At 39.4% G+C, this 69,560-nt stretch overlaps 8 protein-coding genes, 2 non-coding genes and 1 pseudogene across 14 annotated transcripts; 6 read left to right on the top strand and 5 right to left on the bottom strand.

The window, feature by feature from the left end:
* Positions 1-8,560: 8,560 nt before the first annotated feature.
* LOC125587342 lies at positions 8,561-11,526 on the top strand. The gene is made up of 3 exons (XM_048757603.1): positions 8,561-8,860; positions 8,943-9,962; positions 10,040-11,526. Exons 1-2 carry the CDS (start codon positions 8,561-8,563, stop codon positions 9,843-9,845), a joined length of 1,203 nt encoding a protein of 400 aa, XP_048613560.1. The 3' UTR covers positions 9,846-9,962; positions 10,040-11,526.
* LOC106433409 lies at positions 9,855-10,766 on the top strand. Its single transcript, XM_013874236.3, has 4 exons — positions 9,855-9,962; positions 10,040-10,099; positions 10,177-10,356; positions 10,449-10,766. Exons 1-4 carry the CDS (start codon positions 9,855-9,857, stop codon positions 10,764-10,766), a joined length of 666 nt encoding a protein of 221 aa, XP_013729690.2.
* Positions 11,527-22,649: 11,123 nt separating the features above from the next.
* On the top strand, positions 22,650-26,014 carry LOC106433434 (factor of DNA methylation 3). The gene is made up of 9 exons (XM_013874266.3): positions 22,650-22,802; positions 23,139-23,541; positions 23,626-24,171; positions 24,239-24,420; positions 24,515-24,604; positions 24,696-24,983; positions 25,079-25,288; positions 25,393-25,650; positions 25,732-26,014. The coding sequence occupies exons 2-8, from the start codon at positions 23,175-23,177 to the stop codon at positions 25,621-25,623; spliced, it is 1,914 nt and encodes a 637-aa protein (XP_013729720.1). The 5' UTR covers positions 22,650-22,802; positions 23,139-23,174; the 3' UTR covers positions 25,624-25,650; positions 25,732-26,014.
* On the bottom strand, positions 26,003-29,537 carry LOC106433435 (telomere repeat-binding protein 3). 4 transcript variants are annotated; one of them, XM_048759222.1, is made up of 10 exons: positions 29,298-29,537; positions 28,611-28,710; positions 28,043-28,523; positions 27,818-28,009; positions 27,571-27,744; positions 27,416-27,495; positions 27,069-27,310; positions 26,677-26,967; positions 26,541-26,604; positions 26,003-26,464 (listed from the first exon to the last, which is right to left on the bottom strand). In XM_048759222.1, exons 2-10 carry the CDS (start codon positions 28,689-28,691, stop codon positions 26,261-26,263), a joined length of 1,809 nt encoding a protein of 602 aa, XP_048615179.1. In that variant the 5' UTR covers positions 28,692-28,710; positions 29,298-29,537; the 3' UTR covers positions 26,003-26,260. The 4 variants fall into 4 exon arrangements, with proteins under 4 accessions (XP_048615179.1, XP_013729721.1, XP_048615178.1 ...); XM_013874267.3 differs by having other exon boundaries at positions 27,818-28,523; XM_048759221.1 differs by having other exon boundaries at positions 27,818-28,523; positions 29,293-29,531.
* Positions 29,538-36,592: 7,055 nt separating this feature from the next.
* LOC106433405 (dolichyl-diphosphooligosaccharide--protein glycosyltransferase subunit 4A-like) lies at positions 36,593-37,820 on the bottom strand. The gene has a single exon (XM_022703700.2). The coding sequence runs from the start codon at positions 37,332-37,334 to the stop codon at positions 37,221-37,223; it is 114 nt and encodes a 37-aa protein (XP_022559421.1). The 5' UTR covers positions 37,335-37,820; the 3' UTR covers positions 36,593-37,220.
* TRNAR-CCG lies at positions 37,675-37,747 on the bottom strand. Its single transcript has one exon. It is a non-coding gene; the product is annotated as a tRNA-Arg (tRNA).
* Positions 37,821-38,152: 332 nt separating the features above from the next.
* LOC106433404 (nudix hydrolase 16, mitochondrial) lies at positions 38,153-44,367 on the top strand. The gene is made up of 4 exons (XM_013874233.3): positions 38,153-38,490; positions 38,834-38,939; positions 43,799-43,882; positions 43,953-44,367. The coding sequence occupies exons 1-4, from the start codon at positions 38,420-38,422 to the stop codon at positions 44,211-44,213; spliced, it is 522 nt and encodes a 173-aa protein (XP_013729687.1). The 5' UTR covers positions 38,153-38,419; the 3' UTR covers positions 44,214-44,367.
* Positions 44,368-52,314: 7,947 nt separating this feature from the next.
* On the top strand, positions 52,315-52,421 carry LOC125588033. The gene has a single exon (XR_007324429.1). It is a non-coding gene; the product is annotated as a small nucleolar RNA R71 (small nucleolar RNA).
* Positions 52,422-58,460: 6,039 nt separating this feature from the next.
* On the bottom strand, positions 58,461-60,732 carry LOC106389861 (probable protein phosphatase 2C 38). 2 transcript variants are annotated; one of them, XM_048759219.1, is made up of 5 exons: positions 60,467-60,732; positions 60,001-60,386; positions 59,520-59,887; positions 58,972-59,208; positions 58,461-58,900 (listed from the first exon to the last, which is right to left on the bottom strand). In XM_048759219.1, the coding sequence occupies exons 2-5, from the start codon at positions 60,323-60,325 to the stop codon at positions 58,667-58,669; spliced, it is 1,164 nt and encodes a 387-aa protein (XP_048615176.1). In that variant the 5' UTR covers positions 60,326-60,386; positions 60,467-60,732; the 3' UTR covers positions 58,461-58,666. The 2 variants fall into 2 exon arrangements, with proteins under 2 accessions (XP_048615176.1, XP_022554218.1); XM_022698497.2 differs by having other exon boundaries at positions 60,001-60,381.
* Positions 60,733-62,451: 1,719 nt separating this feature from the next.
* LOC106389860 (zinc finger A20 and AN1 domain-containing stress-associated protein 5) lies at positions 62,452-63,339 on the top strand. Its single transcript, XM_013830210.2, has one exon. The coding sequence runs from the start codon at positions 62,674-62,676 to the stop codon at positions 63,151-63,153; it is 480 nt and encodes a 159-aa protein (XP_013685664.1). The 5' UTR covers positions 62,452-62,673; the 3' UTR covers positions 63,154-63,339.
* Positions 63,340-66,793: 3,454 nt separating this feature from the next.
* LOC106386329 lies at positions 66,794-69,074 on the bottom strand (annotated as a pseudogene).
* Positions 69,075-69,560: the final 486 nt, after the last annotated feature.

Here is a 69,560-nt window from a genome sequence, read left to right as displayed (position 1 = left end):
TATGAGATTCTTTATGGTAGGCCTTGATGTACACCACTTTGTTGGACCAAAGTGGGGGAGCGACGTGAGTTAAAACTATTAATGGTTCAAGAGACGGTAGAACTAATGAAGATGCTCAAAAAAGAAAAAAAAATTTGTTTAAAGAATTCTGCAGATAAGCGCCAGAAAGATTTTTAAAATTGAGGTGGGAGACTTATTATACCTGAAAATGAGGATATCTCAGAGAAGATCTAAAATCCAAAAGCTAAAAGAAAAAGAAAAAAAAAAGAAAGCCTAAGCTGCGTATATGGGACCGTACCTTTGTGGAGCTGATTTGAGCAATAGCTTTTAGATTGCAGTTATCACCAGAGCTGTCAGACTTTCATGATGTGTTTCATGTGTCAGAGTTGAGGAAGGACGTGAGAGAGCCAAAGCTCATTTTGCACAAGCCACCGAGTGATCTCAGTAAAAAAAAAAAAAGTTGTCTACACCTACCCATCCAGTGGAGATTATGAATCGGAAAGTAAAAAGCGGCTCAGATAATGAAGACCATGTTCGTCAAAGTTTATTGAGAGAGAGACAAGATCCAGGAGGAGAAAAATCGAGATTCAGATGATGATTACCTATCCAAATCTTTCTCAGGATGGTATTGGATAACGGGCTCAGGATTTGAATTCGAAGACGAATTCTTTATAAGTGTGGGAGAATTGTAACGATCCGGTTTTGGGTAAACCGGTGGGATTTAATTTTAGTTATAATTTCCCTAACCTTTCTCGATTTTGACCAATATTCTGCAACTATATATTGTGTAAATATCTCCTCCTACCTAAAACCTAAAGACGTGCGCCGCCAATGGAGATGTTATGCTCAGCGAACCCATACCCTTGTCAATCTCATCATCACCAGCCACCGTCCGTGCCCCATGAACAATCCAGCACCGAGAGCCACCGTTGTGATATCACCACCTTTGTTCATTGTCCCGGAGCCACCACGTCACGTTTGAGTTATGGGCTGATCGTCAAAGATCAATCGTCATTGTTTTATGGTTGACACGATATTATGATCTGAGAAGCATAAGACGTGAGGAAGAAACGAGCTAAGACGGAGTCACCATCTCATCACCGCCGACCACCGATTCTCACTGCCATAAACCGTTAGTCACCGTTGATGGAGCCAACGTCGTCGGAGTGTAAGATCCATTATCGTGATCCCAAGTCGTGTTAGTTAAGTGGTCACTTCTGTATTTCTTGTGTTGCAAGTAACCTTTGTGACACAAACTCTTATCGTGCCCTTGCATGTATTTGCATGTGTGTAGTTAATCACCAACCAACTTGCTCTTGGGATTTACTTCTCCACCACGTGCAAAGAAGGTGTAAGAAGAGTCATGGAACACGTTTCATTGAAGACTATCAATAACATGAAGTAATATTTTCAAGTCGTGAAACTCTAAACCGAGTTCTATTGGACGAGGTGTATCCGTTCCCAAGGTGAGGGTCTTTTCCCGAACTTCTCTTACACGGCTTACGACCTCGAATAAGTATAATTTGTTTCTAATGTGTTCCGTCTGTGTGAAATCAAGTCTATCATTGCTTGTTTAGTTTTAGGCTCTTTGCTTAAACCGGAACTAGGGTGTTAGATGGTTCAACAGTGCTTGTTCATTTATAATTGATAATATATATGTATATAGTATATTGAGGTGATTTGGGTGTTAGCCGACCATGGAGACGTAATTCTGTGTGTCGGCCGGAGACCAGTACATTGGGTGTGGTGTATGCTGCGGCACAGCTTAGTCGACCTGCTGTGCCAAGGCTTCGAGGTCGATAAATCGTCTACGGGCGTGTGTTACCGAGCACATATTCGGTGGTGTTTTGGCCTGTCAGTGGGCAGCGAGTGTGCACTGTTGTGTGATCTTTGGGTATTTTAGATACCATGTTTGCAACGTGTTAGAATTAAATTATATTTATTCGGAGTGCTATGTCCGGGTCCATGGACTTCGGGTTTAGTATCCCATACCTCACTGAGTGACTTCCCCGTTACTCACCCCTCTCTCTTCCCCATTTCAGGTGAGACTGACGAGTATATGATATTTGGACGGATTGGTGCTACTGAACTTTTTATTCGGATTTTTATTTGGGTTTTGGGTGAGTGTAATTGGGTATATGGGCTTTTATTATACGAGATATTGTTGGTGGCCCGCTGTTCTCCGGATTGGGGGTGACGGGTGTCACAATTTGGTATCAGAGCGGGGTTCCGTCCCGGCCTCGACCCGGGATGGCGATTAGGGGATTTGGTTTTCTACGTTTTTTTTAAAAAATATAAAGTAATTTATATATATATATAATAAAAAAAAAAGTTTGCGAAGTTGTTTTAGCATCATTCTGTCCAGTAATTACTAACTCAATTGTCTCTTTCTATGACGATGAGTAAAATCATCGTCATTCATCCTTAGACTAACATGGTTCTAGCCAGATGTTCAGCAGCAGATGGGTGAGAGGTGATGTTTTAGTTCGTCAGTCTTCTCAGGAGTTATCAGTTTCTTCAGTCATGATTCTGAGATTATCCAGGAGTGGATATGTGACGGTTCTGCTTCCACCCTACTTCAAGCAATCGTTTCACGAGTTTTTGTTACTGGAGATTACATGGTGTGACGTATGAGCCATTGGTTGGCATGTGTTGTTTTGTGTACGAGTATGTTGACTATTTTCGAGATATGTTCAGTTTGTAAACTCGTGGGGATCGCTTTTGGATGGGGGTGCATCTGCTTGCGTTGTGTTGATATTGGGGTTAGCTTGGTTTTGTTTGCTAGTTTTTGGCATTGTTGATCGTTTCAGAGGTGTGTCAGTTCGGACAGCTGACATAGAACATTGGGAGCTATTTACATACGAGTTGTACCATTTATGCATGGAGGAGTCGAGTTATTCGAAGATTCGCCAGAGATGGAGCTGAGTTTATGCGATGTCATTCTTGAGAAGGATTGGCTGTCATGACATCACGTAGTGTTGATTTGCTTGAGGGCAAGAGTTCTTATTCCTGGATCCGATGAGAGTTTGTATTGTCTACATGCTACATGCTAAGGAAATATTGGATATAGGAGTAAATGGAATTTTGGTGATCAGTTCGATGTTTAAGGATGATGGACAACATGAGTTGCAGGATCTTAGAGTTATTGCATAGTATGGAGATATATTTGAGGCCTTTGGAAGAGTTGTCACCAGCAAGAGGAGCTGTTCGTACGATCGAGTTGGAGTCAGGGTCATCACCGGTTTCACGAGTTCTATACCAATTATCGGCAGCAGAGATGACCGAGCTGAAAGAACATATGGAAGATTCATCAGACATGAATTTTATCAGACCGAGTACTTCACCGTGGGGAGCATCATTATTGATTGTGAAGAGGGAAGATTGGAGTTTCAGAATTTGTATCGACTACATAGATCCGCAGCTTTTGGGTTAGCAGGGTACTACTAGAAGTTCATCTAGGGCTTTCCCAGTATAGTAATGTTGGAGAAGCGGTCTACATGTAATGACGTCAAGTGGGATTGGAAAAGTTTTGTTCGAGGAGTTCACTGAATTAAAGCACAGCTGACGAAGACACCAATTTTGGTTATACTGAGACTGAGGTTTACTAAGATGTGTCAATACTGGCTTGGGTTGTGGATTGATGTAGGGAGATCAGGTCATTGCATATGCATCACACCAGAGAGGCTGCAGTGATAGTGGCATTATAGTTTTGGAGACCATAATTGTATGGGAAGGAAGTCCAGATTCTTTGGGATCATCAGTTTGCAATATATCTTCGCTTCTTAGGACTTTTACTTAGACAGTGAAGTTGGATTGAGTTGGTAACAGACTACAGTTTGGATACCGCATACTATTTGGTAAGCCCAACCAGTTGGAAGATGCCTTAAGTGGGCCTGTGAGCGACGTATTGGGAACCAAAAAGGTTCATGAATTTACAGGGACAATTACTAATCTCAGATTGTGTGTCATTACTGTTGAGAGAGAAATAGATGGCCTTGAGACCTTGGAGCAGGCATATTTTCATGGAGGATACGCCAAGCACGAGATAGCGATGCGACTTTGGTTAAGCAGATCGAGATTGGGAGTATTGGATATCATACAATTTTGAGCAGGATGTACATGTACCAAAACCGAGTTTGTGTGTTGGACGATAAGATGTTAAGAAAAGGGATCTTACAGCAAACACATCACTCGCGTTTTTCTATCCACCCGGGAAACATTAATGGATACAAAAATATGAAGTGTTTTTATCATTGGCTCAGTATGAAAAAGATTATAGCTACATTGTGTCGTGTTATCAGACATGTCAGATGGTTATGTCAGAGGATCTGATACCTTTCAGGTTATTGTTGAGCTTGCTTTTTCTGGAGTGGAAATAAGGCATGGTGATTATGGATGTTGTTTACTGGATTGTCGATCACCACATGTGGGAAGGATGCCATATGTGTAGCCATGGATATATTTACCAAGTCAACCAATTTCCTAGTAGTTAAGAAGACACACAGAGTTGATCAGTTGGTACAGATTTACATCAGCGTGATTGTGAAGTTGCTTGGTGTTTATGTCATCATTGTATCATATCACGATTGGAAGTTTACGTCTGCATTTTAGAGAGCCTTTCAGAAGGACAAAGGTCCATAAGAGTACAATTTATCAACCGCAGATTGTCAGTCAAAGAGGACTATTTTGAGCATCTACATATAGCAGAGTTTTCTTACATCGACAGCTATCATTCGAGCATTGAGATTTCACCATATGAGATTCTTTATGGTAGGCCTTGATGTACACCACTTTGTTGGACCAAAGTGGGGGAGCGACGTGAGTTAAAACTATTAATGGTTCAAGAGACGGTAGAACTAATGAAGATGCTCAAAAAAGAAAAAAAAATTTGTTTAAAGAATTCTGCAGATAAGCGCCAGAAAGATTTTTAAAATTGAGGTGGGAGACTTATTATACCTGAAAATGAGGATATCTCAGAGAAGATCTAAAATCCAAAAGCTAAAAGAAAAAGAAAAAAAAAAGAAAGCCTAAGCTGCGTATATGGGACCGTACCTTTGTGGAGCTGATTTGAGCAATAGCTTTTAGATTGCAGTTATCACCAGAGCTGTCAGACTTTCATGATGTGTTTCATGTGTCAGAGTTGAGGAAGGACGTGAGAGAGCCAAAGCTCATTTTGCACAAGCCACCGAGTGATCTCAGTAAAAAAAAAAAAAAGTTGTCTACACCTACCCATCCAGTGGAGATTATGAATCGGCAAGTAAAAAGCGGCTCAGATAATGAAGACCATGTTCGTCAAAGTTTGTTGAGAGAGAGAGACAAGATCCAGGAGGAGAAAAATCGAGATTCAGATGATGATTACCTATCCAAATCTTTCTCAGGATGGTATTGGATAACGGGCTCAGGATTTGAATTCGAAGACGAATTCTTTATAAGTGTGGGAGAATTGTAACGATCCGGTTTTGGGTAAACCGGTGGGATTTAATTTTAGTTATAATTTCCCTAACCTTTCTCGATTTTGACCAATATTCTGCAACTATATATTGTGTAAATATCTCCTCCTACCTAAAACCTAAAGACGTGCGCCGCCAATGGAGATGTTATGCTCAGCGAACCCATACCCTTGTCAATCTCATCATCACCAGCCACCGTCCGTGCCCCATGAACAATCCAGCACCGAGAGCCACCGTTGTGATATCACCACCTTTGTTCATTGTCCCGGAGCCACCACGTCACGTTTGAGTTATGGGCTGATCGTCAAAGATCAATCGTCATTGTTTTATGGTTGACACGATATTATGATCTGAGAAGCATAAGACGTGAGGAAGAAACGAGCTAAGACGGAGTCACCATCTCATCACCGCCGACCACCGATTCTCACTGCCATAAACCGTTAGTCACCGTTGATGGAGCCAACGTCGTCGGAGTGTAAGATCCATTATCGTGATCCCAAGTCGTGTTAGTTAAGTGGTCACTTCTGTATTTCTTGTGTTGCAAGTAACCTTTGTGACACAAACTCTTATCGTGCCCTTGCATGTATTTGCATGTGTGTAGTTAATCACCAACCAACTTGCTCTTGGGATTTACTTCTCCACCACGTGCAAAGAAGGTGTAAGAAGAGTCATGGAACACGTTTCATTGAAGACCATCAATAACATGAAGTAATATTTTCAAGTCGTGAAACTCTAAACCGAGTTCTATTGGACGAGGTGTATCCGTTCCCAAGGTGAGGGTCTTTTCCCGAACTTCTCTTACACGGCTTAGGACCTCGAATAAGTATAATTTGTTTCTAATGTGTTCCGTCTGTGTGAAATCAAGTCTATCATTGCTTATTTAGTTTTAGGCTCTTTGCTTAAACCAGAACTAGGGTGTTAGATGGTTCAACAGTGCTTGTTCATTTATAATTGATAATATATATGTATATAGTATATTGAGGTGATTTGGGTGTTAGCCGACCATGGAGACGTAATTCTGTGTGTCGGCCGGAGACCAGTACATTGGGTGTGGTGTATGCTGCGGCACAGCTTAGTCGACCTGCTGTGCCAAGGCTTCGAGGTCGATAAATCGTCTACGGGCGTGTGTTACCGAGCACATATTCGGTGGTGTTTTGACCTGTCAGTGGGCAGCGAGTGTGCACCTCGCTAGGACTGTTGTGTGATCTTTGGGTACTTTAGATACCGTGTTTGCAACGTGTTAGGATTAAATTATATTTATTCGGAGTGCTATGTCCGGGTCCATGGACTTCGGGTTTAGTATCCCATACCTCACTGAGTGACTTCCCCGTTACTCACCCCTCTCTCTTCCCCATTTCAGGTGAGACTGACGAGTATATGATATTTGGACGGATTGGTGCTACTGAACTTTTTATTCAGATTTTTATTTGGGCTTTGGGTGAGTGTAATTGGGTATATGGGCTTTTATTATACGAGATATTGTTGGTGCCCCGCTGTTCTCCGGATTGGAGGTGACGGGTGTAACAGTAACATTCCTCGCTCTTTGATTGATGCAGACTCAATTTCAAAGCATTACGATAATCTACATCCTTTGCTTCTTGAATCAGTCTTGATAGAAATCAACTACCAGGATCTAATTTGTCACATCTTCTAGTAATTTGATCCAATTTGTATTTCTCCTTTTGAAAAAGGCAGACTATTAAGGCATCAGTTTTTCTCATTAGAGAAAATTATCGTTTCGGGTAAACATATAACTAGTATTAAGAATGTATAAAACTTAGTCCTTCAGAAGACAGAACCATCATAAATGTCCCCTATGACTGATTCAAGTTCATCAGTAGTTCAATTTTGATATATACTTTTCATAATTAAATTATTACTTCGCCCTAGGGTTGATAGGTTTTGAAAATAAATATGGTGCTGCTCAATATTGTTCTGACATTGGTTTAGTCCACATTTGAAATGCAACATTATGGGAATTCATCTTCAATTCACAATAGGAGAATCAAGGCATATATTAAGACACAAAGATAGATGCTCTGGGTGTTCTTAGTTCTCAGGGAGCTCTATAAATATTGGCACAGAAGATACCTGACTTCTTCTCACTTAGGCAAGGACATCTAAACTCCTTACTGTTACCTTAGAGGTCTCTGTAAAACACAGTTGAGGTTTGTGTTAGATTTCTTTTAAGACGAAAAGACAAGAAAATGCGTGGGCAATGTGAATGGCTTTACCCTTGGTTCATTATTAGCTTCACGAGGTTGTCTACTACTTCTACTGTCTCTGTATGCATTAGCCTCCGGCTTGTAATGCTTATAAAACGCTTTAAAGGCTCTTCTCACAAACGGGCGGACTAGGTTTACTTCCATTGCCGATACATTAGGGATCTTGCATTTTAATTTTTAATATGGCTGTTTGTATAATCACACTCTTGACTCTTGAGATGTTATGAAGGTAATGTCAAGAAGAAGCAAATACCTTTACTGCAGATGTACCTTGGAATGATCCCAAGTTAGTCTCAAGTTTGTGAAGCCGCACGTCTCTGATGTCCTGGACAAATATCATACCTATACAAAATCCAATACCATTCGAAGGATTCGACTCAAAAGATACGGGTTTAAAATGGGTGACAAGATTTTGGTCCTAGTGGTTTCAAGATTGTATAATAGAAAGATTACAGTGATGAGATTGAGCGGGTCCATGATATTACAGTAAAGCCTCACAAAAGAGGCAATAATTTTTGAGTTATCAGTATAACTCATGACTCAAATAAAATATAACTCATGTCACCAATCAAAACTTTTATAGAGTCAAACAAAATATAGTAAAGCCATGTTGTGGTTTCGTTTTTTATTTTAAATTAAAATCTTCCCTTTGTAACCTGAATCAATCCTCTTTTTGTGTTAATGGCTTTCACGATCATGATGACTTTCTCCTAATCCTAAAAACAATACCAAACCAATGCATGAAACATCATATGACTTAATTGCTGGCACGACTGTTATTTATGATCTAATTAATATTCCCACATTGATCTCATTTATATAGCTTCACTAAACACATGGTTAGTTACTTACCATATTTTCTTAAGACTCCATAGAAACCACAAAATGAATCTTGAAGACTTACTTGAAGGTCAACAAAGTGTAGCGGATCTTCTTGATCATCATCGCCGTCTAAACCGCCAGCAATTGCAAAACCAAGTAAGTCAAAACTCATCTATAAAGAGCGAAGAAGAGAAGAGTGATGGGTTGCTAAAGAAGAAACAAAAACTTCGTCTTCAAAGAGATGTGATGAAAATGCAAGGGGAGCTAGAGGAGGAGCAAGCACTCAACAAGGCTTTACGTGGTATACTTCTTGGACCAGTCATGTCTCAGCCTCGTCTCTCTTTACTGCTTCTTCCTCCTGAGGCAAGTCTACTTATAGATAAAACTCTGCGTTTTGAATGTTTGAACAAAGAAATGAAACATGATTTTGAGGTTGTTTAATTAGGTTCAAGATATAATAGAGGAGCTTACTATGGTTGAGGCAGAGATAACCTGCCTCGAGAAACAAATCCAAGACCTGAAACATGATGCGTATAGTGAGAGGAAAGTGAATCAAGAACTTGAAGCCAAATATGATGAAAGAGAAGAGAGGATGATGATGATGACTACTCCTAAGAAACTTCTACAAAGGCAGAATCAACTTCCTTGGGAACCTGACAGTGACATTCCAAAGATGAGATCTAAGGATCTAAAACAAAGATCCAAGTTACAGAGTTGTGAAGATCCTCATGGTTTCAAGGATATCCAAATGAGCAATCCCTTCTCACCAAGACACAGTTCTTCGACTTTTTCAAGAATGCAAGATATCAAGAACGTTCAAATGAGCAATCCCTTCTCACCAAGACACCGTTCTTCGACTTTTTCAAGAATGCAAGATAGCAATAAAGGGCAAGAGACGACACCAAATGGAGTATCAGAAGATCTGTTGAAGTGCTTGATGGGAATCTATTTGGAACTCAACAAGTCATCGCGAGAGAGAGAAGGGTCAAGAACGGTTTCAAAGCTGAGCCTCTCACACCTGAAGAACGCTTCTTTCAAACGCAAATCAGTGTATGGGCAGAACGCATCAAATCTTGATCCTTATGGAGTTGTGATGGGGACTTGTATCAGAGACATTGGAGAGTACAAGAACTTCATCCACATCACTCGAACTTGCATTGATGTTAGCCGTCTATCTGATTGCTCAACTTCTCTTGTCAATCTAAGGTACTTCAGTGTCATCTTCCTTCTTAATTATCTGTTGAGACTATATTTCGATTGTTACTACGATATAGAAGGGCCGCTACTACAAATAGTACTACACCCTTTGATCGTGAAATATCCATTGCTTGTTGAAGATTTCATTTAAAACACACACATGTGTAGGGTTTTGAAGGAGAAGTTGAGCAAAGTGGATCTGAGTTTCTTGAATCACAAGAAAAAGATGACATTCTGGATCAATACCTACAACGCATGCGTCATGAATGTAACAAAGCTCCAAGAACTCAGACATACATCTTTAGTTGAAACCAAGTTCTGAAAACATGAATTTTTTTTTTGCAGGGATTTTTGGAACATGGACTACCTTCATCAAAGGAGAAACTACTGACCATTCTCAAAATGGTACTTAATTAATACATAACAAGAAGAGTCATCTTGTTAAACTTCTCATAGTTAAATCACATTGACTTGTGTTGTAGGCAACTATTGACGTGGGAGGCACGCAACTATCTGCCCTAGATATTGAAGGATCCATCTTGCATAGTCCATGCAAACCCTTGGAAGCTCTAAGTACTGATGTACACAAACGGTACGGATTCAGATGCGTTGAACCGAACCTAATGTTCGTGCTTTGTCGTGGAGATTGGTCTTCGCCTGCAGTAAGTTCACTCTTTTTCTCCATGCGTGCGGTTAGATAAGTGTTTCTTCAGAGTTATTAAAGTGACAAAGAATCTGTGTATGCATGATATAGTTGAGAGTCTATACAGCAGAAGATGTGGTGAACGAACTAATCAAAGCAAGAACCGAGTACTTAGAAGCCTCCATAGGTATCTCGGGGAGGAAAAAGATTGTGATTCCGAGATTCTTGCACAAGCGTCTTCGTGATTTCGCAGATGATGAAGGGACATTAGTTGAGTGGATATGCAGGCAGCTACCACCAGGACAACGTTGCTTGCAGCTCAAGGAAACAGCAATGGAATGGCTGAAGAAGCAAAGTGAGTCGTCTTTGAACAAATTAATAGAAGTAAGGCCTCACGAATACGAGTTTCGCTATCTCTTACATTTGTAAATCTAATCCTTCTCTTGGTATTTGGACCATGTGTAACGAAGTTGTTATATATATATGCTCGTGTGTCATAAGAAGTTATGGGTTGATTATGAATAGCTGGATGAAACATTCGTTTGGTCTCCAAATATTTTAATAAACTATTATACATAGGTTACATGAAACCCAAATTATCAGTCTTTTATTAAAATTAATCTAGAAATATGGTCCCACATATTTCATATCCGATGCCAAGTTGTGATGTTCCGAATACTGGCAAATAAAAAAAAAATCATTTACAAACCAAAGGCTGATGATGGTGGAGTCCTCACATATTTGGCAAAAGAAGAGTCCTCACATGCCAAAAAATAGATGAACAAATCGTTTTGTAGACGGGAAAAGCTGCAACTAGGGATGTCATGACATACGATATAACAAAAGAAACCTTGAATATATTAAAAACATGTTTAAATACGATTATAACATGGCAACACAACTAGTCCACGAGCTCGATCGAAACAATGTTGTTAATGTATTGTATATTAATCTCTTAGCACTTGGGAGTTGGAGCTTGACAATATTTGATAAGCCTCATAGCAGGTGCTTTAAGCGAAGGGTACTTAAATAACAAACACATACATTGTTGAGGGCCTGTCTTTCTCAGTCTGGGACAACAGTCTTTTTGCACGAGACTCCATTCATTTTTATTCATCGCGGTTATGCATTTATCAAGTTGAGTGTCGCAGCCAACGATACCTTGAGCTTTGATCGGATCCAGAAATGATATCAAGAGTATGAAGAAGGCGACGGACATCAACGGCATGATCTTCATGTCTGATTAATTAGTAGTTGGTGAATTATGATCAGGAAAATCTAACACAATTCCTTTTATAGAGAAAAAGTTTTTTTTTTGTTATTTAAGATTTAGTCAATGAGTCCTACAAAATATGAGAATATGGACGGTGGGAATTGATTCCTATATCTAAGGGAGAATGCTGATTCTATTTTTAGTTTACAAACAATTTTTAATATGAACAAAACAAGCAATTGACTTGTTCTAAAGAGCGATTCAATAGGAAGTGAGGAGGAAGTTATTGAATTGGTTTTTATTGCCCAATGCAAAATTACCGGAAAGGTGATTGATAGCCATGCATTTATCTTATACTTATCTAGGCTCGTATCGCTTAAATTTGTGTAGAGTTTGTGAATTTTAAGAGTTGATAGATTTTAAAAGTTATCTGGATTAAAAATTTATATACATTGACTTATGAAATTTGATCATAACGTTTTTGGACTAGTATAGATTTTCATGAATTTATATTACATATTTTCTATTAATCTTTTTGTAAAGTAAATATATAATTTATTTATTTTCTAAATCATATAGCATTATTATTTTTTTGTCTTTCAATTAAAAAAAAATAATAGTGATACATACAAAATTGGATATTTTTTTTAAATAGTCATTTTAAAGTTTTTGTCACAAAAGAATCATTCAAAGAGAAAAAGGACCAAAACAAATTTCGTGAAAAAGGAAAAGAACGATTTTACCCTTGGCTTTATATATATAAAAGTAATAAAATAATAAAAATTAAGAATAAATAAGTTTCTTTTATAATTTCGAATTATATGTTTTCAAATTTGAACTTTTTAATAATTTTAATAATTTTGGATTTTTTTTCAAAATATTTTCTAAACTCCGGCTTGTTCGCGTAACCCAGGATTTGGCTCTCAATTTTTTTTTTGAAATTCAAAAAAAAAATTGAAAATATTTTAAAACAGTTATTTTAAAATTATTAATATTTATAAATGTAATTATAAATATTAATATTCAAAATGATAATTATTTATAAAAATAATTATATATTATAAAATGTAAAAGTATATAAATGTAATGAATAATAGTTTTGGACATATAATTTTGATTTAAGGTGCAATAGATATTTGGTAAGAATAATTATTTTGTTTTCTAGTTTATTATCACATGGATTTTGAAAATCACAAGGTTACATATGATATTTTGAAAATCACAAGGTTACATATGATAGAATTCATCTTCCAATAACACTATATTTTGTTATAATTAGAGAATCAATAATAACTAAACTTTTTGAATAACAAGAGATTTGAATGGATTTTGAAAATTCTTAAACCAATAACAATGGATTCTACTAAGATTTTTGAAATCCAAGAACCAATAACAATGGAATCTCAAAATTTTCAAAATTAACGAGAATTCACTTACCAATAGCCCCTCTAAGAAAATGATTGAAATGTATTAAAATTCTTATTAATTACACATATTCAACCAATAGTATTTTAGATATGTTCTCATATTCAAGTTTTTAGCTTCATGCAAGATAGGCTAAACAAAAGGGTTAACGGTTTGACTTTTAAGTTTTTCACAAAAGGAAGAAATGAAGTGATCATTAAATCAGTGGTTACGGCATTACCAAATCATGTGATGTCTTGCTATCGATTACCTAAGGCAACCGCAAAAAAATTGACAAGCGCGGTAGCCCAATTTTGGTGGAGTCCAGAGGGAAACACAAGAGGAATGCATTAGAAATCATGGGACAAAGTATATGTTAGCAAGGAGGAAGGAGGCAAAGACATCACTGACTTCAACACAGTGATGCTTGGTAAACAGTTATGGTGATTGATTGAGAAGCCAATACTTTATTTTCTTGAGTTTTCAAAGGTCGGTATTACAGGAACGCCTCACCCCTAGAACCGATTCGTTCATACTCTCCGTCATATGGTTGGCAGAGCATCACATCTGCTAGATCTCTGGTAAGCAAAGGACTAATCAAACGGGTGGGATCAGGATCATCTATATCTGTATGGAATGATTTTTGGCTCCCAACCACTCGCCCGAGACCAGCTAATAAAAACCAACACAATCATTACCTAGACCTCACAGTGGATTTTCTCATGGATCTTACTTTGCGAAATTGGAACTCGCAGGCACTCCGGGCTTTAGTGGACCCACATGATGTGAAAATTGTAAAAAGCATACCACTGAGCAGAACCCAAATGGTAGATAGAGATGGATGGCATTTCACAAACAATGGGAAATATACGGTCAAATCAGGATATCAGGTAGAACGGGTTTACCCTGACTGGGAAAGATCACCAGTAATGTTTGGACCCACAGTAGATGTATTGAAGTCATTCTGCTAGAAAATACAGTGCTCACCAAAGATAAAACATTTTCTATGGCAATTGGTGACATGGTGTGTAGCAGTCAAGAAAAATTTGCAAGCGCGAGGGATGACTGGTGATATATGTTGTGCAAGATGTGGAGCTGACGAGGAATCGATAAACCATGTGTTTTTTAATGTCCTCCAGTACTTCAGGTTTGGGCTCTCTCAAAGATACCATCAAATCCAGCTATTTTTCCAACAAGATCTCCTTTTACAAACATGAATCATCTTTTCTAGAGAGTCTTCCCGCAGTTAGATGATCATCAGTTTGCATGGATACTATGGTACATTTGGAAAGGAAGGAATAATAAAGTTTTTAGCAATCTGGATATTGATCCTAGGGATACGCTCAAATTGGCAGAAACAAAATCAACACTCTGGGCTGAAGCACATACAGTGAATGAACAGAGGACAATATCACACATAGAGGTTACGTCTTTACCGTCAATTCCAGGTAGATGGTTTTTCACAAATGGTTCCTGGAAAGAGAATGATATTTTCTCTGGACAGAGTTGGTTCAGTACTTTAGAAGGGTTCGATGGGCTGATGGGGGCGAGGAATGTTTGGGCTGGTCTCTCTCCTCTCCATGCGGAGATGGAAGCACTACTCTGGGCAATGGAATGTATGAGGAACTTACATCAATTTCATATTACGTTTGCAATGAATTGTTCTCAATTGGTGAAGATGGTTTCAGAACCAGAACAATGACCAGCTTTTGAAAGTTATTTGGAAGATATTAAAACCCTGAAAGAAAGTTTCCTCCAATCAGAGATCGCCCATGTACCAAGAACGCAAAATTCAAAGGCGGATAGCCTAGCACGCAGTGTCAGGAAGCAACCGTCGTCGTTCACATGGATCAATATCTTCCGGTTTGGTTCACATAGTCTGTATGAGTCTGTATAAGTTGATGACAAAAAAAGTAATTTAGATATATTAAATTATTTATAAAATTAATGCATTTGTAATTAATTTTAAGCTGAAAATTGCATTGGAATTCTAAAATGACACTCTTTTTGTAACAAGAAAAAAAATGTTAAAGTGACACTTAATATGAAACAGAGGGAGAGGGAGTAGAATTGAAGTATCGTATTTTGACGACTAGTTATTTTGTGAGTTTATATCATTTTCTATGTGTTGATTTTGCTAATTGTAAGATTAAATTCGCAAATTATCATATATTTACGATAACTTAATCCAATTGCTTGCTTTTTATCTAAAATATTGTAACCTTAAAGTGTTAATGACATTTGACGAAATAAAGTGTTAAGGTAACATAACAAAATAATTTATGTCTAGTGTGAGCCTCATATCCGGATAGGCGTCTCTAAAACTGACTTTAACCGATTAGAAGAATGTTGTTATAACAAGGTTTCAACTAAAATATAGAGGAAAAAACGTATGATTCCTCTTTAAACCTTTAGAAGACTTGCATCTACCAACCGTCAGATTCTCTTTTCGCATTATAATCATGGAGAAACATTCTTGTGGTGATTACCAAATAACAAAAAAAGTTCTTGTGGGTTGAGACAACATTAGTAAATACATTTTCACCGCTTTAAGAATTCACATGGTTTATAACATCTCACACCTCGGGAGTACAGCTCCCCGCCAGAAAATTGTTTACCCAAGCAGACATTCAAAGAAGCGTCTGAATCATCCAAATGGAATGATAGACACTCCATCTATGTAACTGAATAATGCTCGTAGCTTCTTATTGAATCAATGAAAGAGATACACTTTGATTGTGATAAGTACTCAAGCTCTCATAATGAACTAAGTACAAATCACCAGTCTCATAGCGACTGTGAAGTAAAGACTCATATCTTCTAATACATTCAAGATCAAAGCATAATCAGCTCAGCTCAACTACCACTTCTATTTATACTTCCATTCTTCACTCAATAACCATAACTGCAAAGACTCCGCTTCAAATAGAAGTTTTCTCTTCACTTCTTCATTCTTAATCTTCAATACTACTCAACTCTCCTTCTCTTCCACGTCCAACACTTCTTTGCCTCTCTTCTTTCGATAATAAACCTTCTTGAGTCTATCAATACTTCCCCCAACAAAATTCAGCTTTCCCTCAAGCTGATACGACGGAAAACACTGCTTGAACTCCTCATAAGACACCCACGAATCCTCCAAAGTTGGTTTGTCTAGCCAATGAACCAACAATTCCAACTCGCCTTTACTTCCAAAACTTTATCCAATATATCTTCTGGTACCACTATCTCTTCCGCCTCCGTAATGCAGTTAGGAGGAAGCGTATCACTCAGATCCTGTTGGCCCACTGCCAACTTTAATTGAGAAATATGAAAAACAGGATGAATACGAGCCGCCGGAGGTAGTAACAACTTATAAGCTGTTGCACCAATGCGTTCCACAACTCTATAAGGACCATAGAACTTTGCAGCTAGCTTTTGACAGAAACGTCTGGCCACTGTCTTCTGTCGATAAGGTTGTAATTTCAAATACACCATATCTCCAACATTTAACACCACATCCCTTCTCTCTTTATCAGCCTGCGCCTTCATTATTTCCTGAGCACGTAGAAGATTTTGTTTAAGTGACTCCAAGACCACATCTCTTTCCTGTAAAGCCTTCTCCAATTCATAATTGGACGTTGAACCTGCCTCAAACCTCAAGAGTGGAGGAGGATCCCGCTTAACACCTTAAATGGGGTTGCATGAAGTGATTTATGGTATGTAGTGTTGTACCATAGTTCAGCCCAAGACATAAGTATGCCATGATCTCGGGTGTGAAGAACTGAAGCATCTCAAATAAGTTTCCAAACAACGGTTAAGTACCTCTAATTGACCATCAGTATGACGGTGGAAAGCGGTACTGTACTTCAATGTTGTGCCTGCCAAACGAAATTCCTCAGTCCAGAAAGAGCTTAAGAAAATTCGATCTCTGTCAGACACGATGCTCTAGGAAAACCCGTGCAACTTAACCACCTCGCCCACAAACTTCTTTGCAACGTCAAAAGCCGTAAAGGGATGCTTAAGACTCACAAAATGAGCATATTTACTGAGGCGGTCAATCACTACCAAGATGACATTGAACCCATTTGAAGTAGGAAGTCCTTCTATGAAGTCCATATTGATGTCTTCCCACACACGCTCTGGAATAGGTAGCGGTTGAAGAAGTCCAGCTGGTGATAGTGTTGAATGCTTGTGAGTCTGACAAACCGCACACGCTGCTACATACTGTTGAATCTGCTTGTACATTCCCTTCCAAAAGAACGAACATTGAACTCGTTTTACTGTCTTCAAAACCCCTGAGTGACCTCCCATCTTACTGTCATGAGCCTCATGTAGAATCACTTGAATGAAACGAGATGACTTCGGTATCACCAGACGATGTTTAGACCACAATTTCCCTTTGATGACCTGAAACTTCTTTGAAATCAACTCCCCTGCTTGAATCTTTCGAATAGTTTCTTGAATCAACCCATCCTCTGCAATTTCTTTATACAAATCTTCCCACTGAAGCACTTTCGGGACCGTCAACGCTAACAATAATGAATATACCGACATAGATCTTGACAAGCCGTTCGCTGCTTTATTCTCAGGGCCTGGTTTGTAGAATATTTCAAAGTCAAATCCCAAGATCTTCGTTAACCACTTCTGATACTCCATATTGACTTCTTTCTGTTCCATCAAAAACTTGAGACTGCGTTGATCTGTGTGGACATGAAACTTGCGTCCAATCAGGTAATGTTTCCACTTCCTTATAGCCATGACGATTGCCGTGAGCTCCCTCTCATATGCTGGTTTTAGCTGTTCACGTGGAGTGAGTGAGTGGCTGAAATACGCTATTGGTCGTTTGTTCTGCATCAAGACAGCTCCCAATCCGAATCCTGACGCATCTGACTCCACCACAAAAAACTTGCTCAAAGTCTGGTAAGGCTAATACCAGTGCATGAACCATTGCATACTTCAGTCGATCAAATGCTTCCTGTGATTCCTTGGACCAAGCGAAGTGATCCTTCTTCAATAATATTGTCAATGGCCGAGCAATACTCCCATAATCTTTGACAAATTTTCGATAATATCCCGTTAGACCCAAAAACCCTCGGAGTTGCTTAACTGTCTTTGGTAACAGCCACTCGTTCATAGCTGTAATCTTCTCTAAATCAGTAGATACACCTTGAGCTGACATTATGTGACCCAAATACTCAACCTTTGCCACACCAAAAGTGAATTTTTATGATTTGCAAACAAGCTCTGCTCTCTTAATACTTGTAACACCATACGAAGATGCTCCTCATGAGATTGTTGGTCTTTACTGTAGACCAATATGTCATCAAAAAACACCAAAACAAACTTCTGAAGAAACAGTTTGAAAACCTTGTTCATCAATGCTTGAAATGTGGCTGGGGCATTGGTGAGACCGAAGGGCATCACAAGGAATTCGTAGTGTCCCTCCACCGTTTTGAAAGTTATTTTATGAATATCTTCTTCCACCATTCTGATCTGATGATAACCGGATCCTAGATCAAGCTTGGTAAAGACAGATGCTCCATGTAGTTCATCAAGTAGTTGATCGATGACTGGTATTGGGTATTTATCCAACATAGTTGCTCTATTCAATACCCTGTAGTCGACGCAGAAGCGAAAAGACCCATCCTTCTTCTTTACTAATAGCACTGGGCTCGAAAAAGGGCTGGTTCTTGGTCTGATGATCCCGGTAGTTAACATGTCACTGACCATTTGTTGTATTGCTACTTTGCTTGCGTGAGGGTATCGATAAGGGCGAACAGAGACTGTTGATACTCCAGGGTTTAGATTGATCGCGTGTTCCTTGCCACAAACTGGTGGTAAAGCTATAGGAATCGCAAACACACCTTCAAACTCTTGGAGTAACTCTGAGAATTGTGTACGAACTTATGGAATCGGAGATGCTGCTATAGAAGTAGTAAGAAGCACTTCTCTTCCTTCATTACTACTTTTATAGACTGGCATCAGAGACTGAAGGAGAACTTGGTGTAATGTAACGCCTTCTCTCCCAACAAAGTTACCTTGTTCCTGTTATAGACAAAGGAAAGGACCTGCTCTCTCCAGTCCACTTCACACTTTCCTAAGGTTTCAAGCCACTAAATGCCAAGTATCACATCTACGTTTCCCAGTTCAAGAGAGATGAAGTCACTTGTGAAGTTGGTATTGTTTAATTGAAATGTGACTGCTCTGCAAATTCCGGAAGCATTCACAGTCACACCATTACCCAACAACACGTCCAGGTTACTGTTAGCATAAATTTTCAGTCGTAGCATGTCCACAACTTCATTTCATGCTTCGCTATCGAGCATGACTATCACCTCTTTACCGCATATCTCTCCCCTCATCTTGATCATCATAGGAGAGTCAATGCCCAAGTACGAGTTTAATGATAAAGTGTGTAAGACTTGTTCTTGGTCACACTGCAACTCTTCTTCTTCGTTGGAGTTAACCACTTCAAGCTCTAAACCGTTTATCACTGTTAACACTCGCAATTGTCTGTTCGGACACTCCATCTTATGAGCTGGTGTCCATGGTGCTTTACATCTAAAGCATATCTTATTTTTTGGCATACGATCTAACTCTGTATCCGAATATTGTAACCTCGCTCTGAAGTTGTTTTGTTTTTGTTGCGGATTATTTTCTTTATTAGCCCCCGCATCGTGCTTCTGGTTATCTCCATTCTGTCTGTTGGACTGATGACCAGGGCGGACTATCGTGGTTTGACGACGAAAGCCTCACTGAGCATCTCCACTCGAAGCTGATCTTACAACTAGGCCTGGGCATTTCGGGTATCGGTTCGGTTTGGTTCGGGTATTTCGGGTTTTGGGTAGTTCGGATAGGGGCTAGAGGATCCATTTAGTACTTGACCTATTTTTGGTTCGGTTCGGTTCGGATAGTTTCGGGTTCGGTTCGGTTCGGATAGTAAATGTAGGAACCGGAAAATATCCGAAAAAAGTTTGGTTCTCATTTGGATCCGGTTCGGGTTCGGATAGTTCGGGTAGTTTGGATAATTTGGATAAAATATTGGTTATTTAAGGTAAAATATCGGTTATTTAAGGTAAAATATCAAATAATTAGGATGATTTAGATAAAATTTTTGGATATTTCGGATTACTTTGGATATTTCGGATAAAACTATCTGGATAGTTTCGGATACTTTCGGGTAGTTTGGATACTTTATAATAATTTAGTTATCCTCAACTATTTTCAAATACTTTTAATAGAATTTTAAATTAAAAATATATATTTAGTGATGTTATATGTATATATAATTAATATTTTTATATATTCGGATACCCGTTCGGTTCTCGGTTCGGTTCCGGTTCGGTTCGGTTATTTCGGATATAAAAATATAGAAACCGTTCGGGTATTTGAGGGTATTGGTCCGGTTCCGGTTTCGGGTATTTCGGTTCGGTTTCGGTTCGGTTCTTCGGTTCCGGTTATTTTGCCCAGGCCTACTTACAACCTTACAAAAAGATGTACTCTGCATCCTCAAAACCGCCAGCTTGTGGTCTGTCAAACTCATAGGTTCCTTCATGCGAATAACCTCCTTCATTTCAGATTTAAGACCGTTGAAGAACACCTTGATCAGATTCTTCTCATCAATTCCCGTAACTTTGTTCCTCAAAGCCTCAAATTCGTTCACATGGGGCGCCAAATCTGTCTAACATCCGCTTGGTGAACTGCTCCCAACTCACAAAAGGATCACTGAGCACTTCGCCGTTGAACCACTGCAGAACCGGTCCTTCTAGACTCAGAGAGACTAGATTCAGCTTCTCATCCTCGTTGCAGTTCCCAAATCTGAAAAATCTTTCAACACGCGAGATCCAATCGAACGGGAGTGGACCAGAGAACACAGGCATATCAATCTTACGCAACAATTTATCACGATTCGTAAGAGTATGTTGAATTCCCCGATAACCTAACTACCTTGGAGATTGTTCTGGTTCAGAGAAAAGTACTGGTACCTGATCAAGAGGAGCTTGTGAAGAAGAAGCAATCTCTTTCCCGGATCGTTGATTAAACACCGCTGTATCTTCGATTCGAGTCAATATCTCCGTCATAATGAGCATCCGCTTCTCCAGCGAATCAAACTTGAGATTCGACTTCGTTCCCAATGTCTCGATCTTCTTCTCCACCGATTCGAACCTCTCCGACGCCGCTCTGTTACCTCGTGATGCGGAATCACAACTGATCTTCAACAGCTCCAAATCATCTTGGAAACGTTGTAGATTCGCCGATTATTGTAGATCTGAGCTTGATGTCAACACCCGTTCACCTCCAATCATCCTTTCATCCATTCCAGTAACTTCGCGAGACCTTCGATCGAGTTTCGCCGCACCAATGATAGACACTCGATATATGTAACTGAATAATGCTCGTAGCTTCTTATTGAATCAATGAAAGAGATACACTTTGATTGTGATAAGTACTCAAGCTCTCATAACGAACTAAGTACAAATCACCAGTCTTATAGCGACTGTGAAGTAAAGACTCATATCGTCTAATACATTCAAGATCAAAGCATAATCAGCTCAGCTCAACTACCACTTCTATTTATACTTCCACTCTTCACTCAATAACCATAACTGCAAAGACTCCACTTCAAATAGAAGTTTTCCCTTCACTTCTTTATTCTTAATCTTCAATACTACTCAACTCTCCTTTTTTTCCACTTCCAACACTTTTTTGCCTCTCTTCTTTCGATAATAAACCTTCTTGAGTCTTTCATGGAACCCTAAATCAAGAAAGCAAGTTTTAGACTTAAATTTTTTTTTTTTTTGCCACCACTCCAAATCAAACTAACCAATGAAAGTCTAACAAAAAAGGTCTTTAGTATCACGGGAACAACATTAAATACTATAAATGAAAGTTATCACTCGAAACAGATGTATTAGAGCACCATTATCGCAGTCTCCTAAGCATGTATCTTAGGTTATTGTGATTGAAAAAAAAATGAAAAATACAAAACATGGAGAACACGTCTCTTAATTTGGCTCCGCAAGGAACGTCTCTTATGAGACAGCTGTCGCATTCTTCTTCGTTCTTGTCTCTGAGCCGTGTTATCTCTGCAACAACAACAAAGCTGAGTCTGGTTTTTGTTTCATGTTTCAAGTTCTGGTTATTGATTCATTTTATTGAGGTTTTCTTGTTTCTGTTTCATCGTCTTTGACATTGGAACAACATTGGCTAAAGAAGATCAAGTAAGAATGTTGTTCTCGTAATTTGCAGGTCAAGAAGAGTGAAAGTAATGTTGTAAGAACCTTGCAATGGAGTAATTAAATGTTGGAGTTTCTTAAATTTGTTCACTTTTTGTACTTAAAAACATTAAAAAAATAATAAAACCCCTAAGAGCATCATCATTAGTGAACCCTATCAAAGGGATTCACAAAATATTTTTTTATTATTATTTTTTTCTGTTTGATTTTTGTTTTTTTTAAAAAAAAAATTTATTAATCGGACCAATCGCGGGCCGCCACGTATCGTGGGGCCCGCGCTACAGTGATGATCCGGGTTCAGTGCAGTGAACTCAAAGAGGCAGATTCATTGCTTTTGTTTATTTTAATTTTTCTTTTTTTCGAAAACTGTATTAACTCCAATGATTATGTTCTTAGCAACCTTAAAAAAAAGACTGTTTTAAAAAGATTCACTTTCCCGTCACTGTAAAAATATAACACGACGCGCGACTACAGCGCGTGAAACAAAAACAGAGTTTTACTGCTTCTACCTCGAAATGAAACAAGAACTCAGAAAAACCAAAAAAAGGTTGAAATGAATCAGAACAAAGTTCTTATGATCTCCAGAATCTGCTGAAGTCTCTCTATCTCGAGAGAGCTATTTCTCTTCCTCAGGTACCGATCTTACGTCTTCATTGATTGATTTGACATTCGTCGTTTCTTTCCCCCAGTTCTCTTCTGCGTTAATTGATTGATTGATTGATGCCGACGTTTTCCCTTTCAGTTTTAGGGTTTCACAATTCGATGAACTCTAGATCCCAATGTTTCATCATTTCTCCAGAAAACCAAAACATGCATGCTGTTTTTCATAGAACTTAAGAGAGACAAATGAAACAATTAACTGTAGGATTGTGTTCTGTTGTAAAGCTGTAACATTTTATCATGAAAAAGGTTTAAACTTGATCCAACTATGTAACCTTTTTCTTTAACAATGTGCTCCCTTTTATGCAGTTCCTTTTGATGCATAATCAATAATGCAACAACAAGATGGTGATGAAGAACAACAAGATGACAGATTATGAAAACAATCTGTACAAAAAGCTCAAGAGCGGAAAGCTCGAGGTCAGAGTCTCCTACCGCACTTTCCTCTGTCCTTACTGCCCCAAGCAGAAGGTTGGTCTCTACATCGACATCCTTCAGCACGCTTCCGGAGTTGGTAACAGCAGCTCTAAGAAACGAAGTCTCACGGAGAAGGCTTGCCACCGCGCTCTCGCCAAGTACCTTCGTAAAGATCTTGCGGATTACGCTACGGCTACGGTCTCTAGGCGCTCAAAGGCCTTGGCATCGTTAACTGGCGATATTCCTCTAGCTTATGATGATGATCAGTTCGAGAAACTTGTGTGGCCTTGGAAAGGTAATCAATAAGGCCCTCATCTCTCTATTGTCATTCATGTTAGCATATTACTAATAGAAGTTGTATCTGTGTGTTGGGGTTAAGGTATTTTGGTTAATATACCAACAAAGATGGGACATGATGGTCTGTGTTGTACTGGGGAGAGTGGACCACAGCTTAAGGATGAACTGATCCGGAGAGGATTCAACCCTATTAGAGTTCGTACCGTGTGGGATTGTTTCGGTCATTCAGGAACCGGGATAGTTGAGTTTAACAGAGACTGGAATGGGCTCAACGATGCGTTGCTGTTCAAGAAGGCTTATCAAGAAGATGGTCATGGTAAAAAAGATTGGCTGAGTGGTGGTGGTGCTGCTGACTCTAGCCTTTACGCATGGCTTGCCAATGCTGATGATTATTATAGAGCTAACTATATAGGAGAGTACTTGCGGAAGATGGGTGACCTCAAAAGTATTTCTAGGTTCGCAGAGGAAGAGGCTAGGAAAGACAATAAGCTTGTGCAGCGTCTGAATGTAATCTCTGAGAACATACAGAGTCAGTTGAGGATGCTAGAGGAAAAATTCTCAAAGACTTCTATTACACTCAAGTGTGAGACTGAAGAAAAAGATAAGATTCTCCATGGTTACAATCAAGGTGAGCTTCAAGATCCACATCCCTATGTGTATTGCTTTTGTTTATGTTTTGTGTTTTGCATCTGAAGATCTCACGGGAAGACAACAAAGATCGACTGATCATTTCAATAGAATCTTTGCTGATCATGAAAAGCAAAAGGCGCAGCTGGAGTCTCAGATGAAGGAACTTCAAATTAGAGAATCTGTTTTGGCGAAACGTGACGCAGAGAATGAAACACAGAGGAAAATCATTGCAAAAGAGCTTGAACAGGTATATATATGCTAACGTCCTCATTTCCTTAAACCAAGATCCGGTTTTGCTTCTTTCCTTCTGAAATTTTTTTTTCCATTGCCATTATTTTCAGAGCGCCGCTAAATATAGTTACGTTCAACTAGTAGCCTTGGAACAACAAAAGGCCAGAGAGAAAGTTAAAAAAATGGCTGTTGATCACAAGGTCTGATCAAAAACACTTCCTTCTTCAAAAAAAAACTTTGCTCTTCTTAAGCTTTATGTGACAGGGTCCTGCCGTTGTTTTTAAACCATAGATGCAAAAGGAAAAGCTTCGTGAGAGAATCACTGCACTGGAAAGAGAGCTTGATCAGAAACAAGATCTTGAACTTGAGGTTGAACATCTGAAAAGACAGTTGGGCGTGATGAGGCACATGGAGTTGGACGGTGGTACTGAGATTGTGAACAAGGTGGAGACCTACCTCAGAGACCTTAGTGAGAAGGAAGGAGAGCTTGCACATGTAAACAAGTTTAATCAAGATCTTGTTGTACGGGAGCGGACGACCAATGATGAGCTTCAAGAAGCTAGAAGAGCACTGATCAGCGTATGTAGATTCTATTTCATACGAACAACGGTCTCATACATCTATTTCACTACTTGATTTTTTCCTCTAAATGGTTTTTCTTAATTTGATTGTAGAATTTGAGAGACATGAGATCGCATATTGGTGTAAGGAGAATGGGGGAGCTTGACACCAAACCTTTCATGGAAGCAATGAGAAGAAAGTATTGTCAAGAAGATCTAGAGGATTGGGCAGTTGAAATCATCCAGCTATGGGAAGAATATCTTAAGGATCCAGATTGGCATCCTTTCAAACGGATAAAGCTTGATGCTGCAGAAACTATAGTGGTACCTAAATAATATGCTTCTTAAGTGTTATTCATTTGCATGTGTATCCGCATATGGATGTTGGACTTGGCTAATGAATTGGTGCTTGGTAAAATCTTTGTCAGGAAGTGATAGATGAGGATGACGAGAAGTTGAGAACACTGAAGATTGAACTGGGGGATGATGCGTACCAAGCAGTGGCAAATGCATTGCAGGAGATAAACGAGTATAACCCGAGTGGAAGGTACGTCTCCTCGGAGCTGTGGAACTTTAGAGAAGAGAGGAAGGCTACGCTGGAGGAGGGTGTTACTTGTTTGCTGGAGCAATGGAATCAGGCAAAGCGTCATAAGCCTTAACACGTTATATTCGCATTTACCCACCAGGTACACATAACTGCCAGCTCCATATAACTTGTGCTTCTTTCGAAATTTGCTAATCTTAGGTCGTTTCTTTTGATGTTGCAGCAAACGGAGATTGGAAAAAAAACTTGTGCGCATGGAGGATGTCAAGAACTGCGAGGCGTTCTTGCCAAAGATGCCATGTTCAATAAGTGTCTGTCTTTGATGCACTCAGGGTCTTAGAATAGGGATTAGTTGTTAGAATATAAGGAACTTGGTTGGCGAATCGTTAAAATATTGTAGAAAAATAAGTAACAGATTGTTAGAAGCTTCTAAGCCTTACAGAAGGTCAATTCATTTGTGAAGAACAGCAAAATGTTTTCTTTGTAAGTATCACTAATAACCAACACTCCACTGTGTTATCTCACTTTATAAAAGAATCTCTAGAATTACATTCTGGACTGACCATCTTACACAGCATAATCAGTTTGAGATAAAAACAAGTACAGAAAAGCTAAACGTTGTTGAGTCATTTACAAAATGCCAAAGCAGAAAAAAAAAATGTAGGAGAAAGACGAGTCTATGCAGAAACTGAGTTTACAATTATTCTTGTTTTCATATGTACACCCACCACCCACCAATGCTTGCCTCCTTTTTACACTGAAACACCTGAATCAAGAGCTCTACCTCTGTTCATGTCTGGATCCTTAGGTGCTCCTCTCGCCTGATGTTTCCCTTGGTGCTGCGACCAATACCCGTATGCCTTCAACACTCTGTCTAGCAGTTCTTGTGGCACCGGCTCTCCTCTTCTTTGCTGCGGTGATATACTTGCTGTGTGGACCAGCGTCTTCCATTTGTCCTGTATAGAAAATCACATGTTCTTGCAACATTCAGTCACTGCGAGACTTGATATGTTTGTGATTAATGTTTTTTACCTTCAAGTCCACGTAGGTTCGGTGATCAGCATTCTCGAAAGCACGCAATTTCACATCACGCCATCTGTGTGTGATGAGATATATATCAACCATTATTAGCTTTTGAGTTTTGAACCACATGAAGCTAACTATATACCTTCCAGTCCCGAGTTCCTCAACTGCTTGTACGAGAGCTTCTACCTCTGTCACAGAGAAAGGTCTCCTGGCTCTGCGCTGGGCAAGCTCAGTACGCTTAGGTTTCTGGTTCAGTGGCACAATGGCAAGCGCCTTAACTTCCTCCAAGGCTGGGAGTGGAACAAGCGCTCTTGAGTCTGATGAAGGTTCATCAACAGATATCTCACTCTGATATGGGACTAACTCGAGTTTATTGTCCACAATACTCCCTGAATTAATCACATCATCTGCATTGGGAGAAGCCGCAGCAGACCTGGGAAGATCATCAAGAAGCGCTTTTGCTTAGGAATCTTCTGCGGGATTAAAGCAAATCCCGCAGCAGAACAATGACAAGTTAGTGAGTTTCTTTAGTACCGTTCACACAAGCTTGTCGGCTCTGTTGTTGGCACCACAGGATCTTTGGAACATAAAGGTATGGGACCATTGCTGGTACCACCAGGCTCCAAGGTGAACCCAAGGTTGCTTAGATTCTCTTCAGATGAGATCCCAGTCTGTGACAGAGTTCTCTTGTCATCTCTGACCTTCTTCCCATGTACCAATACCCCAACACGTATTCCACCGCTGAGTAAAACACTGACAGCCTCCATCACGGTCCTCTGTAACCAAAAGAGTCAAAAGATCACGATTAATACCTTAATGTCCACACACAAGAGAGCCAAGCATGTGCCAGAGAATGAAAGAAGATGAACATTGCAATGTACCTTGAGTGATCCTACTGTTGCAGTTTCTGGAACTTCAATAAAAAGCTCTGGAATCCTAAAGGACTTGATGCTTAGCTTTACTGCACCAGAGATTCAAAAAATGATTGAGAACCACAACAGCTAAGATAAGATAACTGAAGAATTGCAATAACTACCTGATTTTCGTTTCTCAGGTAACTTGGAAACACTTCCATTACTGAGTCCACCATCAGAAGTTACAACCGAGCTTCTGTCCGGTGATCTTCTCCTCTTATAGATGGTCTCATGTTTCCATGTGTTGTATCCATAACATGACTTTCTTTTGCGGTAAAGAGCCTTTATGCCAACATCTAGACACTCGTGAACCAAAAGTAAGAATAGGGCATAATAGCAAAAAATGAAGAAATGTATTTAGATACTTACCAGCTCTGTAGTGTCCAAAATCCTTGGAGACTTGTTTCGAGTATTTGGACTTTCTTATTCTTCTAATAGCTGGAGACTTATAAGACGTAAACTTATTGCTACATTTACGAGAACTATATAACTTTTCATCATCATCTCTAACTAGGTTAGTATGATTCCCATGTCTAGCAAGGGAACCATTAGGGATCATATTCACGCAAGATGGCGATTTCAGATCATCACCATCCACGCAGACTGGTTTAGGAAACTGCACATCTAATGCAGTTTTATCCTCTAAGTTGCAAGTGTTAGCGGTTAAGCCACCGGTTGCTTCTCTTTGTTCAAACCCAGGATTCACATTAACATCACCCGTCTCCCCATGAATCTTCTTGTGATCAGACATCGGAGGAGTTCGCTCCAAAATGCCGTCGTTATCAGGAAATAAGAAGCTGTTTACCACACACTTGTCGCTAGTGTTTTCATACGTAGGCATTGAAACAGAGTTTCCTTGGTCAGACGACTCAGATTTAAGAGGCTTGTCATGATCTTCTCGTTCAGTTTTGACTTCTTTGCCGAAATTCTCGTGAGCATTCCCTTCGAATGCATTGGAAGAGGCTGAGGAGCTCTGGCCTTCCTCTAGTATCTTTCCAGCTAGAGAAGCGAGCAAGTCCATTGCACACATCTGAGCGTCATCATTATCATCGGTTCTCTTGTTTTGAACCTTCCTCTGAAAAAATCAACCGAGAGTCATTCATGACACAGAGAGGTAACAAAGATGCAGAAGAGAATCAATGACGTGATCGTTTTTTTTTACCCTGCAAGAACGAGGAGCCCTGGGGATATTGGGGTAATCAAAGGCAACAGATACGCAGTCTAACTTCCTCTTGAACACCATCTCTCACATAAGCATAACACTGGCAAGACACACAAAAATTGACAATAAATACAAAGAATGAGCACAAACATTAAACCTTCAGAAGACCATCTCTCTAGCTGAAATGAATTAAGCATAATCAGAGACCAAAGTAACTTCAGACACACAAGAAGCCAAAAAAAAAAACTCTAATATAAACCTGAAAAAAAAGAAATTTAATTATATCAAAACTGGACACGAAAGCAGGCAGATCAGACACACAGATTCAAGAATCAGCCATAAGATTCAATCAGTAACCCAATTTACAGATCAGATCAACAACAACACAACCAAATCCGAGAGCCCTTGATCTAAGAACACGAGAGATGGATGGATCATGGGAATGCAAAAGAATACAATTGAGCAAGGGAAAAGATTAAAGACTCAAATGAGAGAATTAGCTTACACCTCCAATAAACAAAATCACATTCAAGCTGAAAAAAAAAAAAAAACAAAGAGTAACCTGATCAGATCTCGATCAAATCGCCAAAATTTTGTCGACCCGTTAAAAAAAATCGGAACTTGCAATAAAAAATCACCAAAATCCACCTCAAAAACCTCAGAGTTAACAGATCGAATTAACCTCACCAGCTCCTTGATCACGATCAGGGACCGCTTCAATTACAGATTTGATGTTTTTGTATATGTATGTAAATAATGTACTACAAAAGAAGAAAAAAGAAGGGATCTGATCTATACAGAGAGTTGGAGATTCTGAGATTTAAGAAAAAGGAAGGATTTTTCGAGTTTCGAATTATGAATCGGTCTGTTTGTCCCTATAGAGCAAAGAAGGAAGAAGACGAAAACAGAACCAACAAAAAAAAAAAAAAAACTTTTTATATTCTCTTGAATAAATAAATAATAAAGAATTTTTATTTATTGACCACACAAATGACAATAGATCAGGCAGTTGGTGTAAACCGGTTAACCGGCTATTCCAATTTGTAGTAAAACTCTCTAAACCCCGCTACCTTCCGGTTAACCGGCTCATGAGGGTGACCCCTCACTCTCGGACCATTTCTTAAAGAAGATAGGTTTTGTCAGAGGAATCTTGATTTTAGAATCGGATAAAAAAACAATAAAATAGTGTTTTGTGATTGGTGTGGGGTCTGTCTTTTTAATACAACAAAAGTAGTCTCTCTCTCACTCCACCATGTGGTTGAGAAAGTCCATTAGCTTTGGTAATAATGTCGTCACGAGGTTCAGTAATCTGAGTGATAAAACATGAACGAACTCCTCGGTGATTTGTTTATATGTTTAGATGTGTAGATGCATGTGCTAATGTGGCTGAAATTAACGTGCTCTGTGCTTTTTAAGGTTGCATAATTGAGTATTTGCGTGTGAATGAATGATCATGTTCTTGTGTTGGATGCCCTGCTATTTTCTGTAGACTAATTAATATATTTTGGCTGATGTGAGAGCCAAAATGTGTTGATTTCTAATGTATATATGGTGTTGCCGACAAAAAAAAATGGTTAAAGTGTTCTCTTGCATAGTTATGGCCAGGTGTTGAATCGAATGTACTTTGTTTATACCTTCATGACCTACTAGATGTGTCTACTACGCCACGTGGATGGGGTGGTCGACCCTTTTGTAACCTTGGTGATTATGGGCCGCAAGACAATAGGCTAATGGGCCAGATCGGACCATTCGTTAATCAACTGCTAACAACATTTTAATCTCTAACAGACTGTTTTTATTTTCTTCTCAGTTTGTTTGAAACAGTATATACTAAAACACCTAAAGAAAAAACAACCAAAAAGGCGGCTAGGGTTTTGGCGACGACAAGGCGATTTCGAGATCTGAACCCCGTCTCAGGCGGAGGACCTAGTTTCTTACCGGCGGTCTAGGAGAGAGGGAGACTACACCACACTCCTCTCGTTCCTAAATTTTCCTGCCCCTTGCAGTGTTTTATCTTCTGTTTTCGTAGCGTAATACCTTGGTTCCCGGTTTCGTGAGCATCAAGTAAACGACATTACGTTAATAGTTCTATTCCCCTCTAATAGGGCGCTGTCTCATCCTTACCGGTCCCCGCTGTTACGATGTATCGGGAAAGGAAGGATCGAACCAGAGTCGGGAGTACTCGACATGACCGCAGACGTAGCCAAGACAAGGAAGAGATCATAAAAGTTCCAGAATTCGATTACACTGATCTTGTCGAGAAGTATAAACTATCCCTTGTTGGAAGGATGTTCCATCGGGATGGTAGAAGTGTTGATGCTTTAATCAAACATATGCCGAAACGAAGTATCTGGGACGTGGAAGGCAGGGTACGAGGAACAAACCTTGGGAATAACAAATTCCAATTTGATTTCGATAAGGAGGAGGATCTCCAAAAAGTACTTCTCCGTAGACCATGTCATTTTAATAAGTGGACCTTCTCCTTAGAAAGGTGGATACCAACGATAAAGGAGGACTATCCAAACTCCTTACTCTTGTGGGTGAATATCACCGGAGTACCGACACATTACAAAAAAGATGAATCATATAGGAGCATTGGCCGGGCTTTGGGAGAGGTGGATACGGTAGATGTCGAAAATGGAAGGGTTCGAGTTGTTGTTAATGCTGATGAACCTTTGCAATTTGAGAGGAAGGCTGGATATGCGAATGGTGATATCATCAAAGTATCTTTGTCTTATGAAGAGCTACACCGATATTGCTTTACCTGCAAAAGAATATCGCATGAAGAAGGTACATGCCCTGAGCTGTCCCCAGAACAAAGAGAAGCTAACCGTTTAGTTCGTTTGGAAAGTAAGGAGAAAGAGGAGCTGGCGGCCAGAGAAGCTTTCTCTGCACCATTTAGAGGCCGCGATCTGCACAGGGGTTTCGAGAACCACGCGTGGAACACCGACAACCATCCTAGATTTTCCCGTGAGATGGAATCAGATAAGAGACGTCAGGAACACCCACAAAGAAGAGAGGAGCGAGCCAGACCAGGACAAGCACAGAGGACAGAGCATGGGGATTTAAGATCAAAGATTCTAAGCAAAAGAGAAGACATTGCAAAGAATGTTTGGAATAGAATTGATCATAGCTATGGAGGAAGAAATCCCCGTGATCGGGAGAGATATCATCCTTACAACAGGGATAAATATGAGGAGTCGAAGCACAGCAGCAGAGATTCTGGAAATCGTTCTGTGAGGGGCCACCACGGTGACTCGGTCTCATCCTCGAGCTGGAGAATTAAAGGTTCCAGTCCTGACACCAGGGGTCGCAACCTGGACCAAACGAATAAAGACCAGCATTATGAGCACAGAAGAATGGATCTCTCATCAAAATCAACTAGGAACTCACCAGATTCCCAGAGGACTATCTCTGAAAGTCATAGATATGACAGAGGGGATGGCGCAGGAAGACGATACCACTCGCCTAGACAGCAGCCGCGAATGGAATGGCGACCGACTCGAGAGCCAGGGAAAAGGAGAGATGAACAAATGGCTCTCTCCCCTAACCAAAGGAATGTGAGAGAGATAGCAAGGGAAACCGAAGATGAAAGAAGACGCATGCTTAAGGGGAAGGCTATTGAAGCGAACGCAGGAGATAAAGAAACAAATCTGGATACAGTCCGTGCGGCAAGTGGAATCTTGAAGATTTTTGATACAGTTCAAACTGAGTTCCCTGGTAATCAGGTGATTACGGAGAAAGAAAAGGAATTTGTGACCTCTCCAGAAAGAGTGATATCATTGCGAAGTCCTATTGAGACGGGTGCTCCATCCCTTAACAGGCCAAATCTAGAAGAACTGGACAAGCCAACAGATAATGAGCAGGAGATGACGGAGGAGGAGTTGAAAGAATTTGAGGAACAATATGCCAGCGTACAACTTGAAATGGATGAGGAAATGTTAGACAATGATGACCTGCTTGATGAAACTAGGGTGGAAGAGACGATGGTGGAAGAGACGATGGCTCCAGAATATCAAACCGCAGGTACTAAAAACTTGGAGAAACAACACGAAGATGGAAGAGTCTTAGGAGGAGAGGGAAAAGAGAAAAGAGAACAAAGTAGGAACAACCTACCTCCAAGAAGGATGTCGGAACAGGGCAGGAGGATGCAAAAGAACCCTCTCCCCCCGGCAAACTTAAATAAGCGCAGGGGTACGCGAAGCCCAGACACAAAAGGTTTAGCTGCATCCAGGAAGCTTGCGAATAGAGGTCGAGCATCACCAAAAGGCAAGCTGGCCAAACAGGGGCGTCTCTTCATGACGAAAGACCCAGGCTCAAAGGTGGTCCCTCGTGTTGAGGTGTATCCTTCGGTTACCAAAGGCCGAAAATCTACTGCTGCATCAGGTTCGGTGGGGTCCCAGAAACCACCCAGTACTCAGATATGAGTGCAATCGCCTGGAACTGTCAGGGGGCCGGAGCCTACCTGACCAAGCAACACCTCCGGGAGTTGCATCGCTGTTTTAAACCTAGCTTTCTTTTTCTTTCAGAAACAAAAAACAATTTTTCTTTTATGCAAGACTTTAAGTTTGAATTTGGTTATGATAAATTGTTCACCGTGGACCCTGTTGGTAGGGGCGGTGGATTGGCTTTGTTTTACATGGAGGACTCTGCGGTGGATATTATTTTCTATAATGATCGTATGATTGATATAAAAGCGCAGATAGACGGACAGGAAGTGTTTATCACGTTCTTGTATGGAGATCCGGTGGTGGAATACCGTGAGTATGTATGGGAAAGGTTGCTGCGGATGAGTGCAAACAGGACAGGAGCATGGCTCTTGATGGGGGATTTCAATGAGATCACAAGCAATTTGGAGAAAAGAGGGGGGCGAAAACGACCAGAAAGCTCTTTCCTGCCGTTTAAAAACATGCTTGCAGGGTGCGGGATGATTGAGTTTCCATCTAAAGGGAACATTTTTTCATGGGCAGGAAGAACCAGAGCAGGACGGGTGCAATGTAGGCTGGACAGAGCCGTCGGAAATGAAGATTGGCATAATGTATTTTCCCACACTTATGTGGAGTATTTGTTGCGCTGGGGATCTGACCACCGGCCCATCTTAGCGAGGTTTCAAAACAGAGGGGCTCGCGGAAAAAGAAACTTTCGTTTCGACCGTAACTGGTTTGGTAAAGAAGGTTTCATCGACACTGTTAAGGGAGAATGGGAGGCACTAAAGATGGAACCCGACCTGGAGCTTTATGACAAAATCTGTAGGACTCGCAGGTCCATCTCAAGGTGGAAGAAACGGAATCCCACCAACAGCGCAAAGCTTATTGAAAGCTTAAAGCAAAAACTAGATCAAGTGCAAAACGACGAGATGATCTCAAGCGAAGAAGAACTGGAATTGAAGTGGAAACTCTGTGAAGCATATAGGGAAGAGGAGCTTTATTGGAAGCAGAAAAGTCGAGTTATATGGCTGCGAGAAGGAGATAGGAACACAAGATATTTTCATGCGAAGACCAAACAAAGACGAGCACGCAACAGAATTACTCGCCTGAGAAACTCGATGAATCAATGGGTTTACAAAGAGGACGATATAGAGGCAGTCGCTGTTGACTATTTCCAGACGTTGTTCACTACGACAAACCCAGACACCATTGAAGAATCCCTCCGGTTTATTACCGCGACAGTCTCAGAGGACATGAATCAGAATCTACTTCGTATCCCTCAAGATGAGGAGATTAAAAATGCTACTTTTGCGATTAACCCGGAGAAGGCGCCTGGTCCAGACGGCATGACTAGCCTCTTTTACCAACGCTTTTGGAGCTCGGTTGGGAAGGATGTCTGCAATATGGTCAGGGGTTTCTTTGATACGGGGGAGCTTGATGAGAGACTAAACATGACTAATATATGTCTAATACCAAAGACTGAAAGACCGGAGGCGATGACTGAATTTAGGCCGATCAGTCTCTGCAATGTGGGATATAAGATCATCTCAAAAATCTTATCATCTAGGCTGAAAAGTATCCTGCCGAAGATCATTTCAGAGACGCAATCTGCGTTTGTGGCAGAGAGGCTCATCACTGATAATATCCTTGTGGCCCAAGAAATGTTTCACGCGCTTCGTACAAATCCTAGCTGCAAAGGGAAGTTCGTGGCGATCAAAACTGATATGAGTAAAGCTTACGATCGCGTAGAATGGAGGTTTATGGAAGCCCTACTTCTAAAATTTGGCTTCGATCATATATGGGTGGCAAGGATAATGAAATGCATTACCTCCGTCTCGTACCAAGTCTTGATAAACGGAGAGGCCAAAGGGAGGATCGTGCCGTCCCGGGGTCTCCGACAGGGCGATCCGCTGTCTCCGTTCCTATTTATTTTATGCACGGAAGTTCTGATCTCGCATATAAAACAAGCGGAGAGAGATCAAACTATTACGGGTATCAAGATTGCTAGAGGGAGCCCCGCCATCTCTCATTTACTCTTCGCCGATGACAGCCTCTTCTTCTGCAAAGCGGAGCAATCTCAATGCAGGGAACTGGTTCGCATCATTGACGTCTATGGGAAAGCCTCAGGACAACAACTGAACAAGTCTAAATCTTCAGTTCTGTTCGGTTCTAAGGTCATAGCGTCCACAAAAACCGATCTGAAAAGATCACTCAATATTAACAACGAAGGAGGAATGGGAATGTACCTGGGAATGCCGGAAAAGATTTGTGGATCAAAGAAACAAGTTTTTTCTTTCGTTCAAGAGAGGATGAATGGAAAGATCAACTCTTGGTCAGGTAAACTATTATCAAAGGGTGGTAAAGAGGTGCAAATCAAATCAGTGGCCCAGTCAGTACCGACTTATGTGATGTCGTGTTACTTGATACCTTTAGAGATCTGTAACAAACTATCCGCCGCAGTGGCGCGTTTCTGGTGGAGTACAAGCAATAACAATCGGGGGATGCATTGGGTGGCATGGGACAAAATCTGTGTACCAGTAGAGGAAGGAGGCTTGGGCTTCCGAGATTTCCGAGATTTCAACCTGGCCCTTCTCGCTAAACAAGTATGGCGTCTGCTTACACATCCCGAGTCCCTTCTAGCAAGAGTTCTTAAAGGTAGATACTACAGACACTCGAATCCACTTGTAATAGGTAAAGCAAATTCCCCATCTTTTGGGTGGAACAGCTTGATGGCAGCTAAACCGATTCTCATCGGTGGAATCAAGAGGACGATAGGAACAGGGGCAGACACGAAAGTTTGGGAAGACGCATGGATCCCTACGGAACCTGCTCGCGCGGCGAAACCAAAGACAGTGATCATGGATACTGATCTTAAAGTCCACCACCTTATTGATGTCGACAAGGCTGAATGGAATGTTGGCGTTATAAATGAATTTATTGCTGCCGATGATGTATCTCGTATTCTCACACTTAGGATCAGCAAAACGGGACGCAAGGACGGCTACAGCTGGAAGCATACAAAGTCGGGGGTATACACAGTGAGGTCTGGGTACACCATTGCAGTTGAACAACGGAAAAAGCTGCGTGGGGACATAAGCCTGGGACCGAGTTGCAATGGTTTAAAGAAGAAGGTTTGGAGACTTAAGGCGCCGCGGAAAATCAAGCATTTTCTGTGGCAAGCTCTGTCTGGATATGTCGCCTCAGCGAGCAAGCTAAAAGAAAGACATTGCGGTAACGACTCGGTCTGTCAACGCTGTGGTGCGGAGAATGAAACGATTAACCATATCATCTTTGAATGCCCGCCAGCGATTCAAAGTTGGGCATTATCGACAGTCCCGACGTCTCCGGGGGTCTTCCCGAGTTCCTCAATCTTTGTTAACTTTGATATGCTACTGAATTTGCAAACAGATCCTAGCAGAGCTGAGAGCACGGCCTTCTTTCCATGGTTGATCTGGTACTTATGGAAGGCACGAAACGATAAATGTTTTAATAACAAGGATACATCACCTGTGGATACCCTGCAACTAGCGGTTTCGGAAGCTACAACATGGAAGCTAGCGCAGATCCTGCCGGACATCTTGGAAGCAGCAGACGACGGGAATGAGAGGATAGCGGAAGTGGAGGAACAAGAAAGGGTGGGACGATGGAGATGCCAGCTCGACGCGTCTTGGGTCCTAGAAGATACTGGAGTGGGGCTGAGTTTTATTGTGTTCGATGGCGACATGGAGGTAATGCGAGGGCAAAGGAAACTAATCAACGTCCCATCCCCACTACATGCGGAAGCGGAGAGTTTAGTGTGGGCTATGGAGGAGCTTAGTAGCCGTGGGTTCCAGCAGGTACGCTTGGAATCAGACTGTCAACAGCTGGTACACATCATCAACTTCTCTAAGAAGTGGCCAGCACTTGATCCAGAGCTTGATGCCATTGAGGCACTGAGAACTTCTTTTATTTCCTTTTCGCTGAGTTTTTTACCTCGTTCTTTGAACTTCCGTGCGGATGCTCTTGCAAAAGAGGCCCGATCACGTGATTTACACTACATGTTGGTTGACAGTATGGTCTCTATTCCGCTAGCTCACGAGGCTAGTACGATAGGACCGGTTTAAGTTTGAAATAAAGCTTTTGATGACAAAAAAAAAAAAAAAGTATATACTAAAAAGCCTTACATCATCTAAATTTTCATTACTCAAGTCGCTTCGTACTTGGGATCAGAAGCTACGTAATGATAAGCAATTACCAAGGCGAAGATGGAGACGCCAAGAAAATTGACTATAAACCCCAAGTCTTGATCGTCGATCATCTGCACACCGACACAAACAACATTTGAGCAAAACAATTATTGTTTCATCAATAAACAACAAAACAGAATAAACAATTCTTTTGTAACACTAAACTGAGTCAGTGTTCTTCTTTTATCTAAGGAACACCCAGATCGTTCCATTTACTTAAAACATTTCATCAAACACAAACTTCACATAGAAAGAAAATGTGTTAACTACACTAAATTACATCGCAAATCATAACGGTAAACAACAACATACAGCTGAGCTCCATAAACACAACTAGAGCTAAATTCAAATGATCATTGCTTAGAGAACAAGTTGATTGATAAAAATGGCACAAAAAGCATGGAAAACAAATGATCCCAGTGGGCATCGAACCCACGAACTTTAGATTCGGAGTCTAACGCGATATCCACTCCGCTATGGGATCAAATTGCAGAAAAAGTTGAGACTCAAAACATGTAAAACCCAAAACGTGACACAATCCGAAAGGAGCCCTTGGCAGTTCTCTCTCGTCTACAGAGACGGATTCAAAGGACTTCACCATCACACAGAGAAACACACAAATTCAGACTGAGAAAGACAGAACAGAACAAAGTATTGAAACTCAGCAGGAACTCTCGATGTCTGTCCCAAGGGTTTCTTTATTTAACGCTTCACTAACCGGTTCAATTAAAAAGATTAAACCGCTTCATAATCCAAACACTCTGATAAAAGTGGGCCCATGGGCCCTAATAAGCTGTCACATAACCCACGTGACTAGCTGACGGTGCCGATCCGTTCTTCGCGCCCTCGGTTTGCTTCTTCCCCCCCACCACAGTGGCCCGATTAAATAAAATTATTACGAGTAACTAATTTGTGTTCTCTTCCAAACCCTAGATCTAACACCCTAGCCGTCAGATCAGATCAATGGGGAGATCTCTTCTCAACCGTTGGAGACAGCAATGGTGGATGTAGAAGAAGCGCATTTGTTGGGGTATCCAAAGATTATCGTATCCTCGACTAGGCTCTGTCTGTTTTTTTTTTCTCTCCTTCATCTTGATGGCCAATAATTCGAATATCCTCTAGCTATATTTTTTTTGTTATTTCGGTGGTGGTGGTGATGTGTGATTTGGTCGCGCGTACGGGTCGGCTCCAGCAACGGTACAAGGATGGTTCGCGTCTCATTGCCGGGTACTGTGTTCTTACACATGCCTTATATATTGTCTCTTTGGAGTTCATGCTTTGGTTCTGTAATGTGATTCTTTTATTCTACTTGAAGATTGTTGGGGGTTATATTGATCATGATTATACTTGCGTCGTGATATTGAATTGTCTTTGTATCGGATTCATGCTTTTGGTTTTACGAGAGATAGACAGATAAGAACAATATTATTATTAGTGAGTAAGATGTTGACATGCTTGGTCCTTGTTTCGATTTGGGGTTTTTATGACACGACATGCTGTCTTTAAATTTTGTTTTCGGTCGGAGATGGTGGAATATTTCTTAACAAGTTCAATGGCACGCGTTTTGTAGATGTATTCCGTTTAGGTATATAAAAGATGGTAACTCTGAATCTGGGAAAGTTGTTCAAGTGTTGATGATCAGCTCTTCTAGTGGACCTGGACTTTTGTTTCCCAAGGTATAAAGCAAATGCATTTTCTTCTCGCTTTTGATTCATCTTCCTTTGAAAACGAAGTGTTGGGAAAATTATCCAATATCGATGAGATGAAGATGGTATTAGACAACTAGAAAATTTAAGAAGAAGACTCTTAATATTTAGGAAAGGGTTTACTACAAAGATTTTGTTTTTGGAAACTCTCTCTTACAAATATTTTCTCTCTTTGTTTTTCTTGATTCTTGGATGATTACAAATGGTGCTAAGCACCCCTATTTATACTAGTAAGTGGAGACTACAAGTTAGTTCTACACACTTCATCTTCTACACACTTCATCTTCTACACACTTCCTTTTCTACACACTTCTTCATCCTTCTCCATTTTTCTCTAGATATTTCTTCTTCTTCTTGGGCTTCTTGGGTCTTGGGCTAATGAGGGAAAAACCCAACAAATCTCCCCCTTCCCGATTTAGCCCGAAACCGTTGCCATCCCAGTGCCTTTGCAGCAATCTTCAAACTTCTTCAGCGGTAATACCTTGGTCATAAAGTCTGACCAGTTTTTGTCGGTGTGTACCTTTGTGAGATGTATGAGCTTCTCTTCAAGAACTTCTCGTATCCAATGATGCCGAATGTCGATGTGCTTCGAGCGAGAGTGAAATGTTGGATTCTTTGCTAGGTGAATAGCACTTTGGTTGTCACATAGCATGTTGTACTTGTCTTGCTTTACTCCCAACTCAAGCAAGAAGTTCTTCATCCATAGCATCTCCTTGCACGCTTCCGTTGCTGCGATGTACTCCGCTTCCGTGGTGGATAAGGCAACACACTTTTGTAGCTTCGACTGCCATGAAACAGCTCCCCCTGCAAAGGTAGTAACAAAGCCTGATGTCGATTTCCTTGAATCTTTATCACCAGCCCAATCTGCATCGGTGTAACCGTTCAGCTCCAATTTTCCATTGCCAAAACATAGACACTTCTTCGTTGTGCCTCGTAGATAGCGTAGGATCCACTTAACTGCTTTCCAATGCTCCTTTCCTGGATTCGCTAGAAAGCGACTCACAACTCCTACTGCATAGGCAATGTCCGGTCTGGTGCACACCATAGCATACATGAGACTGCCTACTGCTGATGCATATGGGGTAGTCTTCATTTCTTCTTTCTCTTTCTCACTTGTTGGACTTTGCTCCGAACATAACTTGAAATGTCCACCAAGTGGAGTGTTCACTGGCTTTGCCTTATTCATGTTGAATCTCTCCAACACCCTTTCAACATATCGTTCTTGGGATAACCACAAAAGCTTCTTTGGTCTATCCCGAGTGATTTTCATTCCAAGAATCTGTCTCGCTTGCCCCAAATCTTTCATTGCAAAGGACTCTCCTAGGTCATTCTTCAATGCGGCTATTTTGTTGCGATCTTGGCCCACAATCAACATATCGTCAACATAGAGTAATAATATGAGAAAGTCGCCGCTTTCGTACCTCTTTATAAAAACGCAATGATCGTTCTTGGTTTTCTTGAAGTTGTGATCCACCATGAAGGAGTCAAACTTCTTATACCATTGTCTTGGGGCTTGCTTGAGACCGTAAAGACTCTTCTTTAATCGGCACACCAAGTCTTCTTTTCCTGGAACCTTGAATCCTTCAGGTTGCTCCATATAGATCTCCTCCTCGAGTTCACCATGTAGAAAGGCCGTCTTGACATCGAGTTGTTCAATCTCCAAGTCTAGAACTGCTGCTAGACCAAGAACCACTCGGATAGAGGACATCTTCACCACTGGAGAGAATATTTCTTCAAAATCTATGCCTTTCTTTTGGTTGAATCCTTTCACAACCAATCGAGCTTTGTATCTTGGATTTGAGCTTCTATCTTCATACTTCAACCTATACACCCACTTGTTCTTCAAGGCTCTCTTTCCTTTTGGTAGCTTCATCAGCTCATAAGTGTGATTATCATGCAAGGATTGCATTTCATCTTGCATAGCTTCAACCCACTTATCTTTATGGGTGTCTCCTATGGCCTCCTCATAGCTTTGAGGCTCCCCTTCATCTGTAAGATTAACGTACTCATCTCGATAATATCTTACAGATGGTCTTGTCTCTCTTCCAGACCTTCTTGGCTCATGTTCTTCCTCTGGCTCCACTTGAACTTCTTCTTCACCTTCATCACCATTCGGATCCATGATTGGATCCCCTTCGCCATCATCTCCAATCACTTGTTCATGATCTTGAGGCTTATGAGAATCTTCATTCCTTACAACCCTTAGCTTTGGTTTCTTTGATTTGTTGATGTCTTCGATTGTTTGATCTTCGAAGAAAACAACATCTCTGCTCCGGATAACTTTTCTGTTAACCGGATCCCAAAGCCGATAGCCGAATTCGTCTTTTGGTGATCCAAGATAAATGCACTCTTTAGTCTTAGAGTCTAGCTTGGCTCGTTCATCCTTAGGTATATGGACAAACGTTCTGCAACCGAACACCTTCAAATGGTTGTAAGAGACCTTCTTACCCGACCAAACTTCCTCCGGGACATCGCCTTCCAAAGGAACTGATGGTGTAAGATTTATGACGTCCACTGCAGTCTTTATGGCTTCTCCCCAAAATGGTTTGGGTAGTTTAGCGTGAGAGAGCATGCACCGAACTCTTTCTGTGATCGTTCGATTCATTCTTTCAGCTAGCCCGTTCAGTTGTGGCGTCTTTGGTGGTGTCTTCTCCATCCTGATTCCATGAGCTTTGCAAAACGCTTCAAAGGGACCTCGGTACTCTCCACCATTGTCAGATCGAACACACTTGAGTTTTTGACCCGTACTTCGCTCTGCTTGGGCTACAAACTCCTTGAAAGCATCAAGAACTTGATCTTTTGACTTCAAAAGGTATACCCATACCTTCCTTGAATGGTCATCAATAAAGGTGACGAAATATGATGCCCCTCCATTGGATTTCTCGGACATGGAGCATACGTCAGTATGCACAAGATCAAGAATATGCTTTCTTCTCATAGGCGTAGATGATCTTCGGAAAGCGACCCTATGTTGTTTTCCGGCTAAGCAATCATGACATGGTGAGAGAGAAATACCTTTCATATCAGGAAGAAGTTTCTTGCTAGAAAGTATACTTAAACCTTTCTCACTCATATGCCCGAGTCTTCGGTGCCATATATCGATGTCATCACTTGCAACGTTTACTTCTTCCTTGCAAAGCTTGGCTTGAGTCACGTATAATGAGCCTTCTTTTCTTCCTCGAGCCATGATCAAACTTCCTTTGGTTAACTTCCATTTGCCACCACCAAAATGACTGTCCAAGCCGACATCATCGAGCTTTCCGGTTGATATGAGATTGAGTCGCATGTCGGGAACATGTCTCACATCCTTGAGAACTATCTTACATCCAGTGTTTGATGTAAGAATAACATCCCCCTTTCCAATGATCTTGCTTCTTCCTTGATTTCCCATTTGAACATTACCAAAGTCACCACTTTGATAGGTTGTGAAGAAGCTTCCATGAGGGGTGACGTGAAAAGAAGCACCAGAATCAACGATCCATGAGCTATCATCAGAGCTAAGATTACATTCTCCAACGAGATATAATTCTTCGCTCTGGTCTTCCACAATGGTGGTAGTCTTTTCTTCATGCTTCTTTGTAGGATTGAACCGGTCTGGTTTGATATTACCAGCTTGTTTGTCTTTCTTGAAAAACCGACATTCCGACTTCATGTGACCCTGTTTGCCACAGTAATAGCAAGTAACTCTCGGACGTGACTTGGATCTTCCTCGAGATTGGTCTCGTCCTCTGCTTCGGTTTTGACCACGAGTCTCTTCTCTACCTCGTCTATCAACAATGTTAGCTTCTGAATATGAACTCGAACCTCGTTCCTTCCTGCGAACTTCTTCGTTTAGAAGGCTATCAGTGACGGTGTCCATGGTAAGCTTTCCCTCCGGTGCTGAATTGCTTAGAGTGACAACTAGTGTGTCCCAACTCTCCGGCAGTGAACTGAGGAGTAAAAGGGCTTGCATTTCGTCTTCAACCTTCATATCAACTTTGTTAAGCTGATTTACAATCCCCTTGAAATTGTTCAAGTGCTCCATCATGCTCTGGCCATCCTTGTACTCCAACTTTACCAACCGTCGAACAAGAAGAGCTTTGTTTCGAGGTGTTTTCTTTTGAATCATGGATTCAAGTTTTGTCCATAATTCAAAAGCATTTGTGTAGGTAGAGACATGTTCAAAAAGAGATCGGTCGACATACTTACGGATTACGGCAACCGCCTTTCTATTAAGAATCTCCCATGCTTTATCATCCTTTCCTTCCGGCTTATCCTTCATGATGATGGGCTCATGCAAATCCTTACAATAAAGGTGATCTTCCATCATCGGTTTCCAATAAGAGAAGTTGTCCGTCGTGAGCTTGAACATGTCACCTTCAAAGGTAACGGTGGCCTCCATCTTCACTTCTTCAAAGATAACGGTAACCTGGCTCTGATACCAGCTGTTGGGAAAATTATCCAATATCGATGAGATGAAGATGGTATTAGACAACTAGAAAATTTAAGAAGAAGACTCTTAATATTTAGGAAAGGGTTTACTACAAAGATTTTGTTTTTGGAAACTCTCTCTTACAAATATTTTCTCTCTTTGTTTTTCTTGATTCTTGGATGATTACAAATGGTGCTAAGCACCCCTATTTATACTAGTAAGTGGAGACTACAAGTTAGTTCTACACACTTCATCTTCTACACACTTCATCTTCTACACACTTCCTTTTCTACACACTTCTTCATCCTTCTCCATTTTTCTCTAGATATTTCTTCTTCTTCTTGGGCTTCTTGGGTCTTGGGCTAATGAGGGAAAAACCCAACACGAAGTTACGTATTTGATTCATGGATTCATATAGGGTGGATGGGAGAATGATGAGACTGTCAAAGAAGCTGCGGTTAGGGAAGCTGTGGAAGAAGCAGGAGTCCGTGGCATTTTGATGGTAAGATCCTTTGTCTTAATGTTAGCAGCCTGCTTCTTCTGGATGGTGTTAAAAAGGTTGACTTTTACAGGATTTCTTGGGAGATTATGAGTTCAAGAGCAAAACACACCAAGATGAGTTTAGCCCTGAAGGTTTATGTAAAGCGGCAATGTACGCCTTGTATGTCAAGGAAGAGCTAGAGACGTGGCCGGAACAGGAGACGAGAACAAGGACATGGCTGACTATTGGAGAAGCTGTGGAGAGTTGCAGGCACGCTTGGATGAAAGACGCGTTGGTCGAAGGATTCTGTAAATGGCATAAGGAGAAGATGGGTAAAGGAGATGAAGATTGAAGCTCTGAAGTTAGTTTCCTTCCTTTCGATTATGTTTTTTTTGTAACTCTGAAGTTGGGTTTCATTTCCTTCTCACTTTTCATCATTAACAATGTCAATGCTGTAACATTTTTTTAGAGTTCTGAACAAAAGATATATATTTACCTTTATAACGTTTTGACTATTAAAAAAAAAGAAAAATTGGATACAACGAATTAGACCGGTTCAGCCAAACCGGGATCATATGCTTTATTTTTTAAACATGTCCATCAAAGGGCCACCTTGCTGATAACTCCAAAACTTCACATCAATAAAGCATTATATGACTAATTATGGTTGACTAGGGTCGGTGCAGCGAGGATTACATGTTTAATAAAAGTCTGGTTAATTAAAATTGGTAGTTTTGAAGTTTCCAAAAGGGCAAGTTAATTTTTGTATTTTTTTTTATAATGGGGAGACGTTGGAAGCGGTGATAATTATCTTTTATAAAAACATAGTAAGTTTGAGTAAATAATTTTGTTGAGGACTGGTGGCGTTTGCTATGAGGCTTAGGATAGCAGTTTATTCCTCTTTTGGAAGCGTTGAATGATATCAATTTCGTTGTTAAAGTAGAAGCGCGTTCCAGGTGTTGCTGTGAGGGATAGTTTTCCTGGAAAAGTCATATATTTGTTAGCATTTAGTTTTTTGTAAAGTTTATGTTTAGTTTATTACCTTCATGTATCTGTGGAATGATACTTGTAATGTTTAATTCAATACTATGACTTTCTTTGTTTTAATATATGTTTTAAACAGGGCAAGTTTCTGATGAAAATAATTATAATTATGAACTTTTATATTAGTTTCATAAGAGTTTTGATTCGTGTATTAAATTAATATAATAATACACAAATATATTAAATAATTGTTATCCACATAGAACCTGATACTAAAAAAGTATTTTCCTTTTTTTTGTATGTTTTAAAATCATATTTATAAACAAATAACATTTAATAAGATGTAAAATAATTCACTCATGTGAATTTTCATTAAAAAATATCAGTTTATTTTTTTTGTTTTAAAATATAAAGTAAGTGAAAACATTTTATTCACATTTCGATAGTAAGAGTGTTTCTGATTCTAAAATTATAATAGTTAAGGTACAGTATATAATTTCTGGTGTTTTGGGCTTTTTCTTATTAGTGGGGTTTTTGGAAAGTAATTTTTAACTTTTTATATTTTTCGAAAACTAATATATTTGGTTGTATGGTATTAAAAAATAATATGACAAATCAAATTTAATAAGATGTAAATAATTATATTTATGAACTTTTAGTTTTGTTTAATTTGAGTTTTGGAGTCCCGTATTAAACTAATATAATAATACTAATAATGTTTTTGATTCAAACAATAATTTGGAAATTCAAAATACCTCCTAGAAGCGGAGGATCTTTGGAGGTTGGTTTCACCATGGTCTTTATGGACAGTCGTTCCTTAAACAATCAAATAAACGGAAAAGAGAAATAAGTAAGATATGATGACCCAAACTGAGATAAATAAAGTTAGTTAACCGGGACTGGGTAAGAGGGATGATATTGCTGCAACCATGTGAAGCTAATTCGCTTCTGCGACGAAGGGTATAGCCGGGTGATGGGATACGATTTCTTACCTGATGGGGCGGTAGGTGTTTTCTTCTTCAGGCTTCGAAGACGTAGTTGGGAAGATAGAAGGAGAATCTCGGTGGAGGCAGTGGGTGTTTGATATGGTAGAGACGTATTGAGGTTAAAGTTAGAAGCAGAATATCTGTTCAAAACGTTATGGTTTTGTTTCCATATCTTTAGTTATTTGGATTAATGGTAAAGATATTTTTTTCAATTATGGCATGAGTTATGGAAATTTTCTTTATGGTAGAAGAATATTATTATGTCGTCTTTTATGGTTGCAAATATATGTGAGAATCTGAACTGATCTTCTCGCTAGACTTAAAGATTCGATGCATGCAATGTTTTACTATAATGTGATTTATAAAGTACGTAGTCCTTATTGACTGCATGTTTTTTGTTTTTTTAAACTGTTTTAGTCTAATAATGAACACCTAGACATTAAAAACTATAGTTTCATAACCAAGATAATAATGAAAACCAAACAACTTTAATAAGAAAACCAAACCATAAGGTTTTTCCAATAACAAACTGTCTTAGCGATAAGAAAAATCAAAACTGAGTAAAGAGAAATAAGAAGACTGTTATTAGAGTAACATGATGACTGGACAGTCTGTACCAGCCATTCATGGAGTGACTTTACTGCATCCGATCTAGCCACTACGCTTGGTACGCTTTGCATTCTTCTCATCAGTGGCTGAAGTACCACCACCACTGCTCGTAGCTACATCTGAGATTTCCACTTCAGTTCCTGCTGGTGTGTTGAGTGGGGGGGGGGGGGGGGGGTTCTTTGAGGGCAAAACTGCTGATGAGACAATTTTGGTTGCAGTCAAGGATAGGCGTGTAGATGTGAAATTGTAGGGCGACACCTTGATCCTGAATTTCTTAGTATGTCCTATTGCATCGATAAAACACTGTGGCAGTGGAACCTCAAGCTCAGCTCCATCTCCCCCATTTTTCTATTATAACAGAATCATTTATCAAATTGGTAGCACTTTATGATGAAAATAAGTGTCAAGTTTATCAAAATTATTACCTCAGCATATGTGTCGATCAACTCTGTTGCTTTTCTGCCAGTGAGCTCTTTCCCAGCATCTCCAAGAATGATGAACGTGCACTGCTCCTCATTATCATAGACAGACATCTCCACCCAGTAGCTGTTTCAAAGGCAAGTGATTAATACATTGTAGGATGAAACATGTTAGAATGAAGAATCTTACTTGGCTACTGCAGTAGCATTTTCATTGCCGCATTTTGGACAAAGCAGTGTTGTCGGCCCGCAGTTTAGCTTCGTCTGGCAATCCTTGCAAGCAATGTAATACCACTCAGTGCCATGCTTGACATCATCAATTGTGGCAATGCAGTCAAAGTAGGCAACCTGAAATCACATACCAAAGGTTATCAGCAACTTAATTCAGAAAATGTTTGATTTTAATAACCAAATGGGGATTACCTTAGCAGGCTCACGCTTGATGAAGGCAGCAATCTCACTTATTGTGAGTGTTTCAGCTTTAACCACCTCAACAGGATTGACTGAAGAAGTTGCACCAGGGTTCTGATGTTAGGAGTTTTCAAGGCTCCTAAGACAAATGTTGTAGTATAGTGATTGTCGAACCAGTTCTGAGGGATATCAAAGCACTGAGAATGCAAGTACTCACTTAATCTAAGTGCAACCAATGATATAGATGAGTTTTAAGCTATGACTAAAACTAAAAAGCAATAACAGAATGATACTTTCTTGACTAAGGGAAAAGAGAACTCATGGGCATAGGGATTAGACCTTAGGTGATCAAGTTTCGAACTAAGGATGACAAATGATCAATCAAACTATCGACCTTAAGCCTAGACACAATTCTAAGCAATCTCTATGTCTAGATGAATGCTCATTTGCTAACATATCTCAAACATCAAATGTCTTTGGTTGAATAATATGAAAGCAATAATTACTAACAAGTCTATTAGCTATTTTAGCACCTTTAACAACAAATGTCTTTGGCAAAGTATACTAAAAGCCTAGGAGAGTTGTCTCAGGCATTTCATCAAACACCTTTTGGGTGGGAAATGCCTATTGATCAACTTTTGAGTGGCCAACTCAGAAGATGCATTATGAATACTCTACTAGAAAGGAACAAGAATGATCTACACTAAAACATCCTAGAACTAACCTAATCACCCTTGATCTCCCTAACCCATGAATTCAAAAGGTGATTACTCACTAATCTCCATGATTCCTCTTAAACCCATACTGGATTTCAGATTAATCATGTAGAGAAATAGATAAGAAATCAACAATAACACAAGAACATAACAATCAAAATCCAAGAGATTGAACTTCTCAAGAGAGTTTTTGTGTATTTCTCAATAGATCAAAAGATAATCTCCTCCTGGTGGCTTACAGAGTATTAAAACATAGGTTTAGAAAATAAAAATGTGCATCATGAAATGACCAAAAGGCCCTTGAGAAATCATAAGTTCGAGCAGAAATAAGACGCGGAGCGACCTCCGCTCGTCGCTCCGAGTAGTCGCTCCATGCTTCGGGTAGTCGCTCCATGCTTCGGGAGCGACCTCGCTGTGTCGCTGCGAGAGGTCGCTCCGGACTCGTTCTCGCGTTTCCGAGTGATGAAAATGCGAGCGACCTCCGCTCGTCGCTCCAAGTAGTCGCTCCATGCTTCGGGAGCGACCTCGCTGTGTCGCTGCGAGAGGTCGCTCCAGACTCGTTCTCGCATCTTCGGGTGATCAAAACGCGAGCGACTCTTCCCTGTCGCTCTGGTAAGGTCGCTCTGATAGGGAGATCAGAGCGACTTGACGGTGTCGCTCCGGACTGGTCGCTCCGGTAAGGTGCTCGCCCAATGATCACTTTAAACACTTCTTTTGGACTCCAATTGCACCCAAATATCTCCAATAACTCCATGTGGTACTCCAATACCTGATAAGGACTCATGTATGCAAAATGCAACCTAAACATGGCTAAATCCTAATTTATATGATCAAAATGCACATGGGTGAATGGATAAAACATTAGAAATATGCAAGATATCAACTCCCCCAAACTTGTTCTTTACTTGTCCACAAGTGAACTTTCTAGAACTCATAGGGAGAGAGGTTTGAAGGTGGGAGCTCATAGCCAAAAGAAACACAACTAGCAAACACGATTAGCACACTCTCTTATTACACTCTAGCTTCTCTAGGCCTATCTCAACTCCTTTTGTCCCTACACTCATCATCAAGCATCCACACATTCAAATCAACCAACTCTCACATTCATTAAGCACAAAACATCTAGTGAATTCTTGCAAATGGTCAGTCGGTCCAAGTCATTTGGGTAAGGGAAGGCTTGTATTCAAGTGATTCAAAAGGTTCGAAACATAAAATCTTTAAGGTGGTTTACTCTCGAAACAAGTAGCCTTGACATTGAACATAATATATCTAAGAAAGGGATCAACTCATGCATACAATGCTCAATCTCCATTGTTCTACCCTTTTCCCAAACATACAATTACACAATCATTCTCAAATGTCAAACCCAACTCACATCTCTCACCAAAAGATCCTAAGAACATTAACTCCTTCTCTTTGAAATCTACAAGGGATTTTTCACAACCTCAAAACATTACTTAGCTCCTAACAACTTTGCTAGCCCCATTTTTCTTTCTTTTTCTTTTCTTTTCATATTTTATTTCTTTTCTTTTTTTTTAAATGGGGGCCAAGACTTTTCATAACTTGAGCTAGAGGTTTTTCTACTTATCCCAGTAAGACAATTCACTTAAACACAAAGAGTTATTTCTTTTCCTTTTTCATTGCTCCCAAATCATAATCACAACTCTCACCCCCCACCTATAGCTAGACAATAGAGTGCCCAATCCAGCAAGAATGAAGATCAAGCATTGTCGTTCCCGATACTCTCAACATTATGCACATGTAAGACTTTCCGAAGAAGGCCTCACTCATCAAACAATGAAAGCTTAAAAGAAGGGAAAGGTTTTGGGAGTGGTCTACCACTAGAGTTTGTCAAAATAAGATTGGCATAAAGGATGTGACAACTCAAGTGTGTATAGCCATGACTCAGTACACAAGGGACCATGAGCAAGAAGCATTAAGTTCGTTCAGTTCAAATAAGGTTGTAGTTGGCTTCAAAGACTGAATTTCAGCAATCAACAAGTTTCAGGAAGAGTCTTCAAGGCTCGAAGCATACAAGTGTTTTTGAGAGGTGCATAGGCTATTCAGGTGCAAAGTAATGTTCTTTACAAGGCATTTCAAATCATTGCTCCCAATGCAAGTAAATGCAACATATATGCTCTAGACTCTCCTAGAAATGCCAATGATGCAAACTAAATGAATTTTTTTTATGCAAATATATATGTATAATGCAATGCATGAGACTCAAAATCATCAAAGCAAACGTGATCAAATACTTGGTACCTCCCCCAAACTTAAATGACACAGTCTTTGTGTTGTCAAGGAGAGAGAGATACCCAAAAAGAGAAAACTAATATGCAAAAACGAAATGGTATATACAAGGGAAAGTAGTGGGTTACCTTCTATGGAGAATGAGTAGAGGGAGATGCTCCCTCCTCCTCGTTCTCAGGTGGTAACTCTTCAAGGTGCTCATCAGCAAAAGTGCCCATCTCTTCAATGTAGGAGGCTTGCCCGAACACAGTTGGTTTCTTCATTTTCTCCTTGATGTCAAAGTGGAGAACATGCCCTTTACCCAAATGGAGATCAATCGTGCCCGCTTTCACCTTAACAATTGCTCCTGCTGTAGCTAAGAATGGCCTTCCAAGAATCAATGGGTCTTGAGCCTCCTCACCCATCTCAAGCACCACAAAATCTGTAGGTATCTCATATTTTCCAATCTTCACAGGTAGGTCCTCTAAGATGCCCACAGGGTACTTCACTGAACGATCAGCTAACACCAGAGAGAGTTTACACTTCTTGTACTGAGTGAATCCAAGCTTCTTTGCAACAGACAAAGGCATCACGCTGACACTAGCTCCCAAATCGCAGAGACATTTCTCAAATATCATAGGTCCAAGAGCACAAGGTAGTGTGAAGCATCCTGGATCCTCTAACTTCTCTGGAACATCAAGCCTTTGGATGATTGCACTGCACTCATGGGTAAGAATCATCATGCTTTCCATTTCCTTCTTCTTTGCAGCTACAACATCTTTCAGGAACTTGTTGTATTGAGGAATCAACATGAAAGCATCGATGATGGGCATTGCAACCTGAGCTTCACTCATTTGCTTGTCAAACAAAGCCTTGTACTTCTCTAGCAGCTGCCTCTTGAATCTATCAGGGAATGGTAGTTTGGGTTCATAGGGAGGAGGAACAAAAGAATTCTCACTTGCTGGAGCAAGAACTTCACCATCCTTCACTGTTTTCTTCTCTTCCCCAACCTTTCCTTTACCCTTGGCTTCCACAATCTTCTCCAAGATTTCATCATTGATTTTCTCATCAACAATCACCACTTCATCATCTAAGTTGATGGCCACCTCCTCACCTAGTTTCTCAGCATCCCTGGTGAGGGTTGTAGGAGGTAACTGCTTACCACTCCTAAGGGTGATAGCTTTGGCCTCCTTGGGGTTTTGGTCAGATTTTCCAGGTAGAGATCCTTGCTGGCGAGTCTGGTGAGTGTTCATGGAAGCAAACTGATTCTCTAAATTCTTGACTGTAGAAGCAAGATGTGAGAACTTGTTGTTATCCGCCTCGAAACAACCAGCAAGGCAGCTATCAACCTCAGCAAAACCCCTCATCTGGTTCCTCTGCTCCTCAAGAGAGCAGCACTAATACCTTGCTGAAACAAATCTTGGAGTCTCAGACTAGAAGTGAGAAGCATGTTAACCTTGTGATTGTAGCTCCCATCAATCTTGGGATGAAGGTTTTTCAACTCATAACCAACATGCTTCTCACTTCTAGTCTGAGACTCCAAGATTTGTTTCAGCAGGGTGTCAGTGCTGCTCTCTTGAGGAGCAGAGGAACCAGATGAGGGGTTTTGCTGAGGTTGATAGCTGCCTTGCTGGTTGTTTCGAGGCGGATAACCACTTTGTTGGTTGTTGGGATAGGATTTCTGTTGGTAGTTGTTGTACTGAAAGTTGGGCTCTTTTTTGTACCAACTACCATTGTTGTTGATGAAACACAGCTCTTCCTGACCTTCCAAACCCTCAACCTCATGGACTACAGGTGGTGTATCTTGGCTTGGGTTACCAACAAAGTGCAGCTGCTCTTGTGTGGCTTTATTAGCAAGGAGGATGTCTATCTTATCCTGTAGAGCTTTCAACTCCTTCCTCGTCTGCTTATCATCTGTTCGACTGCTTCTGTCGTGGTCTCCACTGTAGACTGCATCACTCTTTACCATGTTGTCAACCAGCTCCTCTGCATCTTCCTCAGTTCTCCCCAAGAAGAACCCATTGCTAGCTGTATCCAGTCTGGCCATGTACTTAGGAAGAGCACCACGGTAGAATGTGCTCAGCAAGCTCTCCTTAGAGAAACCATGGTGTGGGCATTGAGCTTGGTAGCCCTTGAATCTCTCCCAGGCTTCACTGAATCCTTCCAAGTTCTTCTGTTGGAAACTGGAGATCTCATTTCTCAGCTTAGCAGTTCTTGAGGATGAGAAGAATTTCTCCAAGAAAGCTCTCTTGCAGTCATCCCAAGTGGTGATAGAATCGCTGGGTAGAGACTTCTCCCACTAACATGCCTTATCCCCCAAAGAGAAAGGGAATAACTTCAGCTTCAAGGCGTCCTCAGACACACCATTAGTTTTTGACAATCCACAGTAGCTGTCGAACCTATCCAAGTGATCAAATGGGTCCTCCAGAGCCAAGCCATGATACTTGTTGTTCTCGATCACGTTGAGGAGTCCTGACTTGACCTCAAAGTTGTTGGCTGCCACAGCTGGTGCTCGGATTCCGAATCTATGACCATGTATGTTGGGGCGGTCGTAAGTGCCAATGGGTCGAGCTGCCCGCGGTTGGTGTTCTGCCCCTTGCGGTGGATCTGCCATATCAATATCCAAGTGGGCCTGGTGTTCTTCTTCTCTTCTAGCTCTAGCACACTCCCTCTCTTCTAGCTCTAGCACACTCCCTCTCAAAAGCTCTGATGTTTGCTACTATTGGAACTAGGTTTGATGGACCCCTGCTCCTCAAGTTCATACACCTGAAAGTGAAAGGTAAGTGAAGAAGAAGAATCAGTAACAAAACAAAATTAAAATGACTTAGTCTCAAGCAAGTGACTAAATCTCAATGTTTAAATCTACTCAGAATTTGTCAACGGCGCCAATTTGATGTTAGGATTTTTCAAGGCTCCTAAGATAAATGTTGTAGTATAGTGATTGTCGAACCAGTTCTGAGTAGGGGTGTTCAATCCGGATATCGGTTCGGTTTAGGTTCGGTTTTTTCGGTTTTTGGTATTTCGGTTAGTAAAATATAACTACCATTCTAAATCCATATTTACTTCGGTTCGGTTTATATACCGTCGGTTTTCGGTTTATTCGGTTTTATACCAAAAAACATAATTATTTAGTTTGAGATCATATAAAATGAATTTTAGAGTCATATTGTCAACACATTCATTTATTAAAAATACATGTTCAAATAAATGAACAAAAAAGTAAAAATGCTTCTACCATCAAATAAAATAATCAAATCTATAATTAAAATCAGAGCCTGAAATTTTGAAAATAAAAATATGAAACAAAACAGAAACATGAAAGAAAAGTTTTTCCACTCTTCCATATTTAGTGTTCATTAAAGTCACGCTTTTTCGATTGAACACGAAACTCTGTTTGTTTATAGATAAAAAAAAGTTATGAAAATTTTCTATTAATTATTTTCTATCAAATTTATAATCTTCATATTAATTTAGTGAATACAAAATAAAGCAAAAAGATAAAAAAAAAACTTAAAAATAAGATGTCTGAATTGCGATGTATTGTTATTTAATTATAGTTCAATTGTTTTACAAATTGTTCTTTATTACTATAACATTATGGTAATAGTTATTAACAAAAATTTAACTTATATAACAAATAGATATTCATGTATTGTTATAAAATAGATACATATTTATATGTTTCTACTTTTAGTCGGTTTTGTTCGGTTTAATCGGTTATATACCAAACCATATCCAAATCCTACGGTTTTTATAAAATTATATCCATTCGGTTTATATGGTATATACCAAAACTAAACCATATTGTCTATTTTGGTTCGGTTCGGTTCGGTACGGTTCGGTTTTACCATATTGAACAACCCTAGTTCTGAGGGATATCAAAGCACCGAGAATGCAAGTACTCACTTAATCTAAGTGCAACCAATGATATAGATGAGTTTTAAGCTATGACTAAAACTAAAAAGCAATAACAGAATGATACTTTCTTGACTAAGGGAAAAGAGAACTCATGGGCATAGGGATTAGACCTTGGGTGATCAAGTTTCGAACTAAGGATGACAAATGATCAATCAAACTATCGACCTTAAGCCTAGACACAATTCTAAGCAAGCTCTATGTCTAGATGAATGCTCATTTGCTAACATATCTCAAACATCAAATGTCTTTGGTTGAATAATATGAAAGCAATCATTACTAACAAGTCTATTAGCTATTTTAGCACCTTTAACAACAAATGTCTTTGGCAAAGTATACTAAAAGCCTAGGAGAGTTGTCTCAGGCATTTCATCAAACACCTTTTGGGTGGGAAATGCCTATTGATCAACTTTTGAGTGGCCAACTCAGAAGATGCATTATGAATACTCTACTAGCAAGGAACAAGAATGATCTACACTAAAACATCCTAGAACTAACCTAATCACCCTTGATCTCCCTAACCCATGAATTCAAAAGGTGATTACTCACTAATCTCCATGATTTTTCTTAAACCCATATTGGATTTCAGATTAATCATGTAGAGAAATAGATAAGAAATCAACAATAACACAAGAACATAACAATCAAAATCCAAGAGATTGAACTTCTCAAGAGAGTTTTTGTGTATTTCTCAATAGATCAAAAGATAATCTCCTCTTGGTGGCTTACAGAGTATTAAAACATAGGTTTAGAAAATAAAAACGTGCATCATGAAATGACCAAAAGGCCCTTGAGAAATCATAAGTTCGAGCAGAAATAAGACGCGGAGCGACCTCCGCTCGTCGCTCCGAGTAGTCGCTCCATGCTTCGGGAGCGACCTCGCTGTGTCGCTGCGAGAGGTCGCTCCGGACTCGTTCTCGCATCTCCGGGTGATCCAAACGCGAGCGACTCTTCCCTGTCGCTCTGGTAAGGTCGCTCTGATTGGGAGATCAGAGCGACTTGACGGTGTCGCTCCGGACTGGTCGCTCCGGTAAGGTGCTCGCCCAATGATCACTTTAAACACTTCTTTTGGACTCCAATTGCACCCAAATGTCTCCAAGAACTCCATGTGGTACTCCAATACCTGATAAGGACTCATGTATGCAAAATGCAACCTAAACATGGCTAAATCCTAATCTATATGATCAAAATGCACATGGGTGAATGGATAAAACATTAGAAATATGCAAGATATCAGGTTCGTGGTCAACCTTGCCAAAAAAATTAACAACAGGCGATCATCAAGGTTCTTAAAAGTGGTCAAGTAAAATATATCTGAACAATAACCGAGTGTAACTGAGTGCGAGTGATTAGTGGTAGGGTTATGTAAAATACTAACCATGTCAAGTATTCCTTGGTGGGGTCAACCTCTTCGTCCAAAAACACTCTTGATGAAGACATTGAACTTAGGCATAATTTCCCTGCCAATACAGAAGCAGTTAGTGATAGGGTTATGTAATTGAATTTGAGTGATTAGGAAGTCTTATATGGAGTGTGTGATATTACCACCGAGTCTCTTAGGATTGACCGTTGTAACCAATAGAACCGTTGGAGTGTCTGCACAGGCGTCAAACTTCACGCGGAAATTCTCCGCAGCCTCGTCCCATAGGTACACGTTAATCACTGGACCACTGCAAAGTAAAAAAAAATAGATGTTTCAGTAAGGATCATAAATTTAAAAACAATGGCTGAATTATAGTAGCTTACTCTTTAAGTTGCAAATGAACCATCACTTTCCGAGAAGCTGAGTCATCCTTGGTGCACAAAACCGGACGCTGATGGAGAGGATGCCCATCAACCAGCTTAAGGTGGCCGACAACATCTACAACACAAAGTTACACGGATTGTTACTTAGACGGCTACAAACAATCAACTGGGAAGCTGTACTGGTCTAAACTTGGTAAGAAAACAACTAAACCCTTACCGTGAAGATCTCCTCTGAGATCACAGTTGGCTTCAAAATCTGCAAAGGAATGGATTCTGAAGCGCTCTGTCAAAATGGCTTCAATGTCTTCTTCCACCTTCCTCAGCTCAGAGGCGTGTGAGATGCAAATTACCAGCCTCTGGTCAGCAACATGGTACATCACCTTGGTGTTCGATGCATAGTAGTTGGTCAGTGTGTAGATCATCCCACACTTGAGCTCTTTCTCGTATTGGTTGCGACGGTTCAGACCGATGAACCCCTGAGCCACAGTACCCTATATAACAGAGAGACATTATTGGGTCAGTCGAATATCTAAAAGTAGAGTGTGTTATTTGAACAATATATAGAACTAAAACCGTTCAAATAGATAGATGCAAGGCAACAAAAACAATCTTTCCACTTCTCGTATTACTCAGAGCCATGTTTTATAGCAGTTTAAGTTCTGATAAAGACACGTTCATTTAATAGGTACATGATAATGAAACATGAAGACAAATCAAATATACGCTAATATCATTTGAACATGAAGACAAATCAAAAATACACTAATATGATGTGAAACCAAACAATCAAGTTTTTTTAAAACATACGCCTTTATAATTTCATCTCAAACCAATCAGTCACGTTTGTTTTCAAGATACGCCTAATAAGACAGGAACCAATCAATGAAGTTTTTTATCAACAGACGCAAACGAAATGCATAATAAGACAGGAACCAACCATAAGTTTTTTTATCAACAGACGCTTATATAATTTCATCTCTAACCAATCAATTTAGCTTTTATGAAGATATGCCTATATAATTTCATCTCAACACAATGTTCAATTTTTTTCAGGAACCAACCATAAGTTTTTTATCAACAGACGCTTATATAATTTCATCTCTAACCAATCAATTTAGCTTTTATGAAGATATGCCTATATAATTTCATCTCAACACAATGTTCAATTTTTTTTTGAAAAACGCTTAAACAATTTACTGTTCGTGTATTCCAGAAGCTTAAACGACATGCATAAGGAAACATGAAGATATACCTCCGAATCAATCATAAGCATCTCGATCCCAAGAAGGATGTCGGGTCCTCCTTTGACATTCTTGCGAGCTTCCCAGAAATGAAGAAGCCTAAACTGCAAGGTCGAATCACCGGGTCCTGGTGAAACATGTCGAAAGAGGAGAGGAGAAGAAGCTTCGCCGGAAAGATTTGCAGTGTTTTTTGCCATGATAAGACTCTGGATTTTACGATCTGTGGTAAGAGTGAGAAGAATATATATAGGGATCTAGATATCAGCGAGCCGGAGAGGGGAAGTGGAGGGTCCATAGGGATCTTGAATGGGGGATTTATGAGAGCACATTGAAGTGCTAGCGCTCTCATCGGAGGCGTTATGCGGGAGGAGGTAAGGGAGAGGAAGAGAATCAACGAAGGAATGAGGAGGCGATAAGGTTAGATGTTGAAGGAGAGAGATGTGTAGAACAGAATGAGACGGCGCTTAGGGTTAGGAACAAAATGAACACCGGAATATGCTCGGGCTTCGAGATGGGCCAAACTGGATTCATATAATTTTTTTTAAAAAAATTTCAAGCCCAATCTGGCAGTGACGTAGCAATTTGATTGGCCCTGATTATTTTGAGCGTGTGGATAGCCTTAGGACGCTTAAAAATAGCCCTTTTTATATAGTGGGATAATGTACCGGTGATTAGAGATAACACTTAATAAAACAAATTTTCCACAAAGCTGGGCCTCTATAAATACTCTACATGTGATTCATGTGGTCGGTCATACAGAAGCCATTTAAGCATCTCCCTCAGTGGGCACTCCAACATTTTCATTTTTTTAATGCCCTGTGCTCATTTCAAATTTTACGCCCTTATTATTCATGCAAATTTTTTAAAATGCCCTATTTACAACTAAAATTATGATGTCCTAAGCGTTCGGTTCCTTTGCCCATACTCCGGACCACCCTGCCCTGTTACCATTGATTTGATTAGCTCTTATGATAATATTTACGTGGAACTATTTTTTTTATCAACTGTTTCACATATAACCTGGATGAGAGAATACTAAGTAGTATTTATCAGAGCTTTTCCAGCATTTATGACCTATAACTCCTCATTCGCGTTGTCTTGGTTATGACATTATTCAACGGCCATCACATGCCAAGGTGACAAGATCCGTTTTCATGGAGCTGTCTTTCTCTGTTTTCTTATATGTATGGTTTTATTCATTTTCGATAATATCCTTCATCAGTACTAAACAATTCGTAAACACACAGCATTTAACAATATATCAACATGAACACATATTCATTCATGTTCATGTTGATACGTAATAAAAGACAACAGAAGCAAAAAAATGGAAGACGATGCAATCAGTAAATCAAATCTTTCCAACAAATGATAAATCTCTTTATCGTACATTTGTGTTTCAACTCATCATTTTGTTTGGAAATGAATTAAAATGAAATTTATATAAAGAAAAAAGGAGCTTGAAGTGTTTCTCTGCAATGTGTTATATATAAAAAGTGGATATGTAAATATAGAATATTTATAGATTGTGGTGAGAGTGTGTCAACTGTCAAGTGGTAGAAGGTCCACCAGCCAAGTCACCACCGCCTGAGATAGAGATGAGTGGTCGTCGTGAGACACTTTTACTGACGAGATGTGAATCAAGAAACACGACAATCACAGTTATATCATCATGAAAATGTCTCCTCACTCCTCTATCAATCTTTTTTAGATCTGAATATCTCATCTCTCTCTTCTTTGCTGCTTCTCTTAGAGCTGTTTTTATAAGCTTCCTCGCAATTCCCTGCATCTATACGTTTCAATCTACAGTCATAGGAAAAGATAAATGAGAGAAAGAGCGAGAAGAGTCTTTACATTACGAGGGTTAGTGTTCACAATATCAACAGCTTCCTGGTTGCTCAAGTGCTCCCACAAGCCGTCTGATGCAAATATAAGAAACTGATCTTCTGGATGTATTTTGTGTACTGTAATCGCAGGCTCTGCTCTAAGGATCGGCGTTTGAAAAGCCTCAGGTACCCTGAACTTTGCTAATAGTGGCTCCCGGTTGAATTCTGATCTCTTTAAGTAGGCATCACCAATTGACCGTGAGACCTTTGAAAAAACAAAAAAATGTTTCAAAAGACTTAGAATTTGGCAAATAAATCTTCTATTCGCCACTTCCTAAAGTGATAAAGACATTGTAAATCTCTTCTTATACTCTAATTTTAAAAACATAGAACTCAGTGTTCTAAAAGTCGGTCTAGCCACCACCTAGTCGGCAAATCAGACCTAAACAATTTTTAAATAATCGGTATAGCCGGCTACCTAATCAATAATCCCATATAAAACGCCTAACTACCGCCTAACGATTTCTCGAACATAACGAAGCATAGAAATCGACAGTCTGCATTATTATTTTTTACCTGTATAATACCTTTGACACGCCATACTTTGTGCTTCAAGACAACAATCTGAGGATCATCAGGATGCAACAGCCGCAACTCCTCTCTCACAGATTCAAGACTTGCGTTATGCTCTGACGACAGCTGAACAGCCTTGACAGCTTTATACGCTTTCTCCAGTCTTCCTAACACAACCCGAGAATCCCCCGCGTTAGCAATGTACAACGACCCGCTACATATGATCCCTACGAGACAACAAGCTCCAACAGAAGCAATCTGCGGCTTCGTCTGCCACTGCCGCCGCACAAGAGAAAGAAACTCCTCTTCCGTGGCTAAAAACGCTTTCGTTATAACAGATGCAGACATTCCATGATTCTCCGACGTAAACTCTGCATCCAATAGAAAGTCTCAACACACAATCTAACTCACCACACAACGCAAGACAACAACATACTTTTTTTTTTTTAATTAACTTGGGAGTATCCAGACACAGCGTACTTACTTCGGATGTTATCGAAGAGGTGTTTATTAACAAACCGAGCTGCTTCAGGACCTCCATGACCATCATAAACACCGACGAAAGTAGCTTGAGGACCCGAATCGAACATGCTAACGGGCCCTGACTCGAGTTTGCTATGATCTTCGAGAAGATTGTTAGCTTGGATCACAGACATTGAAAAATCTCCAGCGACATGGTTACCAGAATCTTTATACCAAAGAAGACCGTCGCATCTTCCGTTAGCGTCTCCTCTTGTAGAATGTTCCCCTTTCACAGAAGGTCGTTTCCAACATGGTGCTATCATCCGTAATATAGTTTCCGATACCATAAAGAAAGATACTTTATTTAACAACACCCAACAGATCAAAACTTGCTATTTTCCTCCTTCCCTAACAAAAAAAATAAACATCTTTTTATATGTAATAAAACGGATCGATTTGTAATCAGACAGAACATGAGTAATGAATACCTTTTGTGTTGAGGGAGAACTGGATCGAGATTGGAAGCAGATTGATTCTGATGAGGAGTTACGATACAGAGGGAGAGATCGTAACTCCGTTTGGATGGCTTTACGAGGGAGATGACAAATCTACTGTCTGAATTCCATATTTGGATGTTCGATTTTCTCTGTGTTTTTTTTTCTCTCTTTTTAACTTTTTGAATTTTTTTTTCCTTTTCTTTTGATGCTTCCTTTTTTTTGCTTTTGATTTTGGGTTTAGCTGTTTAGGCATTGACCTTTAGAAACAACCCGACGTTTTAGGCAGCCTTTTCTCCTAATTTTAGCAACTTTTTTTTTCTTTTTTTAATAATAAATAATTGCTAATTAAGATGTTTTAAAAGGATTAAGCATAGGCTACATTGTTACCGATCCTCGTCAGCACCTCTAAATATATGAGAATCAAGAACTACTGTATGTTGTTTTGTTTCATTATATCTCAGTTTAAAAATAACAGAGAAACATGATCTGTAAACTGTAAGCAACTTGGCCCATATCCTTAAAAGATATGAGAGAGAGAAACCTGATCTGTAAACGGTAAGCAACTTGGCCCATATCGCATCGATTTCCATATCTCAGTGATAATAAAATAATTTATAACTAGACACGTCCGCGAATTTTCAGTTTTTAATTATTTATTTTATTAAATGATGTATTTATAATATTCGTTCATATTATATTCATTAAGTAAATATTTTTTTTTGCATCTTAAACTATCTATTTTTTTACGAATGTGTGATATCATATAAAAATATAAAAAAAAAATGAGTATAGAGTTAATTAGATAATTTTAAAAACAAAAATTTTTCTTTTGTGTGCGATATCATATAAATAATGATCCGTCCAGTTAACAAAAATCATGATTATTTTATGTGTAATTTTTTTTATTTTGACCATTTCCTTAAAACTATATTAAATTTTACATATTTTAATTAGAATATTTTTAATATCTTTACCTTTTTATTTGAAATGCAACTCAATACTTTTTAACAATTATAACAAAATATTTAAAAAATATTTTAGAATTTGTTTGAAAAATATGAAAATTACATTTTAAATTAAAATTATCCTAAAATATGATAAGTTTTTGATGTAAACAAAAACTCAAATTATGTCAAAATTAATGATATTCAATGATAATAACAATTTTAATTGATTATTTTAAAAAAAAATACATTTACACAAATATTGTTTGAAAGAAAATTCATTCATCTTTCAAATATAAAATAAAAATATTATAATTAAATAATAAAAATATAAATAAAAACCATAAATTTAGCAAATGAAAACTGAGTTATATTATGCTAAAAAAAATTTTCTAACAATTTATCAAATGACAAATGAGTTATGAGCAAATAATACCATATAATTTTTAAAAACATAGACATTCTTAAATATTTTTTGAATAAATAATTATTTTTAAATTTAATCAACTGAAAATAATATCCGTACAATTGTGTGAGTCAAATTCTAGTTTTATTGATGCATGTTATATATTAGTGCTGCATGTTTTAGGTAACATTTTAATGATGTACGTTTTTTAAAATCTCCATTATTAAAATTATGCACGTAAGGATAACTCATGAGTTTTTTTTGGTTGATTAAATGACATTATGTCCAAATTTATTTAAGGATATTTCATTAAGGTAACTGAAAAAGACAAACAATAAAATATGAAGTTTAAATTCATTTAAGCATATTTCATTAATGTAACTGAAAAGACAAGTAATAAATTAACAGTTTTATTCGTTCTAGAATATTTCATAAATGCAACTGAAAAAATAAACAAAAAAAATAGTTTAATTAATGAAGTAAAAATATTTTCAAATGTGTAATTCTTTTTAATAATATAGATATATAGTCAAAGAAAATCATAAATAAAAACAAAAATATGAAAGAGACCCACGTATCCGCTTTATGGTGCATTAAGGCATTCTAGAATCATTGAAATGTACTGTAATATTTAAAATCATCTGTAATTCCGCGAAAGCGGAGAGGATATTTAGGTAATTCTACAACAGGAAGACGGAAAGTGGGCGTGGTGGAGAAAGATGATAAGAGAGGGAAACGCGTCTCTATGAGGCTCACATTCCATTCATTTCCTCTCTCTCTCTCTCTCTCTCCTCTGATTCTCTCTATACGACCCGTGAGCTCGCCGGAGGAGGGTGAAACCAATAAAGATGGCGCAGAGGACGGAGAAGGAAGAGACGGAGTTCAAGGTCCTCGAATCCCTGACGACCCCCGCCACCGCCACGACCACGCTCTGCTCAAATAACTGCGGCGTTACAGCGAATCCAGCCACCAACAACATGTGTCAGAAATGTTTCAACGCTTCCATCGCCGCCGCCGGCGTAGACTCCGGTTCGACGTTGAAGAGAGCGTCGAGATCCGTCAATCTTAGGCCCACGCCAGCCAAAGTCGTGATCCGTCCCAGGGAGATCGATCCGGTTAAGAGAGATCAGCAGACGGTAAACCGGTGTTCCGGTTGTCGGAAGAAGGTCGGGCTGACCGGGTTCAGATGCCGATGCGGTGACCTTTTCTGCTCCGAGCACCGTTACTCCGATCGCCATGAGTGCAGCTACGACTACAAAACCGCCGGTCGCGAGGCGATCGCTAGAGAGAACCCGGTGGTCAAGGCGGCGAAGACGGTCAAAGTTTAAAAGTTAAATTCGAATTTGATTTAAAAAAAAAAAAAATCTCCAATCGTGGTTCAAGCTCCGATCTATAAAGTTCGGACAGGGAGATGCTCTCGCAGACATTGATTTGTTGCTGTCTGTTTTGTAATGAAAGATCAGAGAGATTCTCTTCTCGATTTGAATTCGAAACTAAATTTATTGTTTAGTGAATGATGATTATTATTGTTGTAGCTTTTAGGGACTTCTATGGATTCATGAATTTTATTTGCTTAAGATGTGATATCCTCGATCATCAAAGACGAGTTATCGAGTGGTATGTGTGTGTAGATTCGAGAAAAATGAAGGGTGTTTTGGTAATTTGGAAACTTGTTTCGTGTGCGTCACAACCCACATCCTCTCGACAAGTTTGCTTGGCGTGTAAAAGAGCGGCCAATAACGTGTTTGAGTTGTATGGCTTATTTTAAGTTTGATTATTATCTTCTAAAGACTATATAAACAAGATTTTACGCATTCTTATAAAAAGAACAACTTGTAGCATAACTTTTATCAACTCACCTGTCTTTATATGATGCAACATCATGTGATTGCACTAGATTTATCTCGTGAAAGAAAAAAGTGTGATATCTCATGATGACTATCACACGCAGGTACACGTATAGAACCCAGCCCTACTAGAAAAGTCTATTTTAGTTAGGCCTAGTCTTTGTCCAATAAATAACGCAACTACACGGATTAGTTAGAGTCTCACTGGTGACCGTTCAAAAAACAAGAGAAACGAATAGAAAAAAATATACAAGAATAAAATAGCAGAAATGAAAATGAATGATTGTTTTTTTCAAATTTAATAAGAAATAATTTTGTTCTTTAATTTTTTACAAAAAAAAAATGAGAGAAAATGAGAAGAAATTATTATTCCTTGTGAATAGTATTTTTTTATAGAAATACTAGAGAATGCATTATTCCTCGGTCACCATTCATACCTCAAAGTGTCAAACATCAGCTTCGGAATGAGAGGAGAGTAAGACTATTGGTGGAATGTTGTACAAGCTGAGGAATAAAACTTCAACTTGAAAATTGCGCATTTTCTTATACAGTATACAACTTGTCATATTAAAGTGTTACTATTTCGTTTCATAAAACATTTTTTACTGTTCGTATTACCTAGCAAATATATTGTCCAAAGCCGGAGGGCCTAATACTGATACATGTTGGCCCATCCCAATTATGAGAGGAGAGTAGACAATTGGTGGAATGTTGTGTTAAGTGTTTCATCTGTGCACAAAAAAAAGGGTATAAGTGATTGATCTGATCGAGCAGGTATTGTTGAACTTGACATTATATCGATCAACCAAATGCTTAACTGTTTTTCTTAAAAAAACTTGAAAGTCTGAGGTGGAAGTGAATAGGCTTGACAAGCTGAAAGCTAGCAAAATGAAGGAAATTGCATTCAAGAAGCAAACCAAGCTCGGGGAGATATATATATGCTCGTGCTCCTATCGAGATTAAACCAGATGTGGTTCGTGAGAAGATCATGTCATTGATTGATTCCGGAAACACTGAACCGCTGAGGTACTAGCTCAAATGGATAGTGAGATTGCAAAGGCTAAGGAAGTGAACCTCCCTGACTTAAAAAATACAAGGTTCCACATGGACATGGCTCCCTAAATTATGTTTGTTCTCTATGGTAGGATATGTACAGACTTGGCTTCTCTTTCATTTTTTTACTTGTTCCAGTTATCAGAAGTGAACCCTATCACTCCCTTGATACCTTACAACTAGGGATGTTAACTACAGGGTCAGGGCTCAGCCCTCTTTTGTTTATTATAAGCCCAGTCCTATTTTAACCCAACCCTATTTTGACCCTATTATAATCAAGGGTTAGGGCTGGTACCAGGGTTAACTCATTTAATTGAAAAAAATATTTCATTTATTTTTGTTCTTAAATTTTAAAGATAAAACTAGAAAAATTAAGATATCATATGATTCTTTCCTCCAATTTGTTGAGCATCAAAATCAAAAGTTTTCCTCCCAAAATCGCAAAATCGAGTTTTTGCTCCACAACTAAGAATAAAATTTTTCCGTCAAAAAAAAATTGTGTTTTTTTCCGCCAAAACCTAATTTGAGTTTTTCCACCAAAACCACAAAATCAAGTTTTCCCGCCAAAACCGCAAAATCGAGTTTTCCCGCAAAAACCGCAAAAACCGCAAAATCGAGTTTTCCTGTCAAAACCGGCAAATCAAGTTTTCCCGCCAAAACTGTAAAATCGCGTTTTCCCGTCAAAACAGCAAAATCAAGTTTTCCGCCGAAACCGGCAAATCGGGTTTTCCCGCAGAAACCGTAAAATCTAGTTTTTCCGCCAAAACTGCAAAATCGAGTTTTCCCGCCAAAACCGCAAAATCGAGTTTTCCCGCCAAAACCACAAAAACGAGTTTTTCCGCCGAAACCGGCAAATCGAGTTTTTCCGCCGAAACCGGCAAATCGAGTTTTTCCGCCGAAACCGGCAAATCGAGTTTTCCCGCGGAAAACTACAAAATCGTGTTTTCCCGCCGAAACAGCAAAAACGAGTTTTCCGCCGAAACCGACAAATCAGGTTTTCCCGCCAAAACTGCAAAATCGAGTTTTTCCGCTGAAACCGCAAAATCGAGTTTTTCCGCCAAAACTAAAACCGCAATATCGAGTTTTCCCTACAAAACCGGCAAATCGAGTTTTCCCGCCAAAACCGTGAAATTGAGTTTTACGGGTTTTCCAAAAAAACTTAATTTAATTTTACGTTTTCACGGGAAAATTCGATTTTGAGGTTTTGGCGAAAAACTCGATTTTGATTTTTTAGCGGGAAAACTCGATTTCGAAGTTTTGACGAAAAACTCGATTTTGCGTTTTTGGAAGGAAAACTCGATTTTGTTGTTTTAGTTGAAAACTCGATTTTGCGGTTTCGACGGAAAATTTCGTTGTTCAGTTTTTGGCGAGAAAACTCTACTTTAAGTTTTTTTTGATGAAAAACATTATTAAATATTGTATAATAGTTGTGTGAATCAAAATAAAAGGGTTAGAATTTAAACCCTGGTCCTATTAGGGCCAACCCTATTTAAACCCTGTTTAAAAAATGAGGGTTAGGGTTACAAATGGGTTTGCAGGGTTAGGGCTAACCCTATCACGTTGAGCCCATATTAACATCCCTACTTACAACATAAGATTGTTTTGATACCAATTAAGGTCTCTCTTCAATGCTATAAGAGAGTTTGTTAAACATTTTTTTGACATCATTTCATATAACGTTAACCGAACTTTAAATACAAAATACATAAACTAACCAACATGTGAATAAGGAAACATAATTCCACAAAACAAAACAGATATAAAAAAAATTATTGAGACCATTTTTTCATTTGTCCTTGCACTTCTTTGGTTCCTATTCCCCTCAATGAGTTGGTCTAAAGATAATATACTCTCAAAATGGAATCTATACCAGATATATATGCCATAGCTCTTTACTTCGACAAGCTACAAATATCATTTGCTGGGACATTATCCACTACCCGCCATTTGGAAGATGCTAATTCTCGAACAATCTTTGTTGTCAATGTAATGATTGTTACTCCATCCGTTCAATAATATAAAATGTTTTACATAGGAAATAAATATTATTAATAGTATAAATTTAAAACCAATTCCACCAGTTTGACAGATAATGACGTTCTGCCAGAAGTTCTAGTTCTCGGCATGTTTCCTAATACGTCATTAGACGCCATAACGGAACACCCTTTATACTGTTCAGGTACAATCGCTCTAAAAGAGGAATTAATGGATAATCCCATTATTATGAGGAGTTTAACCCGGTTGAATCACTTCTTAATTAACATGCGCTGGGAATTTCAAAAGGGAGTTATTCAGTCCGAATATGTTTTAAACCTTCAGCGAGAATTGGATCACACTCCTGCAGAACTCCTCAGCGATAAGCTGAACTTTATTTATTTTCGGGAATCCCTCAATTTATGGACTAGAGTAAATGACTGGTATCTGCAGAATTTAGGCGTTCCTGGCCCTGCTATATAAACAATGCAGTAAATTAATATTGATCAACCGGTAGGGAAAATTGGCATATTTATTCCTCAACTATTATATGCGCATATTTATTCCTCAACTAAATTAAAATATTCCTCAACTAATCATTAACTGCACAAAATCATGATTAGAATATTCTACCGTTAAAAATTTGACAAAAACCTTTATTTTTCCGTTCACCAGTTAACATTTAACTATTTTGTTTCTAATTTTGCGCAGTCAACTATTAGTTTGAGAATAAATATGCAGAAACAATACTTGAGTATTAAAACTGCCGATTTTAAATACTTTGGAAATTAAATGTCCATTTTCCCTCGACCAGTATCAATAGAATTAAAATACTTTAAAAATATCAAAGCACATTAAATCCTAGCTATATAAAGAGTTGGATGTAAGATGTGCTCGCTCTTGGGAAGGAAAGTTGGATTGTCCAACTTAGAGTGGGAAGAGTTGGATTTGGAGTTTTGGAAAATCAAATTTTTTTAAAAATATTTTATATTAGGGAACAGAGGGTGTACTGTTTGTTCCCACTCAAACTGGAATTCAGCAAAATGTTTTCATTTGGTGGATTGATTTGAATGTGGTTGGTCGTAAAACAGGTTCACTTTGCTGCCACCAAGGATAGCCTTTCGAGGCATTTTAATAAGTTTGGTGAAGTGCTTAAAGCTGTCATAGTAACCGATCCAGCGACTAGGCAACCAAGTGGGTAAGTTGTCTGCCATAATATGTGGTTGTTATGCAGTTCAGTTACCGAGACACATTAGTGACAGAAGTTGTTCGCCTAGTATGACTGATGTCCGAACAGAATCACAATCAGACTTTCTAATTTTGCTTGATAGATAAAAAGAGGAGCATAGGAAACAGAATCACACAATCGGATTTTCAAATTTTATTTCTTTCTCTATAAATAATCATTCTCAAAACCTATTTGATAACGTGTTCTTTTGTAATGATATTAAAAGAACAATAAAAATGTATATATTTGCTCCATTTTCATGGAGGCAACAAGAGGAACACGTTTCCACAAGACAACCCAGCAACGCACAAGATAGACACGACACGAGCTCTAACGAACAATACATTGAGATTCTTAGCAACCTGTAGCGTCAAAGTCAGAATCTGCAACCTCCCAGCTTCCTCCATCTTCTTGAAATACACATCGGCTTCAACGACCGTCTCAGCATCAACGCTACCGCGAACGGGAACCCGAACGCCACGCAGCTCTGAATCGTCATCTCGTGCATCCGATTCGATCGAGTAACGTAGAGAATAGTCCCTCCGACGATCAATTGAGTTAAACCGAGAAGACCCATGGCTCCGCTTAGACTGTACATGTTCTTCATCATCCCTTCGAAGACTTGTCTCGTCTCGTACCCTAGCGCTGACACGTCGCGTTCCACCATTGGGCCTTCGATCTCCTGGTGCTTCATCTTGGGCTCCTCCTCTGGGTTTGGGTTGAGGTCCCCGCTCGGTGTTGAGAAGTACTTCGTTGACGACCATGTTTCAGATCGCAGCTTCTCCAAAGCAGAGAAGGATCTTAAGAGACTTAGTTTGTTAATTTCAGATCCGTGGATCAAGTGGTTTCTTATAGGAGAAGAGGAGTGGAGATGGTGATGAAGAGAGGCGTTGAGGGATGAAGAAGAAGAAGAAGACAAGGGTTTAAGGAATCTGGAAGCTAATCGACGAGAGATCATCATTGTCGTCGTCACTGGAGAGAAGCTCCTGATATCGAAGCTCCTGGTAATTAGGGTTTATTATTCACTAGTGGTTTGTGGCGGGTTGCTCGGTTTAAAATTTATGATTTTGTTGGATAATTATCATTGTCAATAGATATAAAGCTTTTAATATGGTTGTATTTTATGTGTTTGGCAAGCTAGTGTAAAATTTTATGTAATGTGTGTATCGTAAATATAGTGGGTGTAACATAGTAAATATTTTGGTTTAGGGTTGTCTTTAAGGTTATAAAGAGGGGATTGATGAAAGAAGGGTGAATGTTACTATGAAATTGTGGAAAATACTAAGCAAAAACTCTGATATTTCCCAATAGTGAAACAATATTTGGCTATAATATTTGCCAATTTTTAATATTATGTATAGTATAAAGATGTTGAGAACTTGTAACCTAATGTTGCTTGTAAACAATAGGGCTCGGGGAAGTTTGTTTTGGTGAATTGTTTTTTTGCACGTGTTTGTGTGTTGTTTCTTCATATTCTTTCTATAAAATTTACAATGATGTTTGAAATTTTGTTAAAATTGCAAATTAAATTTTTAAGTAATATACTTTAGTAATATTTGAAAGAAAGAGAGGAGCTAGTGTTTTAAATGCAAGTACAGAGAGGTGCTAGCGTGGCAATGGCTAACATGGCCAT

Source organism: Brassica napus, chromosome C5 (assembly GCF_020379485.1).
Source record: "Brassica napus cultivar Da-Ae chromosome C5, Da-Ae, whole genome shotgun sequence".
Taxonomy (NCBI): Eukaryota; Viridiplantae; Streptophyta; class Magnoliopsida; order Brassicales; family Brassicaceae; genus Brassica; species Brassica napus.
Note: the sequence above shows the minus strand (reverse complement) of the source record. Positions and strands in the feature narration are given on the sequence as shown.

Excerpts from the sequence above, each read along its gene's own strand:
- LOC125587342 (XM_048757603.1), top strand. The coding sequence starts at position 8,561 with ATGAATCTTGAAGACTTACTTGAAGGTCAACAAAGTGTAGCGGATCTT. Across the intron at positions 8,861-8,942 it reads TACTGCTTCTTCCTCCTGAG|GTTCAAGATATAATAGAGGA; the intron begins GCAAGTCTACTT and ends TTGTTTAATTAG.
- LOC106433409 (XM_013874236.3), top strand. The coding sequence starts at position 9,855 with ATGTGTAGGGTTTTGAAGGAGAAGTTGAGCAAAGTGGATCTGAGTTTC. Across the intron at positions 9,963-10,039 it reads ACAACGCATGCGTCATGAAT|GGATTTTTGGAACATGGACT; the intron begins GTAACAAAGCTC and ends TTTTTTTTGCAG. Across the intron at positions 10,357-10,448 it reads GAGATTGGTCTTCGCCTGCA|TTGAGAGTCTATACAGCAGA; the intron begins GTAAGTTCACTC and ends TGCATGATATAG.
- LOC106433434 (XM_013874266.3), top strand. The coding sequence starts at position 23,175 with ATGGTGATGAAGAACAACAAGATGACAGATTATGAAAACAATCTGTAC. Across the intron at positions 24,605-24,695 it reads AAATGGCTGTTGATCACAAG|ATGCAAAAGGAAAAGCTTCG; the intron begins GTCTGATCAAAA and ends TTTAAACCATAG. Across the intron at positions 24,984-25,078 it reads CTAGAAGAGCACTGATCAGC|AATTTGAGAGACATGAGATC; the intron begins GTATGTAGATTC and ends ATTTGATTGTAG.
- LOC106433435 (XM_013874267.3), bottom strand. The coding sequence starts at position 28,691 with ATGGTGTTCAAGAGGAAGTTAGACTGCGTATCTGTTGCCTTTGATTAC. Across the intron at positions 28,524-28,610 it reads GGGCTCCTCGTTCTTGCAGG|AGGAAGGTTCAAAACAAGAG; the intron begins GTAAAAAAAAAC and ends TGATTTTTTCAG. Across the intron at positions 26,968-27,068 it reads CCGACAAGCTTGTGTGAACG|GTCTGCTGCGGCTTCTCCCA; the intron begins GTACTAAAGAAA and ends TGATCTTCCCAG.
- LOC106433405 (XM_022703700.2), bottom strand. The coding sequence starts at position 37,334 with ATGATCGACGATCAAGACTTGGGGTTTATAGTCAATTTTCTTGGCGTC.
- LOC106433404 (XM_013874233.3), top strand. The coding sequence starts at position 38,420 with ATGTGTGATTTGGTCGCGCGTACGGGTCGGCTCCAGCAACGGTACAAG. Across the intron at positions 38,491-38,833 it reads GGTTCGCGTCTCATTGCCGG|ATGTATTCCGTTTAGGTATA; the intron begins GTACTGTGTTCT and ends CGCGTTTTGTAG. Across the intron at positions 43,883-43,952 it reads GAGTCCGTGGCATTTTGATG|GATTTCTTGGGAGATTATGA; the intron begins GTAAGATCCTTT and ends TGACTTTTACAG.
- LOC106389861 (XM_048759219.1), bottom strand. The coding sequence starts at position 60,325 with ATGGTATCGGAAACTATATTACGGATGATAGCACCATGTTGGAAACGA. Across the intron at positions 59,888-60,000 it reads CCTCTTCGATAACATCCGAA|AGTTTACGTCGGAGAATCAT; the intron begins GTAAGTACGCTG and ends TATTGGATGCAG. Across the intron at positions 58,901-58,971 it reads TGAACACTAACCCTCGTAAT|GGAATTGCGAGGAAGCTTAT; the intron begins GTAAAGACTCTT and ends GTATAGATGCAG.
- LOC106389860 (XM_013830210.2), top strand. The coding sequence starts at position 62,674 with ATGGCGCAGAGGACGGAGAAGGAAGAGACGGAGTTCAAGGTCCTCGAA.